The sequence below is a fragment of the Mustela lutreola genome, chromosome 2, assembly GCF_030435805.1.
Source record: "Mustela lutreola isolate mMusLut2 chromosome 2, mMusLut2.pri, whole genome shotgun sequence".
Taxonomy (NCBI): Eukaryota; Metazoa; Chordata; class Mammalia; order Carnivora; family Mustelidae; genus Mustela; species Mustela lutreola.
In genome coordinates, this window is record NC_081291.1 from 141,051,601 (window position 1) to 141,123,689 (window position 72,089).

At 37.0% G+C, this 72,089-nt stretch overlaps 2 protein-coding genes across 4 annotated transcripts in view; both read right to left on the reverse strand.

Moving 5' to 3' along the window:
- Window positions 1–2,731: 2,731 nt before the first annotated feature.
- Window positions 2,732–35,643, reverse strand: MLF1 (myeloid leukemia factor 1). Of its 3 annotated transcripts, XM_059163668.1 has the most exons (8): window positions 35,464–35,643; window positions 18,488–18,638; window positions 14,237–14,278; window positions 10,610–10,693; window positions 9,391–9,519; window positions 7,315–7,474; window positions 5,600–5,738; window positions 2,732–3,028 (listed from the first exon to the last, which is right to left on the reverse strand). In XM_059163668.1, exons 1-8 carry the CDS (start codon window positions 35,508–35,510, stop codon window positions 2,923–2,925), a joined length of 858 nt encoding a protein of 285 aa, XP_059019651.1. In that variant the 5' UTR covers window positions 35,511–35,643; the 3' UTR covers window positions 2,732–2,922. The 3 variants fall into 3 exon arrangements, with proteins under 3 accessions (XP_059019651.1, XP_059019652.1, XP_059019653.1); XM_059163669.1 differs by lacking the exon at window positions 14,237–14,278 and having other exon boundaries at window positions 35,464–35,642; XM_059163670.1 differs by lacking the exons at window positions 10,610–10,693; window positions 14,237–14,278.
- A 24,606-nt stretch (window positions 35,644–60,249) lies between these two features.
- RSRC1 (arginine and serine rich coiled-coil 1) overlaps window positions 60,250–72,089 on the reverse strand; it is a 419,337-nt gene continuing 407,497 nt past the window's right edge. Inside the window, exons 9-11 of the mRNA XM_059165055.1 lie at window positions 69,117–69,223; window positions 61,549–61,701; window positions 60,250–60,887 (exon numbers count right to left, since the gene is read on the reverse strand). Of these exons, the coding sequence (XP_059021038.1) occupies window positions 60,795–60,887; window positions 61,549–61,701; window positions 69,117–69,223 (353 nt within the window). The 3' untranslated portion in view covers window positions 60,250–60,794. The remainder of the gene's footprint in view (window positions 60,888–61,548; window positions 61,702–69,116; window positions 69,224–72,089) is intronic.

Here is a 72,089-nt window from a genome sequence, read left to right on the forward strand (position 1 = left end):
GCAAATTCCATGTAATCAGGGACAGAAGGGACTCAAGAGGTCTCAGATATGTACATTATTACCAAATTGAAGATCCTAATTCACTGCAGTGAGGGTCTAGGTCACACTTCAGTAGAATCTCTAAATTGTCCCAGCCCTATCAGCCTAAGACCACTATCTTAGTCTATTCAGGCTGCTACAGCAAAAATACTATAAACAATATAGTGGCTTAAAAACAATAGAAATAGAAAGGGTAAGGGAGGGGCGCCTGCGTGGTTCAGTTGGTTAAGCATCTGCCTTCAGCTCAGGTCATGATCCCGGGGTCCTGGGACTGAGTCCTGCACCAGGCTCCCAGCTCGGCAAGAAAACTGCTTCTCCCTGTCCCTCTACCTGCTGCTCCCCTGCCTGTGCTCTGTCAAAAGAGTAAAATCTTAAAAAAAAAAAAAAAAAAAAAAGGCAAGGGAGCTCTCTAGTGTCTCTGTTATTAAGACACTAATGCTATTCAGGAGGTCTCCACCCTCATAAGCTAATCACCTCCCCAAAGCACCATCTCCGATTACCATCATCATCATATTGCCATATTTAGGGCATCATCTGATTACTTTTTTTTAAGTTAACATATAATGTATTATTTGTTTCAAGGGTACAGGTCTGTGATTCATCAGTCTTACACAACACACAGCACTCACCATAACACAAACCCTCCCCAATGTCCATCACCCAGCCATGCCATCCCCCCAGCCTCCTCCCCTCCAGCAACCTGCAGGTCTAATGTGCTCCTCTCCAGTAAAGGAGAATGGAGTCATAAAGGCAGAGTAATGGAAACCTATCACTGAGACTGCCAGGAAGAACTCTAATGTAGCAAGGAAAGGAATCCAACTTGGCCTCATTGCCAAGGCCACATTCACCAAACTGTTACTATCTTTCTAGTCCCAAAAGATCCAGGGTTTCAGAAACATCAATGGTTATCCACAAGGGAAAAATAATATGAACTACAAGCTACAGAGAATCTTCTTTCTTATATGGTTGACTTCAGCAGCATGGTAAAAATAATTCTGAAAAGAGGACATTTCAGCAACATGTGGATATAAAGAATTGACATTTACTCACTCTATGTCACATAGTTTTATGAGTGGCCCCTTATGAAGCTCTGTGGCATAAGAAGAAATATATATTTAATTCAATTTTTATTTACTTTCTATGATAAACAAATTGGGAGGAAAAATAGCTGTAAATACTGTAACTGCTATATGTTGCATAGAAGTTATATAGTTTTAATATTCTTTTTTTTTAGATTTTATTTATTTATTTGACATACAGAGATCACAAGTATGCAGAGAGGCAGGCAGAGAGAGGGGGAGGAAGCAGGCTCCCTGCTGAGCAGAGAGCCCGATGCGGGGCTCAATCCCAGGACCCTGGGATCATGACCTGAGCCGAAGGCAGAGTCTTAACTCACTGAGCCACCCAGGGGCCCCAGAAGTTATCTAGTTTTAAATACATTTATTAAAGTGTGTTTTCATTTTTGAATATAATGATTCAAGTTATCAGTGTAATGATTTAGGCAGAAGAGTATTACAGTGTCTATTCTATTGGGATTTTGCTCTATCAAGTAAATTTATGCAAAAGTGTTATTTAGAATTCAGGCCTTATGACAACTTCCCAATATGTTATTAGTATACCAATGTATACATAAGAGGAAAATGTTAACATCTTTAATTAATACATGCTCAATTACTTTTTGTGTTATACAAATGAATTGACATGTATGCATCTTATCTTGTAACTAATTACAGGCATGAAACACACCAACTAATAAAATTAATAGGATACAATATGGAAAATAGGAAAGGATAAGCTCAATCACATAGTTCTATTTCAAAAGTGAAAAAAGTAAGATATTAGGATTACAAGGTGATAGTGGATTTTCTGGTCTTTATTCCTCTGAAACAACAAAAACTTAAGGTTAAGATTTAATATTCTCATAAACTTCAAACTTTTTCTAAAAACAGATTAATGCTTGAATTCTAGAATAAAAAAAGCTAAAGCTGAATTTTTAAATGGTATAAAAGGGAACAACTGAATTATTAAGTACCTCGCTCAAGAACACATATCACCTGTCAAAGAAATTTTGAGACAATCAATCATTCAGGTTTACAGAATACCAAATGCATTTTTCTAAATGTCACAAAAAGGCTGAGCAGAGTTTCTCCAAGGACATTCCAACTTTAGAATGTTAACTGTGGAGACAGATTAAGCTGTTTGTGGGAAAGGAGAGCAGAAATATGCTACCTTAAGAAGTTAAAGAGAAAGGTCAATGTAAAGTCTGATGAATGTTAAGAATGTGATGTGGAACAAAAAAGAATACACTATATAATGAAATTATAAGAATAAAACTCATATATTAGCGATTTAAAATCTCCTTAAAATTCAGAATTCTTTGATTTTAAGGTAATTTATCAAAATAATTTCTCATAAATCAGTACTATATAATTTTGCTTTATTTTTAAAATCTTAAGCTAGCTGGCTATATAACACATGAAATCACTGTGGTGGTGTGTTAGTGAAAACTGAGACTATTTTTTAATATTTTACTTTCTTATAACTAATACATATGATAAAACTAGCTCTACATTCAATATTGATTATATAAAAGAAAACACAGCCAATAGGAAGATAAATGGGAAAGCAAAATCAGCCTTAAAAATTAGTATGTTTTAAAGAAAAGAGTTTATAGAATGTTTAGCAACTTGAATTGTTGAAAATTAAAGTTTTATTCCTAAAGTATGGACAATATAAAGCTAGCACTTCCAAGAACATTCAGATATCAGAAGAAAGTTAAATACAGTACTGATTTAACAAAAGATTGGTCTTATATGTATTACCCAGCACCATTACTTTCTCTGTTAAAACAATCAAAACTAAAGAAATCAAATGCAAGGCTATTTATTTTTTGTTGATTTTCACAGGTGATCCTTTGATGTTGAGTTTGTCCACAAAAACATTTGATCTTCTTCCATGTTCAATGGCTGGACTTTGATGAGGTTTCTCCCTGAGAAATACAATATGAACATTAATACCATTTTTCAAATGGTAGTTTACAAATCAATACAAACATGAGTAAAAAATACTTTTAAGTTTTATCTAAGACTTCCACAATAGCTTTGAAAAACATATGGGAGATTATTTCATTCACATTTAAGAAAGCAACAGCTGCTTTCCTGAGATAGATTTAACTGCTTAACCATGCTATCCATCTGACTGGCAGCCACTAGCCACATCATTTACATTTAAATCAATTAAAATAAAATGAAGTTTAAAATTCAGTTCCTCAGCTGTATCAGCCACATATGAAGAGTGGTTCAATAACCACATGTGTCTAATGGGTGCCATATTGGACAGTATAGATACATAACATTTTCACTATTACAGAAAATCATTCCAGAAAGGGCTATTGGACAGGGCTGGTTTATAGGAAATGCCACGGACAGGGCCACAGATTTATGGATCATCTATAAAGAGTATGCTTTCTCTAACAAGGACCTTATTTCATAGTCAAACTTAGCACTGTATTTTTTTTTTATCAACAGAGTTTCCAAACTGAGACAAATATTGCCGGAAAGTAATATGGGAGCTAATTTTCTACAGAAAGTATTAGGGCTCTAAATTCCTAAATAAGTATTTAAAAATAAAAGATCCTAGCTCATGAAATTCTGCACAAGGCTTCTGATTTACTTGATACCCGCTTGTCCACCGCTGGTTCTGTGAAGCCTTCCACCTTCTGCAGCAATCCTCCACTCTCTTAAGGCCTAGAATAGATTTCTATTTTAAGGCCTGGTGAGGCCTCCCTCTCTCTCAAGTGTAAATTTAATAGGAAATTTAATATTGTTTTCCATTTTTTCCCCCAGAGAACCAAATTAAATTCCAACTCTAGAATATACACAAAAACCTCTATAATCTTTTTAATTTTTTTATGAACATAAAATGTATTTTTATCCCAGGTGTACAGGTCTGTGAATCGCCATGTTTACACACTTCACAGCACTCACCATAGCACATACTCTCCCCAATGTCCATAATCCTACCCCTGTCTCCCGACCCCCCTCCCCCCAGCAACCCTCAATTTGTTTTGTGAGATTAAGAGTCACTTATGGTTTGTCTTCCTCCTGATCCCATCTTGTTTCATTTATTCTTTTCCTACCCCCTAAACCCCCCATGTTGCAACTCCACTTCCTCATATTAGGGAGATCATATGATAGTTGTCTTCCTCCGGTTGACTTATTTTGCTAAGCATAATACCCTCTAGTTCCATCCACATCGTCGCGCGTTGGTGGTATAGTGGTGAGCATAGCTGCCTTCCATCCACATCGTCGCAAATGGCAAGATTTCATTTTTTGATGGCTGTATAGTATTCCATTGTATAGATATACAACTCTTCTTTATCCATTCATCTGTTGATGTACATCTAGGTTCTTTCCATAGTTTGGCTATTGTAGACATTGCTGCTATAAACATTCGGGTGCACATGCCCCTTCGGATCACTACGTTTGTATCTTTAGGGTAAATACCCAGTAGTGCAATTGCTAGGTCATAGGGTAGCTCTATTTTCAACTTTTTAAGGAACCTCCACACTGTTTTCCAAAGTGGTTGCACCAGCCTGCATTCCCACCAACAGTGTAGAAGGGTTCCCCTTTCTTTGCATCCTCGCCAGCATCTGTCATTTCCTGACTTGTTAATTTTAGCCATTCTGACTGGTGTGAGGTGGTATCTTACTGTGGTTTTGATTTGTATTTCCCTGTTGCTGAGAGATGTGGAGTATTTTTTCATGTGTCTGTTGGCCATCCGGATGTCTTCTTTGAAGAAATGTCTGTTCATGTCCTTTGCCCATTTCTTGATTGGATTATTTGCTCTTTGGGTGTTGAGTTTGCTAAGTTTTTTATAGATTTTGGACACTAGCGCTTTATCTGATATGTCGTTTGCAAATATCTTCTCCCATTCTGTCAGTTGTCTTTTGGTTTTGTTAATTGAAAAACCTCTATAATCTTAATGGTGTGGTTTCAGGACAGCTATTCCAAAGGTAATCCCAAAGGAGGCTAAAGTTTTGGGAAAAGTCTTCCAAAATATCTAATACCTAATATAGGTGCAAATAATGTTAAGTATTACACAAGTATCTAAAAATGCTTTTACCATTGACTTGTAAGGGGAGTTTTGTTAAGCCTTTCAAATACAGCCCCTCCTCCCTTATCAGATCTCTAGATACCAATATCTTACCTGGCATGAAATGTATAACTCCTCCTACATCCAGATTAAAATTTGTTTTAAGAAGAACTACATTATAATATTTCATTTTTTCTTAAAAGGATTTTAGCCTCTGTCTTCTGAAGCATAGTTTGCTAGTGAGTTACTAATAATGCAATCTTGAAATATTATTGGTTTTTAGATACAAATTCAAATTTGTGTGGAATGCTCAGATATAATATAAAGTCATTACATCCTTCAAAAAAGATACCGTTGATAGAAACAACGGATGTTAATCAAAACTTCCTGACAGAAGTAAAATTACATTACTTTTCTTCTAATTCTTGTTAAAAAAATATATAATTTGTTTTAGAAATAATTTTACCTTCTTTTAAGTTCTCGGCAGCCTGAATTCTCATGACCAACACTTCTCATCCTAGGGTTTTCTATGTTGCGCCACTGTCCCACTGGTTTGTATTTCAAAATCTCATTTTGCCACTCATCATCAAAAGCATGAGCATCACCTACATTAAATATCAAAATAAAGAGGCAAGTATTAATATATGAACTGTCAGTAGCTGCCTTGGCTCCCACATACTTGATTCTGGCCTTGTGCTTCCCTCAGCCTAACCTCAAGACAGAGGCAGGGAACTGCCCCAAATATAAAGGTCTTTGATTCAGGGTACTATTTCCTTTTTTTGCCTATTCTTCTTTTATTCCTATTCATAATTTGGTTATTGATGATCTGGTTTTTCATGTATTTGCCTGCATATCATGTTATTCTACCCAATGAACCCTTTGACTCAATTACACTGAACTTATACTCTTTCTTCCTGGGTCATCTTCCTGGTCTGTACTTGGGCACTTCTATAACTAGCACTTCCTATTAACCTCACCATTTTCCTGCATAACTTGGCCTACCTCACAAGCTTCTGTTCTCAGTTTCCTAAGACAGGTTACTCATCTCAACTGTCAATTTGTTATGAATTAGGCAATCTAACTTCGATTAACAATAGGTAAATGGTAATACTTGTTCTATCAGATGGCGTTTATAATAATAATGTGTTCCCTCACTAAATTTTTCTTCAACGTTTTCATTATTCTTAAGTACTCTATATATATTTAATTATGACAAAACTATAAAGGTTAAAATTAAAAGTTAAGATGTTGTAGCTTCCATCTCATTGCATAAAAATAACTTTGTCCAAGCCAACCCTAAGAGAATTTTTTTCTGAAATGATACGATAATAAACCATTTCCATTTAAAAAATTTAAAGTGACAAAACACTTTTACTCAAAATACTTTTGGAAAGTAGAAGATGAATTTAACCTAAAAACTATAATAAGAAGAGTTACGACACTGCAAGGACTTATATGCATTGAAGAATGAACATAAAATCCAGAAAATGGAAAGATGTACTTGAAATATACATGATATATTATCTAACAATACAAGAAATTAAAATCTTATCTATACAAAAACTGAAGTACCCAATAATAATGAATGTTTTAAATGATAGCCCATTCACAAAAACTTTTAGGTAACCATTTAGAATGTTTTTGAAAAACATCATAGGTAACTGTTTTCACAATTATAATGGTGAATTAAAATAGGCACAATATAAACTACATAATAAAATACTAATTTTTAGAAAAAGTGTATGTGTTTACATATACGTAAAACTACTGGGAAGAAATATACTAAAACATGAATAGTTGTTTTGGATTGGGATTATGGATAATTTTAGTTTTCTTTATTCTTTTTTATACTTTTCAAATATACCTTAGAAATACATAAAAACTCATTTTGCCTACTGGCAACCTTACTAAATGACAATTCAAAAGATTCCATTTTCCAAGTATAGAACAAAAAATAAATAACATTACCAAAAATCAGTATAAAAAACAAATCTCTATGAAACAATGAAACCCCAATTTTATTACTTTGATAAGATCGTCCCTGGTAGTCCCCACACATATTATTCATAAACTACCTCAAAATGACACCTTATGGAATGTTTCTACAAAAAAAATTCATCAAGTTCTACCAGTACAGATGCTATTTTAAGAAGAAGAATGCTATTTTCCGTGACAACTTACTTTCATTCATATTGATGAACTCTTGATTGACCTCTTCATCTCCAGTCTTGTTATTCTTTGACTTTTTAATGACATGAGCTCGGTCATGAAGATGATGACCAACAGCCATTTTTTCTAGCCCACTATCGGAATCTCTCATTGCTTTCCTAGTTTCCTTTATCTGAAAAAATGAAGAAGATAAAAATTAAAAATTATTATTTAAATATATAGAGAATGGATATAATTCTCAACTCCTCAGGACCTATTTACTAATAGAGGTTAAGACCATAAATCTACAGCTCTAAAAACACTGGGTATTACTTAGTTCCACTACCAATTTGCAGTAGAGTTGTGGTAATAATTCTCTGATATTTTCTGAACTGCTTAAAATTAATGTTTGGGCAAATAGAACCAATATAATTTGAACTCTTTCTAAGTTGTAATCAAATAGTATAACAAATAATTAATTATATAAGACTTAGTGCCTTCAACAGTGTCTTAACAGTTTCATAGTTGGGAGTACATCCCTATAAGTAAGGGCAACTGATTGATAATTCAGCAGTCATGTTGATCAGCTTGAATCTCATGGCTCTTACATATTAACTCTATGGGTTATAAGAATATTCATGATAGCCAAAGACTATTAATATTAGCATGGTTTGCTGCGGGATGTCTACAATTAAACTGTTTACATTTAAGATGTATGTCACTTATAGCAAGTGAAAATGAAAATGTCTGCACTATAACAAGAGCATCATTAAAATTATGTCTTTTTTTTTAAAAGATTTTTATTTATTTATTTGACAGAGAGAAATCACAAGTAGATGGAGAGGCAGGCCGAGAGAGAGAGAGGGAAGCAGGCTCTCTGCTGAGCAGAGAGCTCGATGCGGGACTCGATCCCAGGACTCTGAGATCATGACCTGAACCAAAGGCAGCGGCTTAAATTACTGAGCCACCCAGGCGCCCTAAAATTATGTCTTTATATGTAAGAGCTATTCATACCCAGTAAACAGGCAAACTTTTTTTTTTTTTAACTATAAGTACTAATGAGGAAGTGTAGAAACGGGAACTCTCATACCAGGCTTTGTGGGAGCCAACTGTTTCAACCACTGTGTGAGAGTAACTTAGTAATTTTTACATAAAGATGAAAGCACCCACCTCCTACAAACCAACAATACTGTTCCTAAAACATTTGCACAAGAAGACATGTATAAAGATAAGTAAGTGAAAAATCAGAAATACCTAAATATCAATCAACAGAAAAATAGTTTAAAAACTGTGGTATATTGATATTTTGGATAATATAGAAAAGTCAAAATAAATAGAGTTGCATATATCAAGCTGAATAAATCTCAGAAGTATATGCCTGAGCAAAGTCAAGTTGCAGAGGACACATTTAGCATGAAACTACATAAAGTTTAGAAACCCATAAAATAACTCATTATATTATTTACGAAGCATACATAAGTAATAAAATTACAAAAACACACATGAGAATCATAAGTTTGAGATACAAGAAAATGGTTCTTTTGTGGGGAGGGAGTGAAAGGGAAAAGGAACCAGGGAGGAATAGTGTACTGAAAGCTTTAACTGCATCTAGTATTTTTGCTTAAAAAGAAAACAAAACAGGAAAGAACTTAAAGCAAATAGAGAAAAATGTTATGATTTGACTAAACTGGGTGGAAGGAATATGGGTATTTATTATATTATTTTCTATATCTTTTCCATATTCTTGAAGTATTTCATGAGTTTAAAAAAATTCTTTTGCTTCAGATATAAATTGAAAATAGATATTTATTTCATGAGACAAAGACTTCTTTTAGTGTCTACTTACCCGGTCAACATGTAAAGGTAAGAATAAACATCAATAGATATTTACATGAAAAAAGGCTCTGAGGTGGGGGTGGAAGGGAGGACAAAGAATGCCTTAACTGAGTAAATACAGTTAGTATTACTGTTCTTCACAGTGATATGTGTCTTCTTCCCTCATCTCTACCCCCAGAATACCAGATCAAGCTTTCGTAATTAAAATCCAATACAGGTGACCTATCATTCCACAACTTTATAAAGCTCTAAGAATGCTCAGAAAATACTTACTCCTCCTGGAGCCCTACGGGTTTGAGTTGAGGCCTGGAAAACCTTTGGTGGTTCATTTCCTACTTTGGAATAAGTCATAACTGAGGAAGAACTAAATGAATGTCCATTTGGATCCACTGAAAGGTGACCCTAGAGGTAAATATAAATTTTAAGTCCAGAGAGTTTAGTCAAGTATGAAGAATTGACATCAGATGATTCAAATAAGTAACAACACTAGTTAAAGTACTACCAAGGATACCAACCATATTATCAGGATGGTATATCCAAATGGCACCCCCAGGAAGGACCTCATTTCCTTCCATTTTAGGTACTGATTCGAACTCTGCTTGTGAGGAATAATAAGTGACACACTCAGAGATCCTTAAGTCTTTGTGATCAAAGACTTGCAGCTTAGATTTAAATACAGATGCTAAGCCCTGAAGCCTATGAAGCTTTTATAATCAGTGGTTGACCCCTGTGTGCAATTTTGCTAACACTGAGGCAATTAGCCATACACCAAGAAGTTTCATACCTCCTGTGGGTACCAGATTGCTAGATTATGAAGATCATTAATAATGCCCTACATTTGGACATTCTGAAATGGTCCTTAGATTCTAAACTAGATGATTAAAATGAGTCTTCTTCATATTGAATCAAGTTAATTTTTTGATTAACTTGATTCAATATGAATATTAATATTGTGAGTAGAAAAGAGTATCAGTACTAGTTTATAAATATTTGAACTCTATTGATATAATCCAATGCCTAAACATATTTCTGAAATTTCTGTTTTCAGCTTTTTAAAAGAAAATACTAAAACTTAATTTCCTAGATGCCACAAAGTATCTTTAAGTAGACAAACTAAAAATAATTAAAAAGCCTAAATTCATATAAAAATATTCATTTACAATAGTGACCTTCAGCAAGACAAATGTTTTTGAGGTGGCTGTGTTTTTCAAACTCATAGGTTATGAAATCAATTTGTTGGATTGTGAGCAGGATTTTAAAAATATGAGCTAAAACAAAAATATAAGCACACAGTGTAAATAGTATGATCATTTTGTCACAAAACTTTTGTTTCAGGTTTTTTAATACAGTACACAAGTATTATGTACTGGGTCATACTGTTAAGATATATTTTTTAGTCACTGTGGACCATGATTAAAAAAAGTTGAAAGCCACTATAATATAGGATACCAATAACTGAGAATAACATTCTCATCAATTTTTTAGTACTTACAAAGTTTCTTTGTAATTCCTGCATACTGTTTCGCATATTTAACATCATTCGGTCCATTGCCTGAAAAGGGTTGACATCTGTACGCTACAGGACATTAGGAAGTATGTTATTAACTATAAGTACAACACAAAAGAAGCAAATTAACCTTTCCAAAACAGCTGAAAAACTTTTTTTTTGATTTACGCAGTGGGAGCCCATGCAGCAATCGGCCAGGCAAAGATAATTTAAGAACTATACAAAAAAGCAATTTGTTAAAGAAAAAATGGAAGCATATACAAAATCTCAAAGAGCCAACATTTAAATGATTAGGGGGTTGCATCACTGTAAATACATGCATACATATATGTGTATACATACACACAGGAACATATAAATATAAACACACATTTACCAACTTTCTCATAACAAATTTAGTTAATATTTAAATACTGAGCAGTGTATTCTGGGCTGGGACAATTCTAGCATAGACTAGTTTTCAAGTTTTTCCTTCTTTCCTCTCAATATCTCACCATGCAAAGCAGTAAAACTTGGGTATAAGATACCAATGTCACTTCCACCAGTACAACACAGCTGATAGAAACTGCCTCTTTAGTCTCCAGCTCTCTTTTACATCGTAAGAGGTTCCAAGTAATAAAAGTTAATTCCCTCTACTGTAGGCCTGGAATTTGCTGCCTACCACAGAAGGCTCAGTAGAACATTCGCTTCAGGCATGGTATATGCTTCTTTAGAAGAGTAGTTAATTCCTCTAGCACTGATTTCCTAGTCAAGACTGATTTTGACTCCCAGGGGACATTTGTTAATATTATATTCATTTTTGTGTGCCACAACTGTGGAGGGTGTATAACTGTAATCTACTGAGTAAAGGTCAGGGACCCTGTTAAAATCCTACAAAGACTAGGACAGCCTCCCTAGAACAAGAATTATCTAGCCTAAAATGTCAGTGGTGTCAGGGGCTGAGAAGCTCTGCTCTAGAAAAATCTGCTGTTGATTTTAAGTTTTACTGTTAGAACACTCACAAGAAATTTAAAAAGTGATGCACACATTTTAGTGCGTCACCTGATGCATTGTTTACTATTATAAAACAGAAGGAGTGTTTGATTCAAGGAATTCCTCCACTCAAACAGCAGTCTTTTAAATCCTGTAAGGCACTGTAGTTCAATGCCCGTATTTCAACTCCTCTAGAGATTCTTTTGCTGTATGCCAAGCTGGGACTCAATAAAGAATTATCAAAGGCCTGTCTGTGTCCCTGCCTTCCAGTGGGTTTTATTACTTGTAACAATGGGAAACAGATGGGAAAACCAAATTCTTCTTTAGAAGGGCACTTAACACCATAGGGAAGAACAAAGGCACATTTAGGAGATACTGATATCTTTGGATACACAAAGAACTGCAATAGAATAAATCTGCATTTCAGAGATTCAACACAATTCGGGAAACATTCTGAATGCTTTGTTTCATCATCAGGTTGAGAAATCATGGCTATAAAAGAGATACAATTCACAAGAGTTGGAAGGGCTAGCCCAAATAAGAAGAGGGAGAGAAGGAAGAAAAGATAAGATGTTAAGGTATATTCAACCCTTTCCACAATTCACTGTCAAATCAGCCATCCCAAATCCCATCTGTATTTGCTGTGGGGTGGTGGCCCAACACCTTGGAGTGACAAAAAGTATCGGTACAATTTAGAGCTAAGATTCCAGTGGGCTCCTAAGGCCTTTGGGAACTTTGTACACAAGCTCTTCTCTCTCCCTGAATGTTTTTTATCCTGACTCTCAGCATAGTTTCTTCTCATCATTCCAGTATTACCTCCTTAGAAAGGCCACCTGCAAAAGTAATCTCTGCTTCACTTCCCATCTCTCATTATATCATTACCCTGCTTCATCTCCTTCATAGTACTTTGAAGTACTTCATCTGAAATTATTTTGTTGTTTATTGCCTGTCTTCCCACTCTAGAAATCATCTTTGTGAAGGTAGGGCTATTTTTCTGTCTTATTCACTACTATATTCTCAATACTTTAAAAATAATTCCCTTGCACATAAGGAGGACTCAGTAAATATTTGCTGAATGAATGAACAAATCATCTCTAGCTTGGCTTAAACACATACATCCAATTGTTCACCAGATAAATCCACCTGGACATACTACAGATGCCTCAAATACCAACACCCCAAACCAAAATGATCTTTTGATCGTCCCTGCTCTCATATCTGTATTGTATGAATGCACTGTTCCTTACCTCAGTGGTATTTTCACGTAGCTAATTCTTCATGCCAAAAAGTAGGCATAATACTTTCCTTTTCCCTCTTTACTGTCCTTTCAACCCAGTAAATCCCCAAGTTTTACCCATTTACCTCTTTAAGTCTCAGATGAGACACCATAGCCACTGCCTAAATAGAAGCCATTACTAATATTTCCCAGAACACTTTAACACTTTAACTCCTGCGGTCCCTTCTAATCTTTCCTTCCAATAATCTTTCAAAAATGAGAATGTGCTTCTACTACCATTTTGGTGAAAATTCATCAACTGCTTCCACTATTCTTAAGATAATGTCTAAAGTCCTTACAAGGCCAAAAGAAGTCTCTGGTTACCATTCTATCTCTATCTACTCTCCAACTCATGCTCCAAAGCCAAGTGATCCAAAATATCTTTGAGCTCCCTAGCCACTAAGTCTATGCATGTGCTGTTTCTTCTGTGTTGAACACTCTTTTTCCTCCTCTCCCTGCTTTTCCTGGCTAACTCCTATTCATCCTTAAGGTTCCAGAAATCTCTGATAAATCTCCACACCATCACCCTACCACCCCAAAAGGTCTGGGTAAAAGGCTTTCTTCTATCTGTGCTTCCACAGCATGCTGAATTTCCTGATCATTTTACTGATAACTCTGGCTATAAGTGGTTTTTTAATTTGTCATTCGTCCCACTGAAACTCTGGTCAGAAAGGACAAATGTGGTTCATCCAACTTTAAGGAGACAAATGATTCAAGTCTAACACGGAAGAAATTTTTCATAAGAGCACAGATGCATCCACAGATAACTTTGGAACATTTCCTATGCATCCATAGGAAATGTTCCAAAGTCATGCTATTCTCTGCTACTCCTCAGGCTGCTTTTCAGTGATTAGAAACTAGCATCACAGAAAAGAAACAGGAGTAGGAGAAAAGCTGGTTGTAGACTAGCCATACTTGGATGTGGGAAAGGAAAAGCAGCACGTACAAACTAACTTTAGAGTCCTAGAAAGAGCAGACAATCTGAGCTTCTCCAAATGTGCTCCTCTAGCTATAGTTTGGTGCTTTTTCATCTTTTAGAAAGTCATCATAAATATGTGAAAATGTCCAAACTTTCAAACAAACTATGGGGATCCCTTTTGTAAATCAAGTAAATATTTATCTATTAAAATGTACTTTTTCTTTCTTGGAAGACTGATTTTGTCTATGTTCATATGACTTAGTTCAGAAAAAACATGCCTGAATACTCTTAAGATTAATATATAAAACAGGTTTCAGTACAAATTCCAAAAAGCTATTTTGAAAATAAGTGAAACTGCATGCCAATTCACTTTTGCCTGAGTTAATGAAAAATAAATATTTGTCAGAAAATATTGTTAAAATGGTTTGTGTCTCATGATACGAACCATACTGCCAAAACTGCCAAAAGGCACAAGAGAATTCATTGCCTAGAAAAAAATCCAGTTAATTTTGGTTGACTTTTATTATATAATAATCCCTGAAAAAGAAATGTACTATATAATCACATAGTTCATAACTTAACAAAGTTTTAAAACCATTTAATAAAAAAATCATCAAAATATATTTTAAAAAACTAACCACTTATTATTCATCATAAAGCCTGATAGGAGCGTGGCAGGTAAATAGGGAGACCATATACTACTTTTAAATATGACTACTGTAGTATTTACTAAAGGCAGTTGAATTTGCTACAGATTAAGACAAACATTTGTCAAAGGAAATACAATTTCACACTAAAATTAATTAAAACATAAGGTACAATGATTAATATCTCATATTTCCTTTGCTCAACTGTTCTGTATTTTTAAGAGATGAGTTAATCTTGCTCATAACTGATTAAAAATAAGCAATTATTTAAATTAATAACATTTCAAAAGTAGAAACACTGGGAAAAAAAATTAATAAATATCTCCCAAGAACTAATACATATAATAAAAAATATAGACTTCAGAAAGGATCACACATGGATTTAAAAATATGTAGGGTCTTTGATAGGCAAAAGAATGTTAAGTATAATTATCTAATAGTTCACAAATTGTATTCCTCAGTAGGTAACAGAGAAGTAAAAATAAAATTTTAGACATACATATATACATATTAAAAACTTTCATTACTTGGAAGTTTCAAATACTGAAAGTAAAATTTAAATTTTGGGGTAAAGGGTATATATAAGGTTTTACCATCATTCAGTGATACTTTTCTCCTTTGTAAATTATGCTGAAAAATAGAGAAAACTGTATATATATTAAATTTTATAATAAATTATATCAAATTATATATATCTGTACTATATATTTAGAACAGTAATCTCCAAAGTATATTATTATAAGTGTATTATCATCAATACTATTTCTTTACTTTCTTTTCACTGAAAATAAAAACATTGTAGATTCTCTCTGGCACCATCACTCAATCTAAATGTTAGATGGTCACATGTCATACAGTGAATTAAACTGCTTAGTTAAATATATTTACAGATGAAATTATCTAGTTTCAGGGGTGCTTGGGTGGCTTAAGTCAGTTGGGCAGCTGACTCAATTTCAGGTGCTGTCATGATCTCAGGGTCCTAGTATCAAGCCCTAAGTCGGGCTCTGCACCGAGTGCTCAGTCTGCTTGTCCCTCTTCCTCTGCTCCTCCCCCCGACTCCCACTCATGTTCCATCTCTATTTCTAAAATGAGTAAGTAAAATCCAAAAAAATTTTTTTTAAAAATCAAGTTTTAAATAAAACTAATCCTCCCAAAATGGAAAAGTGGCTTAAAAAATCCCCCATAAAGAAGTCATGAACTGAAGAAAATGCTAATAATATAAACAAGAAAATAGCATAACTGATGCTTCCCCTACTTTTGTAGGAGTCTCTGTTTTCCTTCATAAAATGGCTGATAAAGATGACAAATGTTGGAGGGCCTAGGTGGCTCAGTTGCTTGGAAGATTAAATTTATAGATTAAATTATCTAGTTTTAGGGGCACCTGGGTGGCTCAGTCACTTGGGCAGCCAACTCTTGATTTCAGCTTCAGGTCATGATCTCAGGGTCATGAGATGGAGCCCAACATCAGGCTGTGCGCTCGGCATGGAACCTGGTTAAGATTCTCTCTCTCCCAGGGCGCTTGGGTGGCTCAGTAGGTTATGCATCTGCCTTTAGCTTAGGTCCAGATCCCAGAGTCCTGGTATTGAGCCCTGAATGGAGCCTTGAATGGAGCCCCAGATAGGGCTCCCTGCTTAGTGGGGAGTCTGCTTCTCCCTCTGATCCTTCCCCCTCTTGTGCTTGCTGCTCTCCCTCCCTCTCTCGAATAAATAAATAAAATCTTAAAAAAAAAAACTTCTCTCTCCCCCCTCTGTCTGCCTCTGCTCCTTCTTCCCTAAAAAAAGGACAAATGTCAAGTAATGGACCAAAACTAAAGAAAAAAATTATCATGATGTCTATCTGAAATACAGGTTTTCATCCACTATGCTTAAAAGCAGCAGCATAATGGCTCACTGCTTAATGAAAACAATCATTTAAAAACTTATAGTTTAGGGCGCCTAGGTGTTTCAGTCCGTTAAGTTGCAGACTCTTTCATTTCAGCCCCTTTATATCCACTCAGGTCATGATCTCAAGGTCCAAGGGTCCAGTCCTGCGCTCAGCACAAGGCTCCATACTGAGTCATTGCTTAGGATACTTAGGATTCTCTCTCCCTTTCCCTCTGCCCCTCACTCCACTCATGGGCGCATGCACGCACTCTCTCACAAATAAATAAAAAAATTCTTAAAAAAAAAAAAAACTTTACAGCTTCACTAGAGACAGAAGCTTTCTATGAATTTTTATTAAAGTTTAAATGGACTAGAACAGGTAGCATACTCAGAAAAGTCTACCGTTCTCTTGGCTGTGCTCTTTTCAAATAGCAGCAGTCTTTCCCATCTTCTGCAGTCAATTTTTAATTTCTGTTTCTACCTTCACATCTAACTGAACTTAGAAAAGTTCAGGTTGGCATAGAGGTCTTTTGTTGTTATTGTTTGTTTGGCTATCTTTTTTTTTGTTTTATTTTTGCTATTACATTAAGTCTTTCACATTTAGACATACACATATCAAATATATCATACCTATGGGATAAAAGGAGAGCCATTTCTCACCAGTATAAATTATAAAATGAGTTTGGCTAAAAGAGAGGCTGAATGTTCCTTGGAAAATCTGCTGTAACTCTGCTATAAATCTATTTTTTTTTAATTTTTTATTTTTTATAAACATATAATATATTTTTATCCCCAGGGGTACAGGTATGTGAATCGCCAGGTTTACTCACTTCACAGCACTCACCATAGCACATACCCTCCCAATGTCCATAACCCCCACCCCCCTTCTCCCAACCCCCCTCTCCCAGCTACCCTTAGTTTGTTTTGTGAGATTAAGAGTCATGGTTTGTCTTATAAATCTATATTTTAAAAATTATTACTGCCCTAGGACAATACTCAGTACTCCTGGCTGGTAAAGGGTCTTCATACAGTTTGAAAAAGAAAAAAGTACACTGATGTTAGCGTTTTAAGACGGTTGATATGATATAATGTCTTTTTCCATTGGGAATAAAATTGTCACTTTTTCCTTCTTCCACAAAAGCTATAAGTAGCTCATTTATGCACATAAATACAAAGTACTATATAGAGCCCTACTTCTGCCTTGCTATGCTTATAGCAAATAGACAAGATATTTCAATGCTCATTGAAAGACAAAATGTCAAAATGTCTTTATAATTGGTATTTCTGCCCTCGATAATTTTTCCTTAGATCTTAATTTTAGACTTTTATGGAAACTGATAGTCCTAAAAGTACAAAAATACAGATATAAATACCACTATTTACTAACTGAAAGAAAACAAATTGAAATGTGAATAACCCATACTGGAATAATAATAAAAGGATTGTGAAAATTTCTTTCATATGGTAAATCTAATTTTATCCATCAAACTTCTTAGGATTATTTGAAACATTCAGTCTCTCTTTTAGCCAAAACTCATTTTTTCTTTATATTTATAATTTATACTAGCAAGATACAGCTCACCTTTTCTTTTCTAATTTGTGATACATGTGACATATTTATGTCTAAGTATGAAAGACTTATGTAATAACAAAATTTAACTAATTAATAGAAAGCAAAACCAGAAACTCCTGTGGATTTTTATTCTAGAACTGCCACTTCTGAGACTAAAAAATAGAAATAAAATAAACAGAGAAGAAAGTAATTAAGATATATAAGCATCTGGGACTTTTTTTTCTAGTTGAATATGTTTGTAACCTCCTAGTTTTGCTTTCAGATAAAACTTATGAAAATATTCTGTAGTTATGCAAGTTAAATACAGTTAAAAGTTAATCTAAGTTTTGAAGGGCCAAGGTAGCCATGCAGAGCAAACTATAGACACGTAAAATAATGCTTTAAGTTTGGCTTATAATATGATCCTAAAGTTTTGGTAGCATCGTGGAATTTCATACAGCTAACAATTCATTTTTAAAGGATTCAGCTTTCCAACAGGTCCATCCTTTCATACAATAGTTATTTCTATAACAAGCATTATTCATATCCTAACATCAAAGATACATATATTCTTCTGTAATAATTTTCTGCAAATCCCATAGGGCCTTCTCACTAACTTAAAATAAAGAACTTACAGTCAAGGAATTTTCACCATCATCATGTCTCATATGATTATGATGAGCTCTTCCTCTACCATCAGAGATGCTGAGCAAGTCTCTTCCAAAGGGTTCAGAAAAACTTCTCATCATCTGTCGCATACTTTCTCGGTGTGCAATAAAAGAATCACTGTTGAAAATACATATCATCCAAGAGTAAGTTTTGGAATTTAAGTCACAAGTAGGTAGCTAAATACTACAAAGAATTATTTTGTGTTGATAGTCTTGTTAAAGAGACAAAAGAATTTAGGCAAATGGAATTATCTCCCAAAGATCCATTATTTATGAATACAAAAACTATTCCATTTCTTATCTACTATAATTAATCTATATATAATAAAAATTCATCTTTATTTAACCCTTATTGTATGAAAATGGCAAATACAAAGTAACACATCTCAGGTAGCTTAGGCCAGCACTAAGGGAAATGGCCAAAAAAAAGGACTGAAAAATACTAGTACCAGGTAGAGGTCATCTTAGGCAGCCAAAAAAATATAAATTCTAGTAAGAACCAATAAAGAATGCTGGCTTATTTATTTTTTAACTCTTTATTTATGAAATATGAGCACTGAGAAATATAGCTAGGTCATGACTACTGTAAATATACATTATTCTAATAGTCAAAAATAAAGCTACAGATCACCTTTATGAGGCTAACTTTTGTTTCTAAGAACTCTTAGTATCAGAAATCACCACACAGAAAAAATATCTCCCATGTCTTAAGATAGCTGTTCTCAAACTTTTTTTGAAATTACCGAGCAACCAATGAGCAGGTTAGAAATGCATATTTCTGTCCCCCCAATGATATCTCAATCTAATTTACTAGTTCTGGGTGTGGTTTGTGGACATGCACCCCTGGTGATCTTACTTCAAGTAGTCCCTTCACCAACTTTTGAGGAATAGTATTCCTTCAGTATATGTAGTACGTGAATTAATTAGAACTCAAGCCTTTATCCTGAACCTAAATTTCCACTGCAATAAAATGAGAATAATATTGCACATCCCTGTTGTTGAGATTAAAGCATGTAATCTGAAGGCACAAAGCACAGTATCTGGCCCACAGAGTATGTTGAAACTTAATTTCCCTTAAATTCCCCTAATTTCCCTTCCTTTAAGAGAAACTTTTCTTCTTAATTCATTTATGAGTGCCACTCCCTATTATTCTATTATTAATATTAAACACCTTTCATTGAAAAAAGATTTGTTTTATTTAAAAATACATATAACAATAATCGTGTTTTGTATTTGTATAAATACCAGTGTTCATAACCTGATGTTATCCCATTCACAAGTTGCATTCAAGAATGTAAAATTCTGTCTCTGTCAAATAAATAAATAGAATCTTTAAAAAAATTGTTTGATATTATTAAACTTAAATTCAGTCAGGAACATTATAAACTTGATTATCTAGTCTCTGGTAAACTAATGAACTCACTAATTTATATGTGTGGTAGGCAGCTTCTAAGATGGCCCCCAATGATCCCCTTCCCTTAAGTATGGGCTGGATTTACTGACTTGTCTCCAACAGAATGTGGCTTCTGCTTGGGCATTGTCTTAGCAAGATGACTCACTGTAGGTCAAGCAGCTGCTTTGCTGTGAGACAGCCCTGTGAGCTTAGATGTAGATTTTTGAGACCAGCCAACAACCATGTGAAAGAACTTGGAAGTAAATTCCCCATCAGTCAAGCCATGAGATGACTGCAGCCTTGACTCACAACTTGATGCAGCCTCCTAAGAAGCCCTGAGTCACAACTGCCCAGGAAAGCTGCTCCTGGATTTCTAACCAACAGAAATTATATAATAAATGTTTCTTGTTTTAAGCTACTAAATTATAGCAGCAATATATTACTAACACATATTATATCTCAAGGAACAGTACATAATACATCTAAAACTGTCCCCATTCTAAGTCTTCAATTATGCTGGTTTTTATCTAAAGACTGGGAGGGAAACAGATGTAAATCTATAAAAATAGTTTGTCTGTAGGTCCTTTTCTGCATTTTGAGAAAATATTTTTTAAAATTTTCACCAAATTTTGAGACTATGTTTGGGATGGTACAAATTAAAATATGAGCTTCTATAAACCTCAGGAGGATGGGGTTTCTCAGACAGGTAGACTTATTATAGAGCAGTTGAAACCAAGGCACAAGAAGCCCGTGAAACCATTGATTAGAAGATATCTCACGTACTAAAACACTGAGCCAGAGAAAACCAACTAGTTGAAATGAGTACCTCTTCCCTAATCAAGTCACTAAGGAAGAGGTTCAGAACTAGGTATTGATTGCAATGCAGCTGCTACTTCTATATAGCATGTAGCATGTACCCAGGTGAGTAGAGAGAGCTGGGCAAATAACTCTCCCCCAAAATAATGGAGAGAACGTGTAATATATAGAATGGTTCAAATTCAATAAACATTTATCATGTATACTGTGTGTCAAGCACAGAAGTTGATTATTGGTCTAGAGGAATTTACAGTCTGACAGAGAAATGAGACATATGTTTTAAAATTAGAAATATAAAACTTGGATATTAGTTTAGTTAATGTAAGAAATTGCCATAAATTTAGTGATTAAAACAATAAATTTATACTTTTACAGTTCAGGAGATCAGAAGCCCAGAATAGATATACGTGGGCTACAATCAAGGCATTGGCAGGGCTGGGTTCATTCTAGAGGCTGTGGGGGAAAGTCTGTTTCTTCCTTGCCTTTTTTCAAGCTTCTAGAGATGGCCCATATTCCTTGGCTTGTGATTCCCCCCCCCCGCCCCATTTTCAAAGCCAGCAGCATAGCATCTTCAAGTCTCTCTGACTCTTCCATATTTAAAGGACCCTTGTGATTAAATTGAGTCTACCTGGGTAATCCAGGTTAATCTCTTATTTTAAGGTGTTTAAAATTTTTAGTTTCATCTGTAACCTTAATTCCTCCTTGTCATATAAAATAATATATTCACAAATTCTGGTGATTAGGACATGGTCATCTTTGGGAGAAGGGGCATTATTCCACCTACAACTGATATATTCCTAAAATCACATTATTTAAAGCAATTTCCAAGTATTTCTCTCAGTCTCTATGAAAGTCTTAGAAGACTGAAATGCTATTTAAAAAAATGCCTGTGATTAACCTGGTGCTAGGAAACTAAATGGAATTTCTATGACTGATAATTAAGTGTTCTGGCATATTAAGGTTGGCTAGGCAAAGCTATCATGTTCAGTGGGTTAGGTGTATTAAATGCATTTTCAAATCACACAGTTTTCAGTTTACAATGGGTTTATCAGGATGTTAACTCCATCTTAAATTGAGGGAGACCTGTACTTCTTCTGGGCTCTATTCTTCATCTGTTCTTGTTTTCCCTGGCCTCTGTGGGGCTATTCCTTTCAACCTGAACATGCTTAAAAATCACTGGAGGTCCTTATTAAAATACAGATTCCTGAAACATACAACCAAGGATTTTTGATTCATTATATCTGGGGCATGGCCCAATAATCTGCATTTAAGCAAGCATTTCTATCAACCCTAGTGAAGACATTCCAAGAACCTTACATGAATAAACACAAATCTAAACTCTTCAACCATTTAATCAGGGACCTCTGTTCAATTTCAGCTTGTTTTGATACAAACTATCTCCATTTGGGGTGCCTGGAGGGGTTCAGTGGGTTTAAGCCTCTGCCTTAAGCTCAGGTCATGATCCCAGAGTCCTGGAATCGAGCCCCACATCTGGCTCTCTGCTTAGCAGGGAGCCTGCTTCCCCCCTCTTTCTCTCTGCCTGCTTCTCTGCCTATTTGTGATCTCTATCAAATTAAAAAAAGGAATCTTAAAAAAAAAAAAAAAAACTATCTCCATTTATTTAACAAATATTTACTGGATACCTATGTAAAAAGCACTGTGCCAGGAAGTGGAAATAGGGAACTGATCTTACAATAGAAGCTGTAATACTTTCTAAAATACTCAGAGTATAAATTACAAATAATAATAAAGTAATTTTGGGACATTTGCCTATTACTATTGTAGTAAGTCTTTAACCTAACATTTCCCACACTGTCTTTTTCCTTAGCCAGCTCTTCCTCTTTATGGCACAGTCATCCAAATTCAAAACTTCAGAATGGGCTGCATGTTAGTTGGGTTTTTATCTGTCCTGCTAACTTCAAGAGAGGAAACAGGTGAACTCTGTTTCCATGGAAAGAATAAAGGAGATGGCAAGTGCTCTAGTTCAATCTCCCTCTATCAAGAAATGTTGGGGTTAGTTTACTTCTGAATGATCATTACTTCTTATATCTTACTATTTCTTTTTTTTTTCAATATTTTATTTTTATTTATTTGACAGAGAGAGATCACAAGTAGGCAGAGAAGCAGGCAGAGAGAGGAAGGGAAGCAGGCTCCCTGCGGAGCAAAGAGCCCGATGCAGGGCTTGATCCCAGGACCCTGAGATCATGACCTGAGCTGAAGGCAGAGGCTTTAACCCACTGAGCCACTCAGGCGCCCCTATCTTACTATTTCTTTTCTGGATTCTAACACCTAGTAATTTTGAGCACAGTAAATTTTTAGTAGTCATGTCTAAGTTTTCTTCACACCCAAAGTGAAACAATGGCTTATCTGGGCATAGAATCTGGATCATTTCTCCTCACTATTTTGAGAATCTATATTGTTTCATTATCTTCCTTACTTAGTGTTAAGAGTGATGACAATGTGGTTCTTATACTTTCTAAAAAAGTCTACACGCTCAGAGCCCCTGGGTGGCTAGTTGGTTGAGTGTCTGCCTTCAGCTCAGGTCATAATCACAGGGTCCTGGGAGAGAGCCCTGCATTCGGCTCCCTGCTGAGTGGGGAGTCCTCCTCTCCCCACTACTCATGCTCTCTCACTTACTCTCTCTCCAATAAACAAAATCTTTAAAAAAAAATCTGCACTCTCTGAAAGATCTATGATTCTTTTCTGTATATATTTTTAAATGTATCAAAATTACATTATTATGCTTCTGGATATAGAATTTTAAAAAATCCTGACAACCCTCAAATTTCCCTTTTCAATCTGTGTTCTAAGGATTTAGGTCTTTGTTTAGTTTTAGAAATTGTTCTTAAAATATTTCTTTGAATATTTACTATTCTTTCTGTTCCTTCTTTGTAGAACTTTGAACCCTCTGTGATTTTGTCCTACATATTGGAAGAAATTCTTTGGTTCAGTTTCCCAGGTTGCTAATTTAGTCTTTGATTGTGAAAATCCTACTTAGCTAATTTTTTTTTTCATTTTAAAATCAAAATTTTAATTTCTTGTATCTCTGGTTAGTTTTTTCAAAATGAATGCACTATCTTCCGACACCTCTATAAAGCTTTTCACATTCAACCCATTTCAATCTCCTTTCAATGTGCCTTTCTATACTGCATAAAAAGAAAGGTTAAGATTTAATTTCCTAGACTCTACTGCAGCAAAGTTTCTGGGTTTAAGTTCTGCCAATTATGGCCATTTATTTGAGAACTAGAAAGCATAAGTGTGGCAATCTGTATGTACTATTACTTCTCTTATTTGGTAAATATGATCACAGAGTAACATAGTCTTTTTGTTGCAGTGTTACCAGAACTGCGAGTGTGATCCCTAGAGCTTATTAGAGGCCAGGGAAGGGAAATTCATTTTGGTGGTATGGGTCCTCACAGGTACCATGACTTTAGAGCCAGCAGAAGTATCAACAGCTTCCCAATTCAACAATTCCTAGTGTGGGAAGTGGCCACTGCTCCCCAACCCCTGGTCTGGACCTCTGATGTGGCTTTAGGAGTCATTCTTCAAAGTTCAATTTCGAGTTTGTTTCTTAAGCCATCATAATCATTCTATAACCTGTTTAATGCCCTGTAATAAATTCTTTTCTGCCTAAAGTCAGTAAATTTTGTTTTCTGTAACTGAACCAATCTAAGTAGGAAAGGTCACCCTTTTGAAGCTTTAATCCCAGTCCAGTATTTCTAAGTAGTATTGACTATTCAAACTATTTTATCATTTTTCTTTTAAGTACTCTTCACTATCTTCTTTTCTACTTTTCTTTCCTTTCCCACAAAAAGAAGGCATAGGTTACCATTATTGAGAGTCAAAGGAGAAATTTTTTAAAAGTTGAAAATAGTCTTGCTATCTGTGTTAGGCCTCTTTATAAGTAAAGACTATTGATAATAAAATAACATGTAGAAAATATTGTCTTTTCTGCTAGATTAAAAGCTTCTTAAGGAAAAGGAACATATCTCTCTTGCTCACTCCACTATCCAAAATTAGCCTGAAGATTTTTCTTTACTGATTGATAGAATAACTAAAAAAGGATAGGAAAAGAGCTATTAAAAGCTCTTTTAAATGGTTTATTATGCCACCTTTAAAAGAGCAAGGCAGATGTTTATATGCTAACATGGAAGGATTAACAAGATATATAGTATATGTCCATCTGTATAAAAAATTCAGATATATATGCTTATAAATGTATAGAACATATCCCTAGGAAGCTGCACAGCAAACTGGTCACTGTGGTTGCATTCAAGAGGGTAACTAGATGGTTGAGGGCCAAAGGTGATAGGTGAGAGGGATTCTTTTAGTTTTTTGGGGTTTTTTTTGTCTCAATAAGCTTTTTTATTGAAGTATAGTACATACAGAGAAGTGCACAGATCATTACTGTATAACTGACTGAGATTTTTTCCCAACTTAGGCATTTTTAAATGCACAGTTTAGTATTAAGCATACTCACATTGTCATGAGAAGTGAGTTTTTTAAACATGTACTCTTCTGTACCTTTTGTTTTTGCCTAAGCATGTATTACATATGCCAAAAATACACTTTTGAAAATGTAAAGCACCTTAATACCTTACGTTATTACCAAATGTTGGATGTTACTGAATTTTAAGATTAAAAAAAAAATTTAAAGTCTCCTAGGGCACATGTAACTATGGAAAATTGATACGGGAAAAGAGTTCTGCAATTCCAAATCAATGCACATGTTCATTCCAGGCTGTATAAATGTGTTTTTTCTTTCTTAATAGTAATAAAGCTGATCTCTCAGCAAATCCCATTAAAATGTTGTAAAATAAAGTATGCCAATTTATCTTATCCTGTGAAAACCCTAAAAATATATTAGCTTGTCAAAGTCTATGGTGAGAAGCTTCTAAATGTTATGTTTTAATAAAGTAATTTACCAGCTGTTATTACTTAGGCATTAGTTTTAAAAAATATGCTAGGGCAGAAACCACTTCAAACACATCGTATAGTTCTGAGGCCTTATTGCCTTAATTAAACTTGGGACACAATTCCTGAAAATTGAATGCAGAAATTTGTTATATTGTTTTGAATGATTGAGACTACCATATATGGTGCAAAGTATTTTTTTAAACTATTAAGAAATAAAAAGATGAGTAGTCTCTAAATAAATCTAATATAGAGGCTGTACTAAATTTATTTAGTGTATGAGAGTGTTTCTAGACTGGTTTATTCCATAGATCTTTTTATTCTTGACCAATATTAATTCTTTTAACAGAAATTGTTGAATATAAAAATAGAGTTAATAATGACTTAAATAAAAGTAGCAGGTTACCTGCATACCTGACCAATGTGATAATTTCCAACTGCATCCACATTAGGATCACCGCTGGTCTGGATGATAGATAACAACTTTACAAATCACTTGTTTGACAAATCCATACTCTAAAAAATTGTGACATGTCAGTACTCTTAGTTCTCCATTTCCTCTCCTGCCATGACTCTCTTGTCCTTTATATACTGATCTGCTTAGGAACACTACTGTACCGTCTCTTTCCTGCTGACAAATTTTATGTAAAGTCATAAAAGGAAAGTGCTCTCTCCAGTGTGCACAGGTTGAAGATACTCCTATTGCAACTGAATACAAAAATTTCTACAGGAAAATTAAATTATTCTTTATCAAATTAGTAACCGAGTCTCTCAGAATGAAGAGTCACTTTAGATAAATGCTGGGTATTAACTGGAAAAACGTGGGGCTCCTGGGTGGCTCAGTGGGTTAAGTCCTCTGCCTTCAGCTCAGGACATAATCCCAGAGTCCTGGGATCGAGCCCCACATCGAGCCCCACATCGGGCCCCACATCGGGCCCTCTGCTCAGCAGGGAGTCTGCTTCCTCCTCTCTCTCTGCCTGCTTCTCTGCCTACTTGTGATCTCTGTCTGTCAAATAAATAAATAAATAAATAAAATCTTTAAAAAAAAAAAAAACACATAATTGTACTAAGTCCACTCAGGAAATACAATAAAATGAAGACACCAGACATTAGATTTATATATTTTTTATATCTCATTCTTCTCAACTGAAAACAAACTCTAACATACTAAGAAAAATACAAGTAAAGATATTATACATACAGTGCAGAAAAATATCATAAACAAGATCAGTTTTCCATGAATACTTGTGGGATTTTTAGTCTGGGATTTTTGTCTTATTGGTAAGAGTGACAGGCATAGAAAATTTGACAGAATACTATCACTACTGTAACAGAACTGTAGGCAACTAGCATTATAGGGAAGTTATAACAATTTTAAAAATTAAATGGATCAATCGCACACAAGGAGCCACTTAGGTTTGAACACACTGGAGAGCAGAAAGGGAGTTGGTTTATGCTTCTGAAATTAAGAACTGAAGATCAAGTTAGTTTAATATTAAGGAATCAGAATTTGGTATCTGGATATCCTTCTTTATACTTAAAGAACATAATTTCAAGTAGTTCTAAGACCCATAAAGAGTTGTCTAAGAAACAATTTTTTGATTGTTACCTCAAAAACTAGATTATTTAAAAGTATTTCATGTCTTGATGATACTTATGCCAAATGATACCAAGCAATTATAATTATGTTTTATTCCATATGATATGGTACTGTGGTTATATAAGGAAACCATATTTTTCAGAAATGTATTTGGAAATAGAGGTTAGATGATAAGAAATCTGGAATTTGCTTTAAAATACATTTGAGATATCAGCAGAAATAGAGATGGATAAAACAAGTATAAATTTTGAAATCCTGGGTGACAGATACACAATTGTTATACTTTTGTAGTATATGTTTGAAATGTTTTATTAAAATTTTTTTAAACAAAGAGAAATAAAACTATGTGGAGTTAGAGGATTTCACACCACCTGATGTTTTAAAATGGATAGTTCAAAAGACAGTCCTTTTGCTTAGAGCTCCATTATTCACTGGACATTTACAGCTTAGAATATGGGTACTGGTGTAGAGATTAAAATGTTTATTCTTATTAATATGCATCACTTAAGAAAACCAGTTAACTTTCCCTTTAGATATATGGATGAAATTCAACCTCAAAGAAGAAAAATACTTCAGAGAACACTAGATTTTGTTCTGTTAATAAGTGAGTATTCAGCAGCTATTATTTTCCCAGAGGAATATAGAATTTAGTGAGATTTATTTTTCTAATTGCATTATAACTGGGCTACAAATTCAACAACTACATGGGCTCATTTAATATGTTGCCCAGGTTCCTCTTCATTTAAATAGAAGTAGGTATATTTATATATAGAACAACTGTTAAAAATGTATTTTTTGAGTGACATGAACAAAAGGCTGCTTGTTGGAAAAAGCATTAAGACGAAATTGTGCTCCCAGTCTGGCTTTTGCACCTGTCTAAACCATTCAGGAAGAAATCCGGCTGGGCCCTGAAGTGAGTTCAATTCTTGTCTACCCAGAACAGCAGCTGCTCAGAGATAAGACTTTAAAATTTCTCTTGTTCAAGCTTGAATTCTTTTTTATTAAAGCCAAAAATCTCTTGTCGTAGCAAGGAACTATTCTATTATTTTAAAAATAAACCTAATGCAGAGTTTCTTTTCTCAGGTAAGAACTCAGTCATTTTTATATTTTTCTCCCTATTCGTATTATTCTCTTGAAAACTAATGTTTCATTCTAGGAAAGTAAAGTGGAAATATGACGAGGCTTTATAAACTTCATACTTTATAAACTGGTCATTTCATATACATAAGCTATTCTAAAGTAATAATTTGAAATGTGGCTAAAGATTTATATGAAAAAATATTCTCCATACATCCATAGGATGCAATACTTTGCAGACACTAAAATCACACTTTAGAGAATAAAGCTAGGAAAGTGATTGTGGCATATGTAGAGGAAAAACAGTGTATTTGTGATCATAAAACTTTGTTCTAATTTTAGAAAATATTTTTCATATATGGAAAATGGAAACAAAATACACCAAAATGATAAAATCTTGATTGCATGATTTCCTTTACCAGACTTTCTATATTTTTCAGATTTTCCATAAAGATGCATTTTCATTTAAATCAGAAAAGATTTACTTATGCTATTATGGTAGCCATACCTCTTTTAGGATTGCTGACACAAACCACAACCATACGGAATGATATTTTGCACAAAATGTACCTTTTCTACACCATATTATTTACCTATCACAAGCTATGAGAAATAAAGTTTGCCCCTCCACTACTAAAAAAAAAAAAAAAAAAAAAAAACCTCTTAGATTGGGAATAATTTCAACATAAAAGGTGTTTTTTTTTTTCTGTTTTGTTTTAAGGGACAGTAAGTTTTATTTCCAAATAAGGTCCTGTTTTTAAGACTCTCAAATATATAAATATATTGATCAATTTCAATTTTTATTTAGCCAGTACAATAATATAGTAAAAAGCAATTTATTCTTTATACATAAGGGTCTCAGATAATTGACATCGCAGTCCCATTTATTAAGAGAAATTCCTTCCTTGCACTATACATTGTGGTGGCAAAAAGCTTCAATCTGAGGGGTTTGAAGTGGCGGGGGTGGGGGGGTGGGAGGTCAGGATACCAGGTGGTGGGTATTATAGAGGGCACGGATTGCATGGAGCATTGGGTGTGGTGAAAAAATGATACTGTTATGCTGAAAATAAATAAATAAATAAATAAAAGCTTATCAGCAGATTGTTATGGTTCTTTTGATCATAAACAAATGTTCCCTAGTTCCAATGAGGTATAAAGGTCCATAAAGAAAATATATTAGGTGATCCAAGTTTTGACACTAGAAATAACGCATATTACATTCTTAACAGAATCTTGAGGGAATGGGGCATGACTTCTACAAATAATAGAGTCCACAGCATTAGGCATATAATAGAAACCTAAGAAATATTTGAAGAATGAATTACATTTCCATAGGCAATTCTTCATTTCCCTGCTGTTTAGAAGCACAGTTTAAAATGGTGGTATGCTGAGCTGCAGCAACTTCTTCTGAGACATTGCAAAAGGCAAGGGAAGCAAGGACAAAAATGAACTATTGGGACTTCATCAAGATCAAAAGCTTTTGCACAGCAAAGGAACAGTCAACAAAACCAAAAGACAACTGACAGAATGGGAGAAGATAATCGCAAATAACATATTAGACAAAGGTCTAGTATCCAAAATCTACAAAGAACTTACCATCCTCAACACCCAAAGAACAAATAATCCAATCAAGAAATGAGCAGAGGACATGAACAGACATTTCTACAAAGACTTCCAGATGGCCAACACACACATGAAAAAGTGCTCAACATCCCTCAACATCAGGTTAATATAAATCAAAACCACAATGAGATAATACCACCTCCCCACCAGTCAGAATGGCCAAAATTAACAGTCCAGAAACGACAAATGTTGGTGAGGATGTGGAGAGAGGGGAACCCTCTTACACTGTTGGTGGGAATGCAAACTGGTGCAGCCACTCTGGGAAGTTCCTCAAAAAAGCTGAAAATAGACCTACCCTACAACCCAGCAATCGCACTACTGGGTATTTACCCTAAAGATACAAATGTAGTGATCCGAAGGGGCACATGCACCAGAAAGTTTCTAGCAGCAATGTCCACAATAGCCAAACTATGGAAAGAACCTAGATGTCCATCAACAAATGAATGGATAAAGAAGAGGTGATATATATACAATGGAATACTATGCAGTCATCAAAAGAAATGAAAACTTGCCATATGCAATGATATGGATGGAACTAGAGGGTATTATGCTGAGCGAAATAAGTCAATCAGAGAAAGACTTTTTTTATCATATGATCTCTCTGATATGAAGAATTTGAGAGGAAGGGTGGGGGGTCGTGGTGAGTAGGGAAAGAAAAAATGAAACAAGATGGGATCGGGAAGGAGACAAGCCCTAAGACAAACACAAACCCATGTTAATATCATGAAACAAACTGAGGGTTGCTGGGGGGATTGGGGCGTAGGGATAGGGTTATGGACATTGAGGAGGGTATGTGCTATGGTGAGTGCTGTGAAATGTGTAAGCCTGATGATTCACAGGCCTATACCCCTGGGGCAAATAATACATTATATGTTAATAAAAATAAAATAAAATAAAACAAAATGAAATAAAATGGTGGTATGGCAGAAGCCTTTTATATTAAAAGGACTGCAGGAATGACCATGGCCCCCTCTCATCCTTTAAGTACTTTTATGCAAGATATTTACAATGTTCAGTGATAGAACTAATTATTATATGATTAGATGCTACCAAATGGCATTTCTCTCTTTTTTTTTTTAAGATTTTATTTATTTATTTAACAGAGATCATAAGTAGGGAGAGAAGCAGAAGCAGGCAGAGAGAGAGGAGGAAGCAGGCTCCCTGCTGATCAGAGAGCCCGATGCGGGGCTGGATCCCAGGACCCTAAGATCATGACCTGAGCTGAAAGCAGAGGCTTTAACCCACTGAGCCACCCAGGTGCCCCCAAATGGCATTTCTTGATCCAGCAACTATGTCATACTCTTGTTGTGCATCTTGGCTCCTAATTCAATAGTTTAAACCTACTGAACCACAGAAAGTCCAAAGTCTACCTTAGAAATTCTTTCAGTTCAAGGATCATAGTGCTTCATTCTATCAAATATGATGTTGAAATCTGCAAAGTTCATTTATAAGAAATATCTATCTTAACATATTGCTGAGAACAAATTTTTAGGTGTCAAAAATCACAGAAGCTGTTGGGTGTCTTAACATAAAATGGGATCCAGAAAATTAAAACCTTAAATGTTAGCGGAGTACTCTCAAGCCACCTCTATTAAATGATTAAAATTAGAGGTTTATTAGGCAGAATACTAATTAGCACCAAACTATGTCATCTTGATGAAGACCCTACCTCAGACTTTAAGTCTGGAAACAAGTATGTGTGTAACCCTGAACATTCATTGTTCACGAAAGCTTATTTAGAAAGGTGATTTTATTTCCCATTTTATGACAATATTCTCAATCAAGAAAATAGCAGTCAAGGCCTATCTTGTACATGGAATATATTCACCTTCAACTCAGTATGTAAGTCAAAGCCAGTGTCCTTCAACTACTTCCAAAGTGCAAAATAATTTAATTAAAAAAATTATAGATATATGTTTCAGTTCCTGCTAAGACCAAGGACATGGAAAAAGTAACAGCCTGTGAATATACATAGGGGTTCTTTGACCAAAGACTGGTCATCATACATAGGATACCCTTAAGGAAATGCTAACGATTTATAATTAAAAATAAGTCTGATGGATTTGCCGACCTGCTTCTAAGCCTTTAATATCTAATATCTGATATGTGGTAACATAGCTATCCTTTGTAGACTTGCATGATCAGCCTCTCATTTCTGCAGCTCAGAAGATTCAAAGTTCATGTTTCTGCACAGAGTAGAAATTTTCAGACTGTACCGGATATAGGTAAATTTTTATATTAAATAATCAATGTTTCTTAGGATATAGGAATGGATGCCAAAATCATGTGGACCTCAAATTGATTTTCCTGTCCATACGTATGCATTTCTATTTCTTCTCAAGCAAATATAAATGGGAAGGGAAAGTAGTATTCTTGAGAGTAAATTGCATGCAGAAGTGCCAGCTTTTAGCTTTCGTGTTTTTGATGAAATTACAAGTGTTATTTACTTAAGAAGGTATATATGAGAGTATATTGTATAGCAACTTTCACTGAATTTCAGCTCTGCAATATCAGGTACAAAAAAAAGCTCCAAATACATAATAAAACACTAAACTTCAACATATCACCTTTTTTTTTTCAACATATCACTTTTATAGTTTCCTTTTAATTTTCTGATGAAACATTTAAGGTACAACATTTAGGGTAAACATTGAAAATGAACATTTTTGAATTCAAGACTATAGATACTATTAATTTTTTTTTACTCCAATCTTTTAAACATCAACAATTTGATTACAGGATTTTACCAGCCTCATATTATTTAATAATTCTAATTTTATATCCAAAAACTATTTGCCCACTTTTGAGTAATTAGTAAATTAGAAGAGTGTGCTTATTATACTGACATCCTTGATATACTGAACTAATGGTTATTTAGATGATGTTAGTGTTCAAATTAGAAAGTGTCAACAACAACAATAGCATATGTTGAATGCAAATGCTTTCAGCAATCAACTAAATACCAGATTAACTACAATACAATACAAACTACAATACATATTAAATACAATATAATACAAAGTCCTTTACAAAGTGTAAAGGACACCAGATTATCATTAAACAATATTTACTGAATACTTTCTACATGTCAGGTATTAAGTTAGCAGTAAAGGAACACAGTGACACATTAGGTTAGCAAAAGGGCTAATTTTTATACAAAAGATGGTGGGCATGGAACCCTTCTGTGTTCTTTAAGGTGTCTACAACCTTTAGGAATTTCTTATGTTGAACTTATATAAGTAATGGATACTCATTTTGTTTGGGGTTAGAGTAAAAGGGGTGGGTTAAATGACAGAGTACTTGAATAAATAGAAACACACATTCTTTTTCATCTTTACTCTCCCCAACCCGGTTGTGTTTACGTTCTAAACAGTTATTTGTGGAGAAACAAAATTATAAGGATGAATGTTTTATAAAGTTAAGTACAAGAAATTAATCCTAAATTTTTATGATATGGCTGTCTGCATTTGAAGAAGGTTATGGAAAGTGATGACCGAAAGACCCACTGACATGTAACCAACGGTCCTTTCCATCCTAAGCACAGGGAAGAGTGTTCTTTGATGTATGCCTACTATTTGTGGTCTGTTACTATTTCTGACACTGACTCTTGGGTTCATTGCCTTTGCTCAGACAGCTACCCAAGAGTTTAAATTACACTTTTGCTAGACGTTTTAAAAAAGGTACTAATTATACACTCACAGTTAAGGCCATTGCTATTTTTGATATAATTGCGGACATAATGCAACTTAAAAGTTGTCAAAATCTTCTTAAATACTACCCATTGTAGTGATGTCACAATTACATAAGAATCATTTCAACAGCACAACAAATCTATGGATATATTTAGTTAGTCCCTACTCTTCAGAGACTTTTAAAAGAGCAAATCATATTAGAGCACAAATTTTAAAACTTGTCAAGATGGCATTAATTGTAAATGTTCCAAAAGCTCCTAAACAAGTTAACTAAAACAGCACTATACATTTTTCTGAATCCATACACCCCTTAATTGTAATTTATAACCTTTAGAATGAAATGTTAACCATTTTATTTTTCTATATTAATCATTTCATCCTTTTTTAACCAATTATTCTTTCAATTGTTACTTTCATGTTATTCAGTTTAAAAATAGTACTAACACATAAGCCAACATAATATTTCCCTTTAAAAACAACAATACTATGTAGAAAACTGTTGACATTTTAAACTTAAAAAAGAAAAAAAGCCTCCAAGTTGCAAAGAGGTAGAATTTAATCGATCAAAATAAATTAGGACACCAAGTCAAAATTCAAACTGCCAAAACACTTGGGCAAAAAAGTATCACAAAGAGCTGCCTGGGTGGCTCAGTGGTTAAGCCTCTGCCTTCAGCTCAGGTCACGATCCCAGAGTCCTAGGATGGAGCCTGGCTGTCTGCTCGGTGGGGAGCCTGCTTCCCCCTCTTTCTCTGCCTGCCTCTCTGCCTACTTGTGATCTCTCTCTCTCTCTGTCTGTCAAAAAAAGAAAGAAAAAAAAAAAAGTATCACAAAGCCTCCCGTCTTGGGAATCCAACTGTTACCATTTTTTTATCATACCCAAAGGAAGAACTAAAACAAAACAAAACAAAACAAACACACAAAAACCCCCAAAACCCCACACACCCTCACCCAAGAAAACTAACTTATAGTGAAGCAATTAATTAAGTTCTGGATCCCTTCTTCCTAAGGCATCATGTTAATTCACTTGGAACTGTCCACAGGTTTGACATTTGTTTACCTGAAGTGTTAAACGCCCCCACAGTCTGCGTCCCTGCCCTATCTGTACTTCTGACAGAGGAGTCCCTTTACAAACAAGACTAGCTTTGTAACAAAGCAAGCAAAGAAAACAAACCGTGCGCCTGGCAACCTCCAACCACTCCGACGTGAGAGACAGCACAACTCTCCGACTTTGCTGTGCTCTCCGAAACGCGTATTTATGAAAACCCTGTTTTAAAAATGTGTTCCTTTTCAAACAACTGTCATCTTCTAAGACATTCTCTGCCTCTCATTTGGAATTGAAACAGGTGTGGGAGGGGTCCCCTAAGCCTAATTCTCGCCAGAAGTTCCACCTAGAGAGGTTACCGTCACCTGCAACGCTCTGCGGCTGCGAAGGCGGGCCTCGGAACGCGGGAACCAACCCGAACACCCCAAGTCCGGCCAAGTTGAGAGCAACGGGCACTTGGGTTTGTGTGCGGGGGCGGGGGGGGGGTGCCGCCCGCACCTCTCTTCACCTCACGCTCCCAGACCCTTCTCTCCCCTCCCTCCCAGACCCCCAAATCTTCCTCTCTCTCAACCCCCCCAAGCCTTCTCCCCTCTCCTTCCCACATCCCTAAGTTCTCGACTCCCTTCCCTCTCACGCCCTCGAGTCCATCTCTCCCCCAGCCGCCTCCTGAAGTTCCCCAAATTCCCTCTCGCCTTCCTCAGCTTTCTCGCACTTTCCCTTACAATAGCTCCCTTCAAGATCCCTGAACTTCCGCGCGACCGCGGGCTCTCGACCCCAGACACTCACGAGAAGAAGGGATCATCCTCAAAGCTGCTGCTCAGCATCCCGAACATACTGGCTCTGTCACCCGCGGCGGCGGACGCGGACAGATTGGAAGACGATGTAACTTGCCGCGGCCGCGACCGGAGCCAGTGTTCCCGCACGCAGTCGATGCTACTCACCCGGCTAAGAAGGCGGTGCCCGCCGGGAAAGGCGGTGCGTGACGCCGAGCTGCTTTCCCATTGGACACGGGTCTCCCGACGTCACTAAGACGAGGCGGGGAAAACGCGCCGCTGCCATAGCAACTGCGATCAACACAGTGGAAGCGAGAGGTTTGGTTTCCCGCCAGTCAGGCAACCCTTCTGAGGTCTTCTGAGGGACGAGATAGCTTGTTCCCAGGACTGCAGGAACCCCAAAATTAGACCACCCTCTGCGTGACCTTGGGCACAGCGCCCTCGGCCTCGAACCCTAACTCACTTTTCGGGAAAATGGGAATGGGTCAAGATTTGGGCTAGATGGCTTCCAAAGATCTAGTCACTTGCAGCATTTTGTTATTCACGGGAAAGAGTCTTGTATCCAAAACACTCCGTGGTACTTGGTCCAAAGCTGTGCACAAATACTGAGAATAAACATGCAGCAAGTTTTGAGTACAGTTAATAAATAATGTACTCAGTGCTTACTTGAAGGAAATGAGCCTTATAAAATTTCACAACCTTCTTTGCCTTATGTGAGTCTAAAATTCAAAGGAATATTTCCCAAAGTGGGAATGCTTAAGTTTTATGTAGACATGATATTTAAAAGCAAGATGAGCAAGTTGCTCTCTTTTTGGTCCTCTTTCCAGTCTCCCCATTTCAAGGAAGAAGTCTCACTTCGATGCCAGTATGTCTTTAATACTTCTCCAGCAGTCCTTAACCTAACAGAGTAGGACTCAGACAAAACACCTGCACCATATCCAAGATTTCACTACTATGTAGTTTTATTTTAATTATATTTATGCGTGAGCCTTCTGTTTATGGCAAGTGAAAATGGTTTTAAATTTAAAGCAGTGCTATACATTAATAACTAGTCTTTGCAAATGTAAGTGAAAATATGAACTAAATTAAGGATATAGCACAGGTGGGATTTGGACATGATGCGGGGGAAGGATATATGACGGTGCTACTCATATTAATAAGTTTTGGAAAACACTCTCCTGAGGCCTACTGCTAGTCTAAAGGTAGGTGGAGGAGAAGGTAGAAGAGAGGATGTTAAAGAAAGAGAAGAATGATGATTATAAGAATAGAGAAGATGCACTTTGTATGTCTACTTTAATACAGTGGGCTCCCCAGCCTCTCTAGGAGGCTGTCCTCTGGAGACAGAGAGCCATCCAGGGCTCCACAGGGCCTCCTGGGATCAGACCAGAGAGGTGGCACTGTTCCAGCATGAAGAAGCATGCAGGACCTGATTTGAGGTGACAGGAGTACTCAGGGGTTATTTTGGGAGTTGGAAATTTAATCCTTTGGACCTCTTACCTCCCAACCTTTAGCCAAGTTTGCTGGCAGCCTCCTTTTCCTGAGACTGATGGTGTGAGGTAAGGGCAGATTTTACACTGTCCAAGTTCAGATAGCACAGCCTTTCCAGGGAATAGGCTATTTTCTTCTCCTCTGGCATCAGAATGAAGTTCAGAGGGTATATATACATATATGTACATATATATATGTATATGTATATATAATCTCAGGGATTTCTAAATTAGTTTCAAGGCAAATTTTTTGTTTTAGAAGACTTGTAATCATTTCCTCTTTAAAATAGTACAGTCCAAGATGTTAAGGAGGGCCACATTGCTTAAAAACTAAAAACAGGTGTGCCTGGGTGACAAAAATAGTTAAGTGTCCAACTCCTAGGTTTGGCTCAGGTCATGATTTCAGTCAGGTTCCTGAGATTGAGCCCCACCTCTGGCTCCATGATGGGCATGGAGCTTGCTTATTTAAGATTCTCTCTCTCCCTCTCCCTCTGTTCCTACCCCTTCCCCACCCAAAATCCTTAAATGAAATGGGGTAAATGTTTGGTGTAAATGATAGTATTAAAATAGTTTTGGATTAACATTGAATAAAGCACCTTGTAAGAAGAATTTCCACCTTGTTCCCATGGGGATTTTTCTTAGACCTACAGTGCTAAAACCTGAAAGCTTTAGTCTGGGCACAGGTTAGTCGCAGAGTTACCTGGAGTTCCCAAAAGCAATTTGGGCCTAATAACAAATGCTTTTTTTTTTTTTTAAAGGTTAATGGAAGAAAGGGGAGAGTTGAAGCTGAAGAAATAGCATAGTTTCAAACTGATGGGAAACGAAAGAAGAGGTAGGAGAGGATGAGTATCCCAAAAGGGAGCAATAGGAATGGAGATCAGGATTAAAGGGGTTAAGGTCCTCCATTTGGCTATAAATAGAATCACAATAGCTGATATTTATTGAATGTGTACCAGGAACTGTTGTAAGATCTTCATATGCATTGACTCATTGAATCCTCCTAGGATTTTGTGGAGGAGAGATGGTTTTTATCTTCATTATAAGTGATGCAAACAAAACACAGAAAGGCTAAATAAATTGCCAAGGTTTGCACAGCTAGTTATTGAACAGGGCTGGAGACCTGGAGTTTTCCCCAGTGTGGCTGGTTGCATGGAATGTGGGTGATGGGCCACACTGAAAGAAGCAGGATAAAAGCAGGTAATCATTTCTCAAAATCTGCTGACCAACTAAATAATGGGTCCAAACTAAAAAGCATAAAATTCTGTGGGAATATATTCAACCAGCAATTCAATTTTACAAATATTTATTGAGTGTCTACCTTGGGTCAGGTACTGATCTAGACATTAAGGTGTTGCTGAACAAAACAGACAAAAATCCCTGTCCTGGAATTTATAGTCTTGTGAGCACAGAATAAAAATAAGAGGCATAGAACATACTATGTTAAAAGGTGACAGGTGTTGGGGGAAGAAGTACCAAGCAGGGTAAGGGGGTCAGACTTGTGAATTATGAAAGGGGAATCCTGCGTAGGCCACTTTGAGAAAGTAAATCTGAGGAGATTCACTGGAAGAAAATGGACATCTGCCAGAAAAACATTCCAGGTCAATGCAAAGATCCTGAGGTAGCATGTGCCTGGTGTATATAATATAGAGTCTATTCATATGTCCTGAAATTTACCTTCAGAGGAATAAGATGAGCTAAGTGAAAATTATATATTGGGATAATAGCTCCTATTTATACTTCCTATGCCCCAGACATTGCATTGTGTTTTACATACATTTTTCTCATTTAATCCTTATAGCAATCCTGTATGCTAAGATGTTTATCCCCATATTACATGCAAAAAAGCTGAGGCCCGTCCAAATTTGGTGAATGTCCATTCAGTTCAAATCCAGATTAACCTTCTCTCTCAAGATATCTTTATCAGTGGTAAAATTGTTTCATAAATACACTAATCTACAGTGTGTATGATAGGACTGGTGTCCCCATGGGTGTTACACATTTGCCCATGGCAGCCCCATTCCCCAGCCTGAATGCTTCCCACCAGACAGGAGTTGATGTGTACCAAGCTCCGGCCACTATCTTGTGAGTAAGAAATGTCAATTTATTTTCCTGCAACCAAACTTCATTTATATACTGGGTTCCTATTCCAATGGTACTGATACCCTCACCCCCAGAGAGTAGATGTCAAGCTGTAGTTGGTCACTGACCATGCCACTTCCCTGAAGGGGGTCTGTATTTCCCCTCACTGCGTGGAGCAAAAGCAGAACCCTGCAGGGAAGAATTGTCTTACCCTAAATGCCCATAGCACCCTCTCCCTTTGAGAAATATACCCACGTTTGTCTTCCAGTGACCTACAAATTCAGAGCAAGTTTGAGTTTACAGAGAGGCTTTTCCAATATTAACTTCTTTTTGGTGCCTGCTACTGAGGCTAGGGCCTAGAGTTTTATTCACAACTGAAATATGAACAAACAGCAGACTTTCTCAGTCATGTTTATTTTCCATCTTTTTGGACATGCATATTCATGTCTGGCTGTTTATTTTTCACAAACTGTAATGGAGTTGTTTTATTTGGGAAAATATAGAGAATATGTCATCCAGGATTTTGGTCACAATGATGTGCCTTTATGGAAAGATGCTTTAGGCAGTCTCCTGGGGCAGAAGTGCAGGCTCCAGGCCCTGGAGTGGGACTAACCTTCAGGTAGCTGACAGGGAGTTAGTTCCCAGGAAAAGCAAAGGAATGTTCTGTTGTAGTTAGTGATGGAAGGTCAGAGAGGAGGAAGATACTAGAATAGGCTGGGGGAGGGAATGAAGACTCACCGTAGGGTCAGAGCTAAAACAAAGATTATACTGTTCTTAATAAAAATGGGCAAAAGGTTTGTCTTTACCTACATTTCCTATATCTAGGTATAAGTCTTTGGGGCTTGGATACTTTGGAGCACGTGTCATGCTCTTTTTAAAATAAATACTTAGAGGGGCGCCTGCGTGGCTCCTGGGTGGCTCAGTCGGTTAAACGTCTGCCTTGGGCTCAGGTCATGATGCCAGGTGGGTTCAAGCTCTGCATTGGGCTCTCTCTTGCTCAGCAGGGAGTCTGCTTCCCCCTCTTTCTCTGCCTGCCTCTCTGCCTACTTGTGAACTCTCTGTGTCAAATAAATAAATTCTTTTAAAAAGTCCACTAATCTTAAGTGTACAGCTCAGTAAATTTTTTACATACAAATAAACCTATGAAAACACCATCCGGCTGAAGATATAAAGCATTTCCAATGCCCCAGAGAATTCCTTTATGCTCTTTCCCAATCTCCCACAAAGGTAACCAGTATTCTGAAGTTTCTTTTGCTTAATATTAGGTCTGCAAAACTCATTCATCTTGTTACATATAGCAGCACTTTATTCTTTTTCATTGCTATGTAGTATTTTATTGTATGAATTTACCACAAGTTACTCATCTATTATTGATCAACTTTTGTTCCTTTTCTTTCTTCCTTTTTCTTCCTCTCTCCATGTGCTCTCTCTTTCTTTCTCTCTCTCGGCTTTTAAGAATAAAGCTATGATCCTTCTTGTCCACGTCTTGATTAGTTTTAAAAATTGATTTAACATTCAGCTATTTTTTAATCTTATTGTCATTGAGATTCAGAAAACTTTTTCTCTACAGGGGATAATCTCATAAGGAAGATTTTCCTATTGAGTCAACACTTTGATATTCGTGACTGTCTTTATTTCTTTTGTGGATAGAACATTTTTTTTGCTTCTAAGAAATGAAAAATTTTAGAATCATTGAGCCTAAAACAAGTTGAGGAGGATAAAGTATTCTTTAAGAAATACTGTTGAGGTCATCTGCTCTCAGACACTGTTTAATGTGACTGTCTACAGTGCTATTTTAAAAGTTATTTTTAAATCTTTGATAAGATTTGGAGAGAATTCAAGCTGTGGATGGATGTCCAGCTGTGAAGGCAATGATTTGAGAAGCCTGTTTTGGGATTAAGGGATTATTTTGGAAAACATTAAGAACTTGAAATTCCTTCATCCCTTTGTCATATATGCTTAGATGCTTTTATTACTTGAAATGTAGAAAAAAATCTGCTTCCATCTTAGAAGAATTGTTTTTAATTTCAAGGCAATGCAAGTTTTAATGCTATTTGGGGTATATATTTTGGGGTAACAAAATAAAGGGGTAACCAGGGATTAATTATGAGTGGCTCCAAGCTATATTTGGATTTCTCCTAATTCATATCTCCCTCACCTGGAGATCCCCTTGGGAAACAGCCTCCAGCCAGGCTCATACTACTGGCACTGCCAGCCCACTGGGAGGAACTGAGTGACCCAAGCCCAGGAAGATTTGATCTTCTTAATAATAAAACCTGAAAAAGCTGAACCCTGCCCTGTGCTAGGCTCACTGATTCATGACCATTCCCCATGACTATGTTACAGAAGTAAGTAAACATGGGCTTTAGAGAGTTAAGTAATAGAAGGACATATTGCCGGGAAGTAATAGAGCTGGGATTGAAAGCCAGCTTGTCTGACTACAGACTCCAAGCTCTTACTAATACACCCGGTGAACCTGTGCTAGCACTTAGTAGGACTGTCTCCTTTCCCTCCGATTGAGGGCGGGGCTATACCTAGAGCCGGAGTCAAAACAATAGAGGCCAGGCAAATACTAAAAACGAAGAAAGTGGGATTGGTAAGTAAGATGTTAAGAACTAATAATTAACCAAAATAACAACAGACATGTATTGGTTGCCGCAGTTTGTGTGGCACATTCTAAGTGTTTTAATGCCCTCAATCCCCTGAACAATCTCATGAGATGGACACTATTATTACACCCATTTTACATGAGAGGGAGCTGAGGGTCACAGGAGAGAAAGCACTTGCTCAAGGTCACACATGCAGGAGTGTGGCACTCTTATCCCGGTGCCACATAGCTATGGGCTCCTGGAGCGGTGCACAGTGGGGCACTGGACAGGCTTCCAGCAAAAGGGGAAACTGCTATTCAGCTCCAGATGATTAACCTGCAGAAATTCATGCCTGCTGGTAATACAGAATTTCAGAGGAAATCTCCCAATTTTTAAAAGTTAGCAGTTAATTAAAAACAAAATACCTGAGCAGGGCAAATAAAACAACCCTGTGGGCTCAATCAGGCCCCCAGGCTTCGAGTCTGTGATCTAGTTACAGTGTGAGTTTTCACGGTATGAAAGGATACCTTAGCCCAGTAACCCCAGCATGCTGGCTTCTGAATGTAACTCAGAACTGTGTTGACAGCAAGTCCCGAGTGATGAGAGCTGAAAAGTGTCCTGACTCTTCACAAAAGACCTTTGTGAGTGGACACCAGTTACCATCACATCGCTGGGTGTCCAGATCTTAAAATATTGGGGCCATGAGGCAGTAGTTTCCTTTCTACAGGATATTTAGATAACAAACTAATGTTTTCATCTGGTTTGCAAACATCTAGTATACATTTATCAGGTTCTGGGTATTATATTACCTTTCTAATTCTGTTCAGTCTTAAAGTGGACTTGAAATCATCTTGTCTGTGCCCTATCCGTTTGTATTCTTATTTTTTATTTATTGAAGAGTGTCCTCCCTGTATAGCTTTGGAAAAATTAGAATATAGCAGTGTATGTAATAAAATTTCAAAAGCCCATTTATCCATATAAAAATAATCTGCTAAACTAAATGTGATTGAATGCTTCCAAGACTTTTTACCCCTCTTAATATTTGTCACTTGTTTACTTGATACTTGTTTTGTCACCGGCCAAGATGCATAGGGGAGCCATAGGTTTTATTTATTTTTTTATTATGAAAGATTTTATTTATTTATTTGACAGAGAGAGAGAGAGAGAGAGAGTGAGTGAACAACCAGGGGGAGGAGGAGGGGGGAGAAGCAGGCTCCCTACTGAGCAGGGAGCCTGATTCAGGACTCGATTCCAAGACCCTGAGATCATGACCTGAGCTGAAGGCAGAGGCTTAACTGATTGAGCCACCCAGAGGCCCAAGCCATAGGTGTTTTTTTTTTGTTTGTTTGTTTGTCTAAAGACTTTATTTATTTATTTGACTGACAGAGATCACAAGTAGGCAGAGAGGCAGGCAGAGAGAGAGGAAGGGAAGTAGGCTGCCTGCTGAGCAGAGAGCCTGATGCGGGGCTCCATCCCAGGACCCTGGGGTAATGACCTGAGCCTAAGGCTTTAACCCACTGAGCCACCCAGGCACCCCCGAGCCATAGATTTTAAACAAAAAGTTTAGATAGGCAACATTTTTAGAAATTTTGTTTCTTTTACTTAATTTTTTCTCCTTCAGGCCTTTATATTCATTCTGGGCATATATTCTATGCTCTTAAGGAAACACCTTTATGCGCTGTTTGTTATTAGCTTCTCAGGGCGGCCTTCACGGAGGACAAAAAACTGGTTGGCTTAAACAACAGGAGTTTATTCTCTTACAGTTCTAGAGGTTCCAAGTCAAGCTTCAGCAGGGCCATTCTCCCTCTGAAGGCTCTAGGGAGGCATAGGTCCTGGCCTCTGCCTGGCTGACAGTCCTCCGTGCTCCCTGGCTCATCCGGATATCACTCCTTTCTTTTCTGTCATCACATGACCTTCTCCCCTAAGAGTGTCTGAATCCAATCCTCCCTGCCCTTACAAGGACAAGCAGTCACTGGATTTAGGACCCACCCTAACCCAGAATGACCTCTTCTTGACTTGATTACACCTGCAAGGACCCTATTTCTGAAAAAAGGCACCACAGATTTGAGGTGAATTTTTGTGGGGGAGTGAACTTTTTTGGCGGGGAAGATACCCTTCAACCCAGCACATGCATCTATTAGTAACTTGCACAAAAGTAATCAGAAGAGGTATAGAACAGAATTCTTAGAATTAATCATTACATAAGACTTGAAATATTAAGCGAACAATCAGCTGGCAGCTTGAAAGTGCATACCTTTATAAAATTTTACAGTATGCTTTTCGGATGTTAACCTGATTCCTTCTAACTTTTTCCCAAATTTTCTACTCTCATTCTTTCCTTTGCCCTATTTTCTTCATCGACTTGTTAAAATTTCTCTTTTATCTTGCCATATTCTATGCATTTTTTATAAAACACCTGATGCTTTTCTGGAAAAAAAAGAATGGTAGCAATAAAATAATAAAATAACCACTGTTAATTTGATGGTAGTGTTGAGATATTGGCCTCCATTTGAGAACAAACTCATTATGAGATGCTTTCTAAAGTGATAAAATGCCAGTGTAGATCTCAGAGTGATGTCTCTAATTGCCCAGACCTTTTTACATGAGGTATCTGCATGAGTTATAACTCCTTTGTGAAGATAAAAAGCCTGCTGCAAGAAATTGCCCCAGTGCTGTGAGAGCTGTCAGACTGGAGGGCATCTCAAATGAGATTAATGATGTCTGCCTTAATATAAGAAGATTTAGCATAACCAAGATTATGGATTCTGCAGAAACCTGTCAGCACTCATTTATTTGGAATAAATATTATTTTTAATTAAAGTCCTAAGGTAGGTTATTCCTGAACTAATGAGATCTATAGTGATTTCCTTCGGGAATTAATTTTCTTTCTTAATTCTCAGTCATTTTGATGATTATGGTTCATTCAATCTTGTATGTGGCAGTCAGTTTTATAGGACACGCTGATTTCTAGCTAAGGGCCCTAAATAACTCTGTATTTGTTTTTACATGGCACTCTCATTTTCTAATTATATTTATCATTTAATCCAAACACTCTTATAGGTCTGTCTGTCCAACTTAGCTGTATATGGTGACTTGGCTTTATAGAATAAGATCACTCACATTCTAAGTGAAATGTAGAGAACCTAAAATCAGAAAATTATAGCATTGCAATTCTCAACTATTTTTTAATTGATTCTGGCTCCTTGGTAGGTCCTGTGCTGGGTGTTTTACATACATATCTCTAATTCAATCATTTCTTCTAACAGAAACACCAGTCATTTCTTCTAACAAGGAATTCTGCAAGATGGGAATTACCTTTTTTTTTTCTTACATTTATGTATGCATGTATGTATGTATTTATTGAGAGAGAGAGATGGCTCATATGTGTACAGTGCGGAAGAGGGGCAAAGGGAAATGAAGAGACTCTCAAGCAGAATCCATGACCTTGAGATCATGACCTAAGCTGAAACCATGAATCCTCCCCCTGAATGGGGGAGGTGTTCCCCCCACCCCCAACCTTGTTTACTAGATGGTGGAACAGAGATTCAGGAAGTGGAGTCTCTTTGGCAGACAAAGCATGCTCATAGCACAATCCCTGAAGCCTTAACAGTGGCAGTCAGTCAGCTTCCCGCAGACCTGCAGGTAAACATTGGTGTATACTGGTGTGTGGTTCAACCAGATTTTCAGTGACTCCATAGGGTTGGTGTTCTGACTAGTGTTGCTGTACACCAAACCACCCCTAAGCTTTGTGGTGCGGAAGAGTCCTTTTATGACACTCATAAATTCCACAGGTGAGGAATTCAGATAGGGAAGTGGTGATGGCTTACCTCTGGGCCTCAGCTAGGGGGACTCAGAGGTTGGAGATGTCTTCACTCACTTGCTGGTTGTTGGCTGGATCCTCAGATAGGACTTTCAGGCAGAACACCAACACGTGGACTCTCCCTGCTGCCTGGGTTTTCTCACAACAGGGCAGCTCCTGGGTAGCTGGTCATCTCCTAATGGCTGCTCTGGGCTCCAAGGGTGAGGATCCTGAGAATTAGGAATGGGCCTTTCCTGAACCGGCTTTGGAAATTATGCTGGGCCACTTCTGATGCATTCTTTTGGTTAAAGGCAAATCACTGAGACTGACCCAGATTCAAGGAAGGGGACCTCCACTCCCACCTCTCCATGGGAAAAGTATCAAAGAATTTGCAGACATGTTTTAAAGCTATCACAGCGTATAAGAAATATGCTACTACCCACTGCTATCTCTGTCTTGCATGTTGGATTTGGGCTTCCCATCTCTCTCTCTCTCTTATTGGACCCCATCCCCTTCTGCTGGCACCTTTGGTTCCCAGAAATAGAAGCAAGGCCATGCTCCAGGCAAATATACCTCTACCACTAGTTGGGGCTTCTGCCCCTAATTTCTAGCTGATCTGCTACCTTGATACAAGCACTAGGAGGCCTCTTTTCAATCATTTCTTCTAACAGAAACACCAATCATTTCTTCTAACAATTCACCTCTCATTTACCTTACCTCATTTCTCTTGGCTTCTCAGGAGTAAGAGCAGGCTAAAAAAATTCAAATTTATTGGTTCACTCACATGCAATCATGCACCTGGTTAATTCAATCTCTGGCAAATTAAAATACTTGTTGACAAGCCCCTGCTGGTGAAGACAGAAACCATTGATCAAAGGTTGCTTGCTAAATACAGAATTAGAATTGAATTCAGCATTTTCCATGTGCTTACAATGTAAGATGAATGAAAGGGTCTTTAAAGGAGAAAAAGTAGAATAAAGACATGGAAACTCCTTAAGTTTAAAAGCAGGTGGGTATGCACCTGACTTAAATTGATGATTTGGTGCCTCCTTTCCCTGGGATCCTCACCCGAGAGATCACACCTGTGCAACATAAAGTCAGGCTGAAACATCCATGCCACATTTCTTTAAAGGTGATACATTCTGGCTCAGAGAACTACTCTTAACTGAATAGTATTAGCCTGAAATAAAGCTAAACAACAACAGTGATTAGGAATTCTTAGGGCCTAAATGCCACTCATGCGGTGTTTGAAATGTTTACATATAAACTATTACTGTTTATATGAAAAGGGTGTCTAGTCGCCTCTGGAGGGCTGGGAAAGGGAACGTGCTGCCAAGCAGTATTCCTCGAAATCGTTTTCTGAATTAATGAAAATTTGAATGAGTAGATGGGCTATGTAGCTGGATTTCTTTGGGATTTTGCTAGCTATATCTTTATTTTTAATTATGTTTTCATTTTAATTCCAGTATAGTTAACATCCAGTGTTGTATTAGTTGTGGGTGTACAATATAGTGATTCAGTAATTCCATATATTACTCAGTGCTTATCGTGGCAAGGACACTCCTTAATCCCCATCACCTTTTTCATCCATACCCCCACCCACCTCCCCTCTGGTAACCATCAATTCTTCTCTATAGTTAAGTCTGTTTCAGGATTTTACTGTATTTTTAAAGGAAATATTTTATTATGATTGATTCATAATTATCAGGGTATTTTCTGCTCTGAGGAGCTAAAACAATTCAATACTTCATTTCTCAATCTTCCTTGCAACAGGAGAGCAAGTCATTTGATTAAGTTTCATTTGGTGTGATATAAACTTGCAGGGAGGAAACAAACCATAAGAGACTCTTAATCTCACAAAACAAACTGAGGATTGTTGGGGGGAGGTGGGTAGGGACAGAGTGGTTGGGTTATGGCCATTGGGGATGGTATGCGATATGGTGAGTGCTCTGAAACGTGTAAGCCTGATGATTCACAGACCTGTATCCCTGGGGCAAATAATACATTATATGTTAATAAAAAATTAAAAAAAAAAAAAAGACAGGGAGGACATCCTTTCTGCCACCTGGAATATGAGAATGCTAGCTATGGCCTCAGTCAGCCTGAGGCGTGTGGTGGAAGCCACCGACCCAAGAGCCCAAGTCTCTGACATATGAATCCATCGTAACTGCCTTTAAATGTCTTTTCTTTGAGAGAGAAAATTTTTCCTCTTTAAGCCATTGTTTGTTGTTTCTATTGTTGTTATGCTATTGTTATGGAACAGATATACTTAATTAATCCTAATTGATACACTGCCCTTGAAGACAATTTTATTAGCTTTGGTCTCAGTAGGAAACAGAGGACATACACAAAAGTGTTTAATGAAGGTATTAAATACAGGGATGTGGGCAGGGTTACAGGCCCCAATCAGGGAGTAGAAGCTACAGGAAACTCTTCAGCTCCCAGGTCGGAAGGGGCAGGAGGAAGGAGCTGTTATTAGAACATGGTGAGAGATGCACCCTTGGGAAGGGAGCTGGCCTCCTAGAGCTGTGACCTTAGGAAAGCAGCCACAATTGAAACAGGGCCCAGCAAAGGTACAGATACCCAAATCTCTCTGCTCCTTCCTTTGACTTGCTGCCAGTGCCTCCTATTGGCTGAACCCAGTCAAAGGCTGGAGGGCAAGGGAAACCAGGCACTGCAGTCTATTAAGGTCTGCCTCCAGGAGCATTGTGGCCAATGATTTTAGGGGGAATATGGAGATTATTTAGCTGCATAAAATGTATCCTAATTATAGAGTGACTTTTTAGTTCTTTTTTTTTTTAAACACTTTATTTATTTATTTGACAGACAGAGATCACAAGTAGGCAGAAAGGCAGGCAGAGAGAGACACACAGAGAGAGAGAGAGAGAGGAGGAAGCAGGCTCCCCGCTGAGCAGAGAGCCCATGCAGGGCTCCATCCCAGGACCCTGGGATCATGACCTGAGCTGAAGGCAGAGGCTTTAACCCACAGAGCCACCCAGGCGCCCCGTGAGTTTTTAGTTCTTAAATGATTTGAAGAAGAGAGTGATAACAATCTTAATTTGCATAAAATAATCTTATTTGAAAGTTTATTTACTGTTGCTATTATAGTATAAATACAAAAGATACATACCCTATGGCTTAGCAGTTTCACTTTTAGGAAATCTATGCAGCCATTCTGAAAGAATGAGGCACAGAGATGTATGGCTTCAGAAAGTTATCCAAGGCATAATATCAAGGGAAAAAGTTAACTGCAGACCAATCTGTTTCCATGGTCTGAAAAGACAGCCCATATGTCACTATCTCTACAGAGATGTATTTGTTTAAACATAGGGCAGGGCTGGGAAGGACTGTTAACAATGGTCACTTGGCAGGGAGAGAGAGCAGCAGTGTAACAAAAATTGGTTGCTTATGGATGACTTGACTTTCCTGTTTAAAAAAAAAAAATAATGAAAGAAAAATCTCAAGTCACAAAAATGTTGAAGATACCACTTAAGAAAAATGCTAATTCTTGATCTAATTTTTGTTATGTTATTCTTTTATAAGGCTGATGTTGCCTGTATTGATACAAGGCTAGTAAATGAACACATTTAATAAATTAGATGTGACCATTTGCTAGCTGGCATATTTAAATTATATAATTTATAGAAAACATATATATGAAGATTGAGTACACTTGGAAGTACTTAGAAACAGAATTAGTTTAATAAAGTAGTGGTCATTCACATTTAATATATACAAAATCTCCCAGTGACATTAAACATTAGATTAATTTTTTTAACTTCCAAAGTAAAAATACATTTTAATGCTATGCTGTCTTTGCTGGCAAAAGAACAGAGATTTTTCTCATAGATTGTGAGAATTTTAACGTATCTTTTAAAAAAATAAGAGAAAAAGTATATTTTTATAACTTTTTCAAAGCTCTTTAAGGTCTGTTTAAATGCCTTTCAAATGGATTTAGAAATTAATCAAACAATGTCTCTTGGGAATTACATTGTACAGTTATTATAGCAAGATGAGAATACTTAGAAATTGGAATTTCAAGTTTAGGACAAGTAAAAACGGAGTCTTTGGTAATTTCTAGGCTATGGTGAATGCTAACACATTCGTTATTCTTTTATTAATTATAAAGAAGGGAAGTTAAAGCCTCATAGCATCTTTTTCTGAAAGCAGCCCACATGACCTCTGCAACACAAGCGTGGATGTAGGAACACTTAATGTGAATAGGTTATTTGCCTGGAAGCATTTCTGGTGGAACAGCTGTTAAGTAACATGGGACTTAGGATGCTGATTATGCTCTATGTAGGTCCACAAATTTTAATGAAATATTTTAAACTTGGAGAAAACTGTATTCATGGGCGATGATCATTTTGGATGACTTTCCATTTTCACCTCACATACTGAGAGTGCAGGGGATTCAAATACACAGGATTTTGAAAAGAGTATTTTTACAAACTATTAATCAATTAGTTATGCGTTATCTTCTCCAGGCCAATTAGATGTACTACGGAGAGAAAAGATACAATGGTGCTAAATAAATAATCCAATTACAGAATTTGTTTAAACAAACCTGGGAATCTTTTTTTTTTTTTTTTTTAAAGATTTTATTTATTTATTTGACAGAGAAATCACAAGTAGATGGAGAGGCAGACAGAGAGAGAGAGAGAGGGAAGCAGGCTCCCCACTGAGCAGAGAGCCCGATGCGGGACTCAATCCCAGGACTCTGAGATCATGACCTGAGCCGAAGGCAGTGGCTTAACCCACTGAGCCACCCAGGCGCCCCCAAACCTGGGAATCTTTAACAGTAGTCAGTCATTCATCCATTGGGGTGGTATTTGGAAAATATTTATTTCTCAATTATTTATGTTTTCAATTCCATTTTAATTTTATGACATAATTCTTGTGTCATTCGCAGGTAGACTGTAGTTACAGACTTTACGTAAGACATGGGATTTTGGCAGCTCATTTTAAAAAAGATTAGGAAGGGAGTCTGCACTCTACTACATTTCTTACACTGTAGGATTTCAGCCCAAGTCTCAAGTTACGAGATGCTGAAAGAGGGTCAGTTCAGTTCATCGTCCTGGGAGTCGTCACAGGATCATTTTGCCATTCCTTCCCAAGATCTAAAAATAAAATGGTACACTGTTGAGTTTACAGTGGTGTATTACTATATTGGTAGCCTTTACTTCTTTAACACTGGCCTATAGCTCCCAAGGACAGCAATCATAGGAGCCAGCGGTGGACCCTGAATAACCACATCCACATCACTTGAAATATTATTTCAGCAATAAAAAAATTACACTAGAAAGTCTGGTGTAGTTTAGAAATAGTAAGATTCTTGCTTTAACTCCGTCCCACTGTTGTAGCCCCAATTACAACAGAAAGGCACTATGTACTCTGTACTTACCCATGACATTTACTTAGGGTAGATTCTCTTTTATTTATTTAGTTATTTATTTTTTAAAGATTTTTATTTATTTACTTGACAGACAGATCTCAAGTAGGCAGAGGCAGGCAGAGAGAGAGAGGAGGAAGCAGGCTCCCCGCTGAGCAGAGAGCCCGATGCGGGGCTTGATCCCAGGACACTGGAATCATGACCTGAGCCGAAGGCAGAGGCTTTAACCCACTGAGCCACCCAGGCGCCCCAATAGATTTTCTTTTATTGTGGCAAGATACACATAGCAGTTATCATCTTAGCCATTTTAATATCTACAGTTCAGAGTTCTTAAATAGACTCACAGTACTGTGAAACCATCACCACCATCCATCCCCATAACTCTTTTCACCTTATGAAACTGAAACTCTTTACCCCTTAAACAGTAACCCCCCATTTCCCCCTCCCCCAGTCTGGGCAATTATGGTTATGCCTTCTGTCTTTATGATTTTAACTAATCTGAGTAACTCATATAAGTGGAATCATAATAGTTTGTGTCCTTTTGTGATTGGGTTACTTCACTTAACATAATGTCCTCAAGGTTCATCCAAGTTGTAGTATATTGCAGAATTTCCTTCCTCCTTTTTTAGTTTAACATACAGTGTTATAGGGGCGCCTGGGTGGCTCAGTGGGTTAAGCCGCTGCCTTCGGCTCAGGTCATGATCTAAGGGTCCTGGGATCGAGTCCCGCACCAGGCTCTCTGCTCAGTGGGGAGTCGGCTTCCTCCTCTCTCTCTCTCTGTCGGCCTCTCTGCCTACTTGTGATCTCTGTCTGTCAAATAAATAAATAAAATCCTTAAAAAAAATACAGTGTTATATTAGTTTCAAGTGTACAATATAGTGATTCAGCAATTCCATATATCAGCTGGTGCTTATCACATGTACATTCCTTAATCCCCATCCCCTCACTCTTTCCCCTCTGGTAACCATCAGATGTTTCTCTATAGTTAAGAGTCTGTTTCTCTTATCCATTCTGATACCCTGTGTCTTTTGACAGGGGCATTTAGCCCATTCACATTCAGGGTAACTATTGAGAGATATGAATTTAGTGCCATTGTATTGCCTGTAAGGTGACTGTTACTGTATATGGTCTCTGTTCCTTTCTGATCTACCACTTGTAGGCTCTCTCTTTGCTTAATGGATAAAAAAACAAAACCCATCTATATGTTGCCTCCAAGAAACACATTTTAAGCCCGAAGACACCTCCAGATTTAAAGTGAGGGGGTGGAAAAGAATTTACCATGCTAATGGACATCAGAAGAAAGCAGGAGTGGCAATCCTTATATCAGATCAATTAGATTTTAAGCCAAAGACTGTAATAAGAGATGAGGAAGGACACTATATCATACTCAAAGGGTCTGTCCAACAAGAAGATTTAACAATTTTAAATATCTATGCCCCCAACGTGGGAGCAGCCAACTATATAAACCAATTAATAACAAAATCAAAGAAACACATAAACAACAATACAATAATAGTAGGGGACTTTAATATTCCCCTCACTGAAATGGACAGGTCATCCAAGCAAAAGATCAGCAAGGAAATAAAGGCCTTAAATGACACACTGGACCAGATGGACATCACAGATATATTCAGAATATTTCATCCCAAAGCAACAGAATACACATTCTTCTCTAGTGCACATGGTACATTCTCCAGAATAGATCACATCCTCGGTCCTAAATCAGGACTCAACCGGTATCAAAAGATTGGGATCATTCCCTGCATATTTACAGACCACAAAGCTCTAAAGCTAGAACTCAACCACAAAAGGAAGTTTGGAAAGAACCCAAATACATGGAGACTAAACAGTATCCTTCTAAAGAATGAATGGGTCAACCGGGAAATTAAAGAAGAATTGAAAAAAATCATGGAAACAAATGATAATGAAAATACAACGGTTCAAAATCTGTGGGACACAACAAAGGCAGTCCTGAGAGGAAAATATATAGCGGTACAAGCCTTTCTCAAGAAACAAGAAAGGTCTCAGGTACACAACCTAACCCTACACCTAAAGGAGCTGGAGAAGGAACAAGAAAGAAACCCTAAGCCCAGCAGGAGAAGAGAAATCATAAAGATCAGAGCAGAAATCAATGAAATAGAAACCAAAAAAACAATAGAACAAATCAACGAAACTAGGAGCTGGTTCTTTGAAAGAATTAATAAAATTGATAAACCCCTGGCCCGACTTATCAAAAAGAAAAGAGAAAGGACCCAAATAAATAAAATCATGAATGAAAGAGGAGAGATCACAACTAACACCAAGGAAATACAAACTATTATAAGAACATACTATGAGCAACTCTACGGCAATAAATTTGACAATCTGGAAGAAATGGATGCATTCCTAGAAACATATAAACTACCACAACTGAACCATGAAGAAATAGAAAGCCTGAACAGACCCATAACCAGTAAGGAGATTGAAACAGTCATTAAAAATCTCCAAACAAACAAAAGCCCAGGGCCAGACGGCTTCCCGGGGGAATTCTACCAAACATTTAAAGAAGAACTAATTCCTATTCTCCTGAAACTGTTCCAAAAAATAGAAATGGAAGGAAAACTTCCAAACTCATTTTATGAGGCCAGCATCACCTTGATCCCAAAACCAGACAAGGATCCCACCAAAAAAGAGAGCTATAGACCGATATCCTTGATGAACACAGATGCGAAAATACTCAACAAAATACTAGCCAATCGGATTCAACAGTACATTAAAAAGATTATTCACCACGACCAAGTGGGATTTATTCCAGGGCTGCAAGGTTGGTTCAACATCCGCAAATCAGTCAATGTGATACAACACATCAATAAAAGTAAGAACAAGAACCATATGATACTCTCAATAGATGCTGAAAAAGCATTTGACAAAGTACAACATCCCTTCCTGATCAAAACTCTTCAAAGTGTAGGGATAGAGGGCACATACCTCAATATCATCAAAGCCATCTATGAAAAACCCACCGCAAATATCATTCTCAATGGAGAAAAACTGAAAGCTTTTCCGCTAAGGTCAGGAACACGGCAGGGATGTCCATTATCACCACTGCTATTCAACATCGTACTAGAGGTCCTAGCCTCAGCAATCAGACAACAAAAGGAAATTAAAGGCATCCAAATCGGCAAAGAAGAAGTCAAATTATCACTCTTCGCAGATGATATGATACTATATGTGGAAAACCCAAAAGACTCCACTCCAAAACTGCTAGAACTTATACAGGAATTCAGTAAAGTGTCAGGATATAAAATCAATGCACAGAAATCAGTTGCATTTCTCTACACCAACAGCAAGACAGAAGAAAGAGATATTAAGGAGTCAATCCCATTTACAATTGCATCCAAAACCATAAGATACCTAGGAATAAACCTAACCAAAGAGACACAGAATCTATACTCAGAAAACTATAAAGTACTCATGAAAGAAATTGAGGAAGACACAAAGAAATGGAAAAATGTTCCATGCTCCTGGATTGGAAGAATAAATATTGTGAAAATGTCTATGCTACCTAAAGCAATCTACACATTTAATGCAATTCCTATCAAAGTACCATCCATCTTTTTCAAAGAAATGGAACAAATAATTCTAAAATTTATATGGAACCAGAAAAGACCTCGAATAGCCAAAGGGATATTGAAAAAGAAAGCCAACGTTGGTGGCATCACAATTCCGGACTTCAAGCTCTATTACAAAGCTGTCATCATCAAGACAGCATGGTACTGGCACAAAAACAGACACATAGATCAATGGAACAGAATAGAGAGCCCAGAAATAGACCCTCAACTCTATGGTCAACTAATCTTCGACAAAGCAGGAAAGAATGTCCAATGGAAAAAAGACAGCCTTTTCAATAAATGGTGCTGGGAAAATTGGACAGCCACATGCAGAAAAATGAAATTGGACCATTTCCTTACACCACACACAAAAATAGACTCAAAATGGATGAAGGACCTCAATGTACGAAAGGAATCCATCAAAATCCTTGAGGAGAACACGGGCAGCAACCTCTTCGACCTCTGCCGCAGCAACATCTTCCTAGGAACAACGCAAAAGGCAAGGGAAGCAAGGGAAAAAATGAACTACTGGGATTTCATCAAGATCAAAAGCTTTTGCACAGCAAAGGAAACAGTTAACAAAATCAAAAGACAACTGACAGAATGGGAGAAGATATTTGCAAACGACATATCAGATAAAGGACTAGTGTCCAGAATCTATAAAGAACTTAGCAAACTCAACACCCAAAGAACAAATAATCCAATCAAGAAATGGGCAGAAGACATGAACAGACATTTCTGCAAAGAAGACATCCAGATGGCCAACAGACACATGAAAAAGTGCTCCATATCACTTGGCATCAGGGAAATACAAATCAAAACCACAATGAGATATCACCTCACACCAGTCAGAATGGCTAAAATCAACAAGTCAGGAAATGACAGATGCTGGCGAGGATGCGGAGAAAGGGGAACCCTCCTACACTGTTGGTGGGAATGCAAGCTGGTGCAGCCACTCTGGAAAACAGCATGGAGGTTCCTCAAAATGTTGAAAATAGAACTGCCCTATGACCCAGCAATTGCACTATTGGGTATTTACCCTAAAGATACAAATGTAGTGATCCAAAGGGACACATGCACCCGAATGTTTATAGCAGCAATGTCCACAATAGCCAAACTATGGAAAGAACCTAGATGTCCATCAACAGATGAATGGATCAAGAAGATGTGGTATATATACACAATGGAATACTATGCAGCCATCAAAAGAAATGAAATCTTGCCATTTGCAACAACATGGATGGAACTAGAGCGTATCATGCTTAGCGAAATAAGTCAAGCAGAGAAAGACAACTATCATATGATCTCCCTGATATGAGGAAGTGGTGATGCAACATGGAGGCTTAAGTGGGTAGAAGAATAAATGAAACAAGATGGGATTGGGAGGGAGACAAACCATAAGTGACTCTTAATCTCACAAAACAAACTGAGGGTTGCCGGGGGGAGGGGGTTGGGGAGAAGGGGGTGGGATTATGGACATTGGGGAGGGTATGTGATTTGGTGAGTGCTGTGAAGTGTGTAAACCTGGTGATTCACAGACCTGGGGATAAAAATATATGTATATAAAAAATATATGTTTATAAAAAATAAAAAAAAAAAAAAAAAAAAAAAAAGAGTCTGTTTCTCGGTTTGTCTCTTTCTCTTCTTTTAATCTTTGCTCATTTGTTCTGTTTCTTAAATTCCACATATGAATGAGACCATATGGTATTTGTCTTTCCTTGACTGACTTATTTTGCTTAATATTTTCTTCGTCTTTAAGGCTGAATAATATTCCATTGTGTGCATACGCCACATTTGCTTCTCCATTCATCCATCCATGGACACTTGGGGTTGCTTCCATGTTTTAGCTATTGTGAACAATGCCATTATGAACACGGGTGTGCAAGCATTTCCTTGAGACTGTACTGTCAGTTCTTTTGGTATACACATAGACACCTATTTATTTTTTGTGCTGGCTCCAAACAGCTTAATTTAAATAACCAGACTGATAAATAGATGGCTCATCTGACATGGGCAAATTCATTCTTCTTTCACTGGAAAATATTTATTGAGAGCTTTCTTTGTATCAGGAATGGGCTAGATCCTGGGTGTACAATGACAGCCAAAAATAACTTGGAAATAGAGAGAAGAGTGTTTTGATTTAGAAAAACCCACCAGTTAAATATATTGATCAACGTCCACCCCTTACAGGGTCCACCCCTTACAGGTCTTTTATTACATAAAAGATGAAGATGATTAGAGAATTCACAAAATGTTCTTTCTCACCTTTATTTTTACTCCTGTTCTGTGGTAAAGACTCAAGTATTTTCTTATGAAGATGACGTGCTTTTTCATTATTCCAGAATGGAGTTCCAAGGAGTTAAGCTTACATTTAAAAGATGGCATTTAAACACTGTCTAAATAATTCGAGTACTCTATCAATTGAGTAATGGCCAAGAGCTTGTTTAAAACTCCTTCTGTCAGGGCACCTGGGTGGCACAGTTGGTTAAGCATCCGACTCTTGGTTCTGGCTCAGGGTCATGATCTCAGGGTCTTCATGCTCAGCACAAAGTCTACTTAAGACTCTCTCTCCCTCTCTTCACTGCTCTCTCTCTAGAAGAAATAATTCTTAAATAAAATTCCTTCTATATTCAAAAGGAATTTGGGGATAGGGAAATGGGGGAAGGAGTAATATGGGTACAAGAATTCCAGATCAATTCATCCATAGTTCAGTGACCCAAAATGTCACCTGTCTTGTTCCGTTTCCAGCTTTTATTACTATCTTATTTGTACACTTAAAGATTTTCACTGGATGCCCAAATGAAAGGAAAATTTGGGGTAGGATCTAACCAGACAAGTGGACTCTATCTTTTAGTTCCAAATAATGCTTTCTATAACAGTACACAGTGGAAAAACAAAGCATATTGGGGGAATGCAGAGGGATCCACATGGCCGTGCAAGGCCTTACCGCCAGACATGATGCTCTCAAAGGTACTGGAAGTCTCCTTTCAGTTTTCTTTGCATATCTCGGCTCATGTCATCTTGGTAGTGATACAAGACTGTTGATACCAGTGGCCAAATGAAGGCTTGGCTTATTTATCCAATTCTCCACTGAAAGGTAGAAATGGTCAGGAAAAGCCGAAGGGTATACCAGGAACCTCAAATTTTGCCTGGATTTTTCATAAAATTGAGAGGCAGGGACATCTAGGTCTTTTGCAAGAGGGATTCTTCTCTGGGTTAGAACTTCCATGGGTTAGATAGTTCCCAACCTTCCAGGGCAACTATTAGGAAGATGGAGGTGGATGGCTGGCTGAGAGACCTTGCGGCTCCAGAGCCATCTTTCTTCAAGTCTTCATCAGTTGTGATTTCTTTCATGAAGACTTCCTTAATTTTCTAACTTGGAATAATTTCTCTTTTCACTGCCACCATGTTTTCTGCTCTGCCACTAAGTATTGTATATCTTATGTCATATACATGTCTGAGCTTCATAACTAAACCTTTTGGAGGCAGGATCCCCACTAGACTCACCCATGTGTACTCAACTGCACTTATGGTGCCCAGGACAAACTAGGTATTGAAAAAAAAGATTAATGAATAAGTGGGTAAATTTGACTGAAGAAAACCTGAGATCCCTCAAGTAAGTGGATGGTATAGGTCATTAACTGCAGAGCAAATAGGGTTTCCTGTGTTCTTGGCAGGGAGGGAGATTAGGGAGAGCTGGGGACAAAGCTGGGATGGAGTCCACTGACCATGGTATTTCAAGCGCATACATAAAGAGTACACCGATGTTGGAGTGCAGCTTTTCACACCATTACTCATGCAACTATCTGTTCCATATTTCCTTAAGCTGGCTAGCATGCTAAAATGTTATTTTGGCACACACAGAAAACTTTTTCTATGAAGGGCATTCTTTTATGTTACTTTGCCGAAAAATCAAAGAAGGCAGGTCCACTCTTAGCATCCTCATTTTATCGGTGAGGATACTAAAGTGAAGCAGAGGAATGACGTGATGCTTTTATTCCATTTTCCCTAAGAATGTAGTCAGAAATGAAAACCCAACTTATATTACGAGCACTCATCATTCTGTATGAAATCAATGTTTCAATAAACACCAAGGTCTCATGTAAGTCCAAATTGTTATCATTACTCAAGTGACATGAAAGGGATTGTTGTGTTTTATAGACTCATTACATTAGGATATTAAAGAAGGCCAGGATGCATCACCTAGCTTGGGTATGGTGATATATTTGATATTGTTCTCTGAAGTCTTTCTCATTAAATTTGATTTGGCTTATGTGGTAATATTGTAGTCTTCAATAGGAATGTAGGTAAATGAAGTTAATAATATATTAAAATGAATCATACTGGAAATCAGGAAGGAGGAGAATAGTCATTGAGTTCCTGCAGGGACTAAAGTTTAGTGAATCAAAAAACAACTTGATTCTCCATGTCTTTGAAAAATCTAGCGTTAAAATACAAATCAACTGTAATTTAAACTTCTGTGTTTGGGGTACTTGCCATAAAGGAACACTGGTGTTAAATATAATTAAAACAGATCACAATATTTTCACTAGTTATAAGTATGGAGCGTTAGGCATACTGGAAAAAAATGCCTAGTCCAGGTTCTCTGGAGAATAAACTAGTGGACCAAATGACAATCCAGAGTCTTGTAAAATATACTTTCCAAAGGAGTGAGAGTCCTTTTACTGTTTACAAGTTATGCAAGGAATGAACTACAAAATATTTCAAAAACTGTAATCCCTCCTTTAGTCACTAAAAATGTATGTATTTTTACTAAAGATCACATGAACCCGAGTTTATGCTGGGCACTTTCACTTACAGCTAAATAAAGAAGAGAAAAAGACAAGAAAAGACCACTAGCACCAACTTAGAATGTGAATCACGTTTATATGAAAACAAGTATTTTGTCATTAGCTTATTTTCCATACCTTTTGCAACTGGGATCTTTATATTTTAAAAATCTATTTATTTATTTAAAGATTTCATTTATTTATTTGGGAGAGAGAAAGAGAGAGAGAACATGAGTGACCGGAGGGGCAAAGGGAGAAGCAGGCTGCCCACTGAGAAGGGAGCCTGATGTGGGACTCCAGGATCATGACCTGAGCTGAAGGCAGACACTTAACCAACTGAGCCACCCTTTATTTATTTTTTAAAAGACTTATTTATTTGTTTGTTTGTTTGTTTAACAGGGAGAGAAGAGACACAAGCAGGGGGAGCAGGAGAGGGAGACGTAGGCTGAGCAGGGAGCCTAATACAGGACATGGATCCCAAGACCTTGGGATCATGACTTGAGTTGAAAGCAGATGCTTAACTGACTGAGTCATGCAGGCACCCCTATTTTTACAATTTTTATAGGAATTAGAGTTTTAGTAGTTTCAGAAATACAACAAAGATGGCTTTACATATTGGTAATCCTCGCCCCCAAACTTTTCCGGTTTATACTGTATTCTGAGGCACAGTCTTCACAGACACCAAATTAGAGTGAGACCAGACAACAGAACAAAATAGAAGGGAAATATTCATGTCAGCTGTTGAAAACTAGTTTTGTAAGGCAAGGCCTAGAAATCCTCATCTCTGGCATGTTTAGTATGGAAAGCATGCTTGATTTTCATTCAGCTACTGCAGAAAGGTATTCTACAATGACAAATAGCCTTATCAAAATTACAATTAGCTGGCTTTCTCTGCAGGGACTAAAAGTTGGGTAAGTAAGACTGAAGTGAGAGCTCTTACCAGTTTCCTCAGAAATGATTTCCCCATCATGGGTATTTGGTCAACTGATGAGGTCTAGTATGAACATATGTTTCTAGGAGAATGAGCCAGGATCTGCTAATATTTTTAAAAGGAACACTTAGTATATGCTGATCTCTAAGTAATAAATTTTCAATTTATTTAATTTTCAAGAAATGTTTTAAAAATATGTTTTTCCTTTAAGATTAACATGCTCATTCTGCTTAGATTGTTTAGAGTGCTTTTTATTCTGCCTAAATGTTTACAATAATGTGAAAAAAAAGACTCAAAATGGTTTAATAATACATGGAAGATGAAATCTCACATGGATAGCATATAGTTTGATTCTTACATATGCATGATTAATCAAAATTGTGTCTTTAAATGATGGCTTGATATTTTCCAATTTTACTCAAATACTACTGTGTATCATTTATTTTACCACTGATACTTTTATTAACAGTATGATATTTTCATGCATTGTTAAATTTTATACTAGTTTTAATATTCACAATGTTTGGTTAAGTTCAAATCAGCAAATATTCAAGCCTACATGAGAAATGAATGAAATAGTACCTTTTTACATTATCAGCTAACTGCTTTTTAAGAGTAAAAAGTTAATATTGGGATTTAAAAACCTAAATTTCCAATGTTACTGTTAATTCAACCATCTGTATATTATTCAGGCCACAGGACTACCCATTAGCCTTTCTTGTCGGAGGGCAATTAATCTCTTGAACCATTTTTCCTCAGCATCAGCTTTCTCAATAAATAACTGAAATAAGAAAAAGAAAAAGAAAAAATGTTACTGTTTGCCAATAATTTGGATTTGCCCTTATGCAACATAAATTACCTTTATAGAATACATCTTTTAGCACAAGATTTGGATGCTGTTTAAACTTTTGGTGACTTCTCAACTGAAGATAATCTATTTGGAATTAATAATGTTCAGAAAGTCCTGGAGAAAAGGACTAATATCAACATTGTCTGTTAACAATTTTATGGTGCATTTTGTGAAGTTTATTTCCTACATACTCTCTCAGAGACACAGTGGAATGCCACGACTTCAGAGCAGAGAGCAAAATATGTTGATGACAGGCTCAATTCAATGAGCCAACTAGAGCTCAGGCAGAATTAGATCTTTAATGCTAGATTTAAAAAACAACCAAACTTCTTTTTTTTTTTTTTTTGCTTATTTTTGTTAATTACATAAAGAATACTTCTAAAAGTCAGACAAAATGATTTGGCTCATACTGGCTTCAAATCCATGTAACTGCTCTAAGGGACAGGGGTCAGCTGCCTATTTCTAGCCAACAGGAACATATAAATCCATTTCTTCCAACAGGCTTCTTGTCGCCAGCACAAAATAACAACAGTTTAAACTCATTTAAGTCAACTAGACTTCAGTGGAAATTGTTCTGATCTAAAGATCTTACATTTGGATGGGCCAGAGAATTGTCATCTTGGTACTTGATGGCCGTGGGGATGCTGCTGGGATCTATTTCTTTCTCACTACTGGGGGGGTCAGCAGCTCCTGGTGCTGGTCCTGATGTCACAGCTGTGTGCTTCACCTCACCAGGTTCCACGGACTGAAACATCATACAGAAATAGTTCATTAATTAGATCACAAGATGAATTAAAATTTTGCCTTAACAATATTTTTTATTTTGAATAGCAATTGTTCATTTAGTCTATTTGAGATACTGCTAATCATAAAAATACCCTGGGTGACTGAATAAGAAACAATTCTTAAAACAAGACCACAAATACAAAAACATGGAGACAATGTTGATCATTTTTTTATAATCAGCGTATTTTTCTTGAGAAATTGGGACGTATGAGTCTATCTATAGAGAAACATATTTCATAAATCTAAATTCTATTAGTCAAAACAAGCAACAAAGCTCCAGCATTCATCTGGTCTCTTTAGAGGTGAAAAGCAAATTCAAAGGTTGTTTAGTTTTTGCTTTTTAAATAAAAGCCTCAGTGAGATATAATTCACATATCACAATTCATATAGCTTTCAGCATATCCACAAGAGTTTTGCAACCAATACCACAAGCAACTTCAGAACATTTTCATCATCCTCCCACAAAACCCCATACCCATTAGTACTCGCTAATCCCCACTTCTCCCAGCCTCCCCATCCCTACGCAACCACTCATCTCTTTTCTGTCACTATGGGTTTGCTTATTCTGGACACTTCACACAGAAGATCATACATTAGGTACTTTTTTGTTGGTGGTGGTTTGTTTTGTTTTCTGTGACTGGCTTCTTTCATTGAGTATGCTTTCAAGGTTCATCCATGAAAGGCTGAAGCATGTATCAGTACATCATTCCATTTTATTGCTGAATGATATTCCATCATTCAGGGGCCATACAAGGGGCCAGGCACTGGGCTCAGAGCTGCAGACATGAGGACTGGTAAATCATTGCTGCTGCCTGGAAGAAACCAGCAATGTTGTGCTCTCTTGGGTTAAATCCGATGCCTCCCTATCTGAGAAAGGAAAAGGCCAGGAAAGTGGCTAACTAGCAGCAAGGCTGCAGGGATAACATGAAATGGACTAGATGAGAAACTGAAATCGGAAGTTAAAATAACCCAAGATGACTGAGAGATTAATTCCACCACTCAACCTTTTTTCTACACCCACTGATTCTATATGTGTAGTTTTTGAACCACTATTTTCTTTTAATTTAGCTACTTCTGAATATCCACTTCTCTGAGTGAAGGGTACAACAGATGTCACTGGGAAAAAACACCTAGAAAATGAAATCTATATGAATTAGTTAATCATTTCTTAGAATGATTTATCTTAGAACTGGATTCCATGTTTTCAGTATTTATTGAGTGCTACTAACTGCTAAGCACTGGGTACACAAGGGAGAGTAAAATAGGTAGGTTCTCTGTACCACATGGAGATTACATTTTGCTAATGGAACTACAGATTACTAACAAATAGATATCAAAATAAAGACAACTGCAAATTTTAACAAGGGACATATAGATACTTAAAGAATTAACTGTTATATTTGGCAGTTTTCTTCTAGTATTTTGAAGCCAGTACTCCCCCACACCTCCATCACCAGGTGTCAAACTTTTCTGTCTTCAACATACTGGGCCGAGAAGGTCTACAGGCCTGTGTGATATTATACTGACCCTTTATAAAACCAAGGATGTAGATCAGTAAAGCCCAACATTCTGCAGCAGGGAAAGGTGGGAAGTATGCTAATCCAATGAGGTCCAGACATCATTTTTTTGGTAGTCTATGCTACAATCAGAGAATAGAGGAGCATGTCATTCTGCCTGTCTTAGCTGTGCTTTGATGGGGCTTAGACTGGCGGTATTGAACTGCCTCGAAGAATTGTGGAGTGCTGTTATTCTTGTTGTCAAAGATGTGGATCACACATATTCAGGTGGCAGAGGTAACATTCTCTTATATCAGTGAACTGATCTCATTTTGTTTTTACCTACAGTACATTAACATTTTCTTTCAGAAGTGCTTATACACATTTCAGGTAAAGTTTTCAGAGATTAGGATCAGAGCATGGAAGTTATTATTTAAATGGGTAGTTAAAAAATATATGACAAGAATCATCAATTGCTTCTTTAAGTGAGGAAAACTGCTGGAGAAATTTCGACTATTAAAAAAAACTCAACAACAACAACAAAAAACCTCAACAGAGCCACTATCAAGTATCTGGCTTTGAGTAGCACTGCCACCTGGTGGTTTGGATTGGAAAACTTGTTTTAAAACAGACTTCCAAGGAAAAAAGAGTAAGTTAGACCCTGCTGCTTAAGGTTATTTACCCTCTTTCTGAACATCTGCCAGCGACAACCATTTCAGGGTTGAATTACTGGCAATAAGCTTGTCTGAGACAGCAGTTTGGAAACAAACTGCATCTTGGTTCCTGAAGCTGATGATCTAGCAGAGGCTATCAGATTATCTACTCACATAAGAGAGAGATGATTGCAGAGAGTTAACCTGTTAAATCGATATGTGTTGACAGAGACACAATGTCTAGAATGTTGTTGGTAATAGCCACTTTCTGGTAACAGCTCTTTAGCTTAATTAGTGGAATTCACACTGGTGAAGACTATCAGTTGAAGAGGTTGTGAGTATAGAGAAGCCTTTTTCAGGGATACAAACTTTATGCCAATGTACATAGAGCTATCCAGAAGAGAAAGATGTTGAAACCTGGGTCATCAGTAACTTAGTCCTCAAGAGAGTTAGACTTTGCTATGCATCAGGGATAGCCCCTATCTCCCCATGATCTGGATGAAATGGTCCTTAAGATAATTTACCTCCCTTTGCTAAGTAATCTCCTGATAAATAATTCAGCTTCTTGGGCATCCTGAATTGCTACCTTATATTGCAGACACAGACATTTTAGAAACTGGAAAGGGATATCATTTTCTAAACTAATAAATTGGCCTTCTGTTTTATATTACAGTTGAGTGTAAATTTATTCACTGTTGGCCCATCACTGCTTTTCTGATCATTTTGAAATGCAGTGACTAACAAAAGTCCAGTGTTGGATGGCTAATACTTTAGACTGTTGTACATTCACTAAGGTAAATGCCATTTTTTTTTTTAAAAGCATATTCCCCCATTAGTGAATGCATGCATGCTTTATACGTCAATAGGAATGTGCACTGAGTTCACAATTATAACACCGAATGACTAAAAACAAACATGGGGTCTGGGGTTGAATCAATTTTGTGTGAATGTTCTTTCTTGTCATTTATTAGTACTTTGACCATGGGTTCTAAAATTTGTTGAGCCTTAGCTTGCTTAGTGTTAAATAAAGGTTACTGGTATTTTAGATAAATATGTTAAATGTCTAGCATTAATGATAGCCATTATTATTTTCATCACTTTAAATTATTTAAATATAAAAAACAAAGTGGGGCGATGTTACAACATTGTTTTACATCATTTGGTTAGTGTTTTAATGTTTCTGAATGCTGTGTTGAAACAAACTGGCCTGAAGCTTCTGTCTGTACACTGAACCAGTAAGCTACTACGTAAGCTGTGAAGTAAATTTTTTAATTATTTGCTTAGTAATACAATAGGTCACCAAGGCTCCAATGAGAATTTTAGGGTCTATAAACCATAAAAAATTACATAAAACAAGCTGTGACCTAACCAAAATGAGAATCTTTGCATCTCCAATTCCTTTTAAGAACGCCATAGCCAGGGGCACCTGGGATAGAGCCCCGTATTGAGCTCTCTACTCAGCGGGGAGCCTGCTTCTCCCACACACTCTCTCTGCCTGCCTCTCTGCCCACTGTGATCTCTGTCTGTCAAATAAATGAATAAAATCTTAAAAAAAGAAAAAAAAAAAAAGAACGCTATAGCCAAATGCAGCCCTCAGCATTCAGGAAGAGGAAGAGGTGGAACAGAAGCAGGGAGAGAAAGAATAATAACAGCTTTTATTTCCTGAGTGTCAGGCACTTGGCTAACTGTTTTATGTAAAGTATCTTGCTCATCCTTATAAAAAACTTCTGCTAGGGCTATTACCTCCTTTTAAGATAAGAGAGCCATGGGGTTCTCATGTGGTTTAAGGACACACAGCCAGTCAATGGCAGAATCAGACCTGACCCCACATCTGTCTGACCCTACATCTCATGTTTTTGACCACTGCTTCTCAACGGCTAAACCCAAGATTTTTATTTGGTTTTAATTTTAGAGGAAAGAAATAAAGATGTTGGTAAAATATTTTAATTAAATACATTTTAAAAAATTAATTAATTTATTTATTTGGAAGACAGAGATCACAAGCAGGCAGAGAGACAGACAGAGGGAGAGGAAGGGAAGCAGGCTCCCTGCTGAGCAGAGCCCCATGTGGGGCTTGATCCCAGGACCCTGAGATCATGACCTGAGCCGAAGGCAGAGGCTTTAACCCACTGAGCCACCCAGGTGCCCCTAATTAAATACATTTTTAAGTGGCCCAGCTCACAGTGCTGCATTAGTATTTCTAGGCTGCGTTTGCTTCTCCATCACACTAGCCAGCTCAAGACTTTCCAGAATTGATTTTATTTCTTTGTGTGAATTATTGTTCAGGGGCACCTCTTTCAAAAGACAGCTAAAACAGTAGATGAGTTGCTCTCACACAGATTCATGAATGTTCCTTTTGAAACTGGGAGGATTTATTTATTTATTTTAGAGAGAGAGAGAGAGCACGTGCGAGGTGGGAGAGGCAGAGGGAAAGAGAGAATCTCAGACTCCCTGATGAGCATGGAGCCCTATGTGGGGCTTGATTTCATGACCCTGAGATCATGACTTGAGCTGAAATCAAGAGTCAGATGCTTAACCAACTGAGCCACCCAGGTGCCCCAGGAGGACCCTATTTCATCTTAGTCTTCCCTATCCCTTATGGTGGCATCTGAATTAGAAGTGCAAGAAAAGCTATACTGAAGGTGAGAGAAAATTCCAAATTGGCAATGAAAACTAAAACAGAAACTAATTATTAAAATAATTAATAATGATGATCCCTTTGATCAGAGATATAGGTGAAATTCCTTTATACTGGTCTGATGGAAAGCCATTTAACTATACTGGGTTTAGTTAGAGATTTAGGAAGAAGACTTTTTCCCTTGGATTTAGTCAGTTAGCTTAAGATAAATAACCTTCAGATGTTATGGGAAATAATCTTTTAAAACTTTTCTAGTGGCTGCAGTGAGGTGAAAACATTATTCTGAAATGGAAATATACTGATATTATTACATTAACACTTTTCAAAAGACTTTAAAGGTAAAATCAGATCTAAAGATTTTCTGTGTTTTTCAGCAAGAGGTCTGCCTTACTGGTGAGCATGGAAACTTGGGGAAGATTAAAAAATGTAAATGGGGTGAGGTGTTGCTACTTAAGACAGAATGAGCACCTACAGTAGAAGTTTTTAAGCACTGCTTAGTTACAGAATGTACGTAGATATAAAACAATTTAGATACTAGAGTATGTTATCTAAAAATAAGCATTTATTGGATCAAGAGCCAGGTTAGATATTTGATACTCATTATATTTATTCCTCAATAACTCCAAAACGTAGGTGTTTTTGGTTCTATTTTATGAATTTGGAAACTGAGGACTGAAGAGGTTGAGAAATTTGCTAAAGACCATAAATCATGGCAGGAAGTTTGCAAGTTAAAATTCAAACTCTCCCCTTGAGTCCTAAGTTCCACCCTCTTTCCTCTATATCAGGTACACTTCTGATCAATTTCCTTGCTCATTGCTGGTTTCGCTAGCAATTTGCTTGCTATTGGAAGAGCTGCCAGTATCTTGGAGGGAAAATAATTGAATTAAAAATAAGTTTATTATTATTTTTTAAAATAATTTTTTAAAAAGATTTCATTTATTTGAGAGAGTATCAGAGAGATCACGAGTGGGGTGGAGGAAAGGGTAGAGGGAGAAGCAGACTCCTTGCTGAGCAAAGAGCCAAACCTGGACTCGATCCCAGGGCACTGAGATCATGACCTGAGCTGGAAGCAGCCGCTTAACTGACTGAGCCACCCAGGGGTCCCCAAATAAGTTTATTATTAATAATTACTATCAAAAGGGGAAAAGTTGTTTAGTGGAAAACCTGGTGTAGTAACTAGAGAGGAATAAATATTTCCACAGAAAGAAAATGCCGTTTATCTTCAGTGAGTCCACTGAGACCTGGGAAGTCAGGGTGAACCTCAGAAAACAAATATTACAATTCTTTTAGGACATATGAATGACCTTTAAATATGTAAGATATTCAAGAGTAAGATATTAAATAAAATGAGCAACTATACTTATGGATGTCCATTTTACAGTTCCACCATTTTATAGGAGTCGTGGTGGTACACTACAAAAAGTTCAAATGAAATTGGCAAATGGAGGCGGCGACCACGGCTAACCAGGGCTGGCTGGTGCTGTGCACCCAGGCACGCAGCACATGCTCAAGTCACCTCTCCAGGAAGATTTAAAATGTGTATGGTAACTGAAAAGATGTTCATGTCACTAGCAATAAAAGAAATGCTAATAGAAAAACAGAAGGTCAATTTTTGCCTGGCTACCTATCAGGTCAGTAAATGGGAAAAAGGACTTGGGAGTTAACCAGGGTGTGAGAGGCAGACATCTCCTTGTACTTGTGGGCAGAATCTGTATTGGGACAATGTGGGCGGAGGATGACTTTGGGATCACGTGTGAAAAGAAATAATATGAACCTTAAGCAGATAACTCCATCTTGAAAAACTTGATCTTAAGGGGCTAAGAATGGATATTTACAAACATGTATGTCATACCTTCAGGCTTACAACTACTTAAATATCTAGTATCAGAGAAAAAAAATAGATGAATTAAGATAAATTTGTCAGCAGGATATTTTACAGTCATTAATTCATTTACAGATACAGCATATTTTTGAATAAGTGGTAATAATACCATGTCTTCATTACATGCATGTTATTAAAGAATACATGCAGATTACAGTGAAATGCCTTTTCTGACTAAAGGAACAGATTCCTAAAGGCAGCCCTGATAATAACTGAAAGAATATATGCAATATTCAACAGAAATAAAATGCCAATCAAAACTCCTTTTGAGTTTTGGAGCTGAATAAGTGATACCCATCTGGGCAAAGAGTGTAGATACGTGTTACTATTTGGGTAATAATCTGATTGTTAAAGCTCTCTTCTAACTTTTCTCTAGCAGTGTCAATTCAAAAAGTCGATGCAGACACTTGAAAAGAAAACTATATGTTCATGAAATGCATATTACTGCTTTAGAACTGTTGACATTTTACTTTGTCTTCTCAGTGAATTTTAAAATAAAAATGGCATCAGATATATTTTTACAAGTTAAACTTGAACTGCTTCTCACTGATTCATTCTCTCTCTCTCAATAACACGCTGACGCTCGCTCACCCTACTTCATCTATCTGTTAGAAGAAGCACTTACATTTAAGTAAAATCCATTAATAAAGCATCTCCTCAGTGGGAATCTAAAGGCTTATTCATAATGTCTGGATGAAAACTTACCTTTTTGACTTCTTTACTTGATCTGAATGTCTGCTGAACAAAAGCATCACTTTCAATGGCTTCAATTTCTTTTACTCTTTTTACTTGTTCGACCAGGGTGGCTTGGTCTAAAAAAAAAGGGGGGGGGTATAATGTCAGTATATTTTGGTGTGTAAGCTTGTTAACAACACTATTCTAAGCAAGCTTCTTTCTTTCTATGAAGTAATTTTTATGACTTCTGGAATTTAACTGGATGAAAAGATGTTATAGTTACGTTCTAACAAAAAAAACACTTTCCTCTTGAGATCCACAAATATCACATTCCTACACACCAAGGCTCTCACCTAAAACCTAATAACACATTGCTGAGAAAGCAATGCTATAACGATCCAAGCTAATCTGGGCTAATCTTGGGGGAGGGCCTTAAATATTAAAAAAAAATTATCATGGAAATACATATAAAAGGAATTAGCACAATGAATCCATTTGCACCTATCACCTGGCTTCTATAGTCAGGAACTCTGTTACTTCATATTTATTCATCCTCACTTCATTTTTTTTTTTAAGATTTTATTTATTTGACAAAGAGCGCAAGTAGACAGAGCGGCAGGCGGAGGAAGAGGGAGAAAGCAGGCTCCGCTGAGCGGGGAGCACGAGGGGCTCAATCCCAGGACCCTGGGATCATGAGGCAGATGCTTAACCAATAAGCCACCCAGTTGCCCCTCACTTCATTTTCTTGGGTAGACCTGGAGTACTCAAAAGTAACTTCCAGATATCGTGCTGTATCACCCCTAAATATTTAGTAGGAATTTCAGATAAAGACTTAAAAAAACCAAACAGTAATATAATTACAATACCATCTTCACATCTGATAATATTATGAATAATGCCTTAATATCATCTTATACAGTTCATGTTTAATTTTCACTGATTGTCTAAAACAAAAGTCGTTTTTACAAATTGTTTGAAACAGGATCCAAACAAGGTCCATACCTTAGACCTTGTTGATAAGTATCTTAAATCCCTTTTAATGACTGACTGTCTTCAGTTTGTCCCTTCCATTGCCATTTATTTATTGAAGGGAATAGATTATTCACATTTGAAAATTTTCTACATTCTAGATCTGGCTGATTTTATTCTCATGATGTCATTTAACATGTTCCTCTATTCCTCAAATTTCATGTAAACCAATAATTAGATCTAGAGGCTGGATTACTTCAGGTTCAATTTCTTTTGGTCAAGGATACATCATAGGTGATGTGTAATTCTCATTACACTGTATTGGGATGTGTTTCTCCCAGTTTTAAGGATGTTAAAATTGATCAGTGGGTCTAAGGTGATGTTGGCCTGACTCTATTATAAAGTTCTTCACCAACCTCTCACTTATTGTTTTCAGCAGACATTAATGTTTGTTGATTCGATCCATCATTTCATGAGATGTTGCAAAATGGGTGATTTTTCTAATTCTATTATTCTCCCTGCATTTATTAGCTCTGATTTCTCTGTTATGAAGGACTTCCCTTACTGACTGTGAAGTAGTCTGTACAGGAAAGGTAGAATAAATGTTTAATTTTCCCCTTTACTTGTCGATTGTGATCCAGAGGTAAGCATTATGAGTTCTTGAATATTTATATGCTTAATATATTTTATTGTATGTAATCATTTTCATATTTTGTTGCTCAGTTATTCTACCTTTGGGCAGTGGGGACCTCCTGAAGTTGGTCCTTCATCCTTTTGATATGACTGCTTATAGTAAAGGGGTGAGAAGATGTTCTAGGCTCATCTTGCACAGTTCCTGCCTGAGACCTCAACTTAGCCATTTCTCCAAAGGGCTCAGACTCCTTTGAGTGGGAAATGATATTTATTTAAAGACAGTAACTGGGGCACCAGGGGTGTTCACTGTTCCTGGATTGTCACTGCTTCTCAGCTTTTTCAGTGGGTAGGACAGGAAATGCATACTTTAAGGAAAAAAAAAGTGATATGAGTTCATGCTGATACTAGCAATCAAATTAAAGATTAGAGGACTTTTAAGGTCTCTGATTTTATATATCTTTGTCTTTTCTCTCACTTTCAAACTCTTAAGTCTTGGGGCACCTGGGTGGCTCAGTGGGTTGGGCCTCTGACTTCAGCTTGGGTCATGATCTCAGGGTCCTGGGATTGAGTCCCGCATCGGGCTCTCTGCTCAGCGGGGAGCCTGCTTCCCCTTCTCTCTGCCTGCTGCTCTGCCTACCTATGATCTCTCTCTGTGTCAAATAAATACATAAAATCTTAAAAAAAAAAAAAACTTAAGTCTTAATGATATGATCAAAAGTATTAGTTGTTTCTCTCTCTCTCTCTCTTTTTTCTTAAAGATTTGTCACAGAGAGGAGGAGATCATAAGTAGGCAGAGAGGCAAGCAGAGAGGGGGAAGCAGGCTCCCCGCTGAGCAGAGAGCCTGATGTGGGGCTCGATCCCAGGATCCTGAGATCATGACCTGAGCTAAAGGCAGACACTTAACCCACTGAGCCACTCAGGCGCTGTTAGTTGTTTCTCTTAATATGAGAGTTGAGTATGTATTAGTTTCAAAGTAAAAAGATTAATATCACGATTAACAAGATGAATTAATACAGTTTAAAATTTCTTTATGATTCTTTTTTTTTAAAAGATTTTATTTATTTATTTGACAGACAAGAGATCACAAGTAGGCAGGGAGGCAGGCAGAGAGAGAGGAGGAAGCAGGCTCCCTGCCAAGCAGAGAGCCCGACGTGGTGCTCGATGCCAGGACCCCGAGATCATGACCTGAGCCAAAGGCAGAGGTTTTAACCCACTGAGCCACCCAGGTGCCCCTCTTTATGATTCTTTTTGATGTCAGGAATTATTCCACTGATGAAATGTCAAAACTGTATACTCTAGAGTTACCTGAAATAATTCTCCATGTTCTTAGGCTACCAACAAGATACATAGCTAGGTTCAATTTATTTTAATTCATTTTTTATGGAGTTCTTGCTTTCTGTT

Coding starts and splice junctions, on each gene's coding strand:
- MLF1 (XM_059163668.1), bottom strand. CDS start 35,510: ATGTTCGGGATGCTGAGCAGCAGCTTTGAGGATGATCCCTTCTTCTC. Junction 10,694..14,236: donor TTGGCAGTTTTGGCAGTATG/GTTCGTATCATG, acceptor AATGTCCTGTAG/CGTACAGATGTCAACCCTTT. Junction 7,475..9,390: donor CCCGTAGGGCTCCAGGAGGA/GTAAGTATTTTC, acceptor TCATTTTTTCAG/ATAAAGGAAACTAGGAAAGC.